Consider the following 71,540-nt stretch of genomic DNA (forward strand, 5'->3'; position numbering starts at 1 on the left):
GTAAGACCACCTAAGCCATATAAAACGTCCTCTTTCTTTGCTTCCTGCTGGAATTACATCTGTGGTAGAGAACACTGGGGGTTCCATGTTGACCAGAGCTCTAGCTGACACTCAAAAAAGTCTTAGATTAAGAAAAATGAAAAGTGGGTGCCTGGGTGGCTCAGTCGGTTAAGCGACTGCCTTCAGCTCAGGTCATGATCCTGGAGTCCTGGGATCGAGTCCCACATCGGGCTCCCTGCTCGGCGGGAAGCCTGCTTCTCCCTCTCCCACTCCCCCTGCTATGTTCCCTCTCTCTCGCTGTGTCTCTCTCTGTCAAATAAATAAATAAAATCTTTAAAAAAAAAAAAGAAAAATGAAAAGTGAATAGTGAGCAAATACATCCTAAATACAGTTTGGCCAGTAGACGTCACCCTGCCAAACATGGGATCCAAGAGAGAAAGTAAAAGGGGAACTTCCAAGTGAGAAGGTGGGGGTCTGATGAGCACCTACTATAAGTGAAGTGCTTGACTACATGTCTTATTTCATCCTTACAACGACCCTGTGTCACATGCCATCCTTACACCATTCTCGCGGGGAGAGATTAAGTATCGTGCCCAAGCTCCTCCACTAGACAGAGACAGGATTCACTCCCAGGTAGCATCTGACTCTGCCCTGAATAGGGATCAGCTCAAGAGGGGAGGCAGGGGGCGCCTGACTGGCTCAGTCGGTAGAGCCTCTGACTTTGATCTCAGGGTGGTGACTTTAAGCCCCATGTTGGGCATGGAGGCTACTTAAAAAAAAAGAAAGAGGGAAGGCAGCTACAGAGGCACCTCCAAGAAGTCAGTCCCAGACCTCAAGCACCACACGCCTCCCTGTCTCTTTTGACATGGACATGTTTGCTTTTCTTCCAGTTTCCAGCCCGAGCCTGGAGTAAAGATGCCAAGGCAGGAGAAAAAAGCAGGACGGAAGGAAGCTTTCAGGGTCTCCTGCTCAGTCACTTAGTCATTCAACAAGTGCTGAGGGCCACTGTGCACCAGGCACCATCACCGAGCCAGGTGCTCTCCACGCACCGTTCCATTTAACCCTCCACACGACAACGCGCAGGAGTAGCCCCAATTTCCAGATGAGGAAACAGAGTTGGAGAAGTTAAAGGGTTGCCCGTGGTTACACAGTTGAGATTCAAGCCCACCCCAAGCCCTAAAATACACACACATTGACATGAAACAGCTGAAAATGCTGTGGGGAGGACAGCAAGGTTCCTCCTTAGAGCCTTAGGCAGCAACTGAACAGAAGCAGCCCGCAGCGAGAGTGCATACCCACGCCCAGCGCCACAGCTCCGAGGGCGGTGGGGGGGGGCAGCCTGGGGAATCAGGACGATTCGTCCTCCCCACACCCTCCCCACGCAGAGAGGTCTCCCCGGCCTCTCCAGCCTCACATCACCATCAACAACGTGCATTTGTTCGTCAAACATCTGGGAAGGCACTTCCCTGAGCCGGGCAAAGAAACACAAAGCTGAGAATCAGGAATGGGCCCAGTTCTCAAAGAACTCAAAGACTAGTGGAGAACACAGATTTTCAAAAAGTAATAGAAAACGGTGCCAAGATGCAGAACGTTCCGGAAGCTCCAAGAGGAACAGCCGACCCAGCCCGGACTGTGTGTGTGTGTCTCCGGGACAGCGCGCAGCCATCAAGGCCTTGGAAACAAGAGGAGAGGCCGACTCCGGGGCCAGGCAGACACGGGTTCAGCCCCCCAGCCCCGCCCCTCCTCTCCCTGTCACCTCGGACAGTCCCTTCCCACCGCAGTGTTTCCTTATCTGTAAAATGGGATCATGACGCCCACACGCTAAGGCTGCTAGGAGAGTTAATAAGGTCAGGAAAGCAACCAGGACAGTGTTTGACCCAGGGGAGGCTGTCGACAAAGGGCCGCCACAGTACTCTTCCTCTGGACTGTGTGATTTGCAGCCTAAGGGCCCCTCTGCAAAGACAGAAGGTGGATTCCTGGTGGGCACAGAGGAGGGCAGGGCACTGACCAGGAAGCTGGAGCCAGGGATGGCAAAGCCCTGCTTGTAGAGGTAGGCGCCGCAGAAGAGCAGGAACACGCAGGCCGGGTGCTCCTTCCGGTACTCTCGAAGGACCTCGGAGAGCTCCCGCAGCTCCGCCAGGTCTGAGGGGAACCACAGTGACCTGGGGATTTGGAAAAGCGCATGGAAACGTGAGTCCAGATCGGCCTAGGACCTAGGAAAGTCACTTGTGCCTTCATTCCAAAGTAGGTTTATAAATGTGCCCATCATCTGGTTTGCTGGGAATGCACACACACTGGGAGCCCAGGGTGACGGGGAACCTGATACCACACAGCAGAGGAAGACAGAAGAGCCCTGGTTTGGGAAGCAAGACCTGGGTTAACATCTCAACTCTGCTGCTATCCAGCAGTGTGATCTCGGGCTAGTCCCTGGGCCTCAGTTTCCTTATAGGAAAAAATGAGTGGTAAGTGCCCTTTTAGTTCTCAGGTTTTATGATGTATTCTTAAGAGGCAAACGCATTCATTTTCAGGCAAGAACTAAATGTCCTAAATTGGCTTCCCTTCATGGAACGCCCCCTCCCCCACAAGCTTCAGGCCAAGGACAATTGAAACTTCACAGTGCTCCCCAGTTACTAGGTAAAAAGACTGTTCTATCAGTCACTAACAGGCCAATTAAAGACTCTCTGGGAAAGTATATCTGTCCCAGACCATAAACATAAGCTTCTTGGTAACATGTCAGGCTTGAAACCAACCCTTTCAAAGAGGCTCCCCCCTCCCCAACTCTTTATCTGGCCCTTAGGGCATTCTGAACCCTGTACAAGGGTTACGGTGCAAAGGCTACCTTGCCTCTGAGATAAGAGTAACCCTTGAATCCATCAATGATCAATTATGAGCAAACCCGCCTACTTGTCATCAGAATGTTTCTCTTAGTACGTCTGACATCCACAGCACAGCCTTCTCAACTAGATCAAAAGAATACTGTAACTGAACACAGTTATCCTCATATTCAAATATAAGTAACATCCTTGCCAACGCAAGGCTGTGCCAGGCACACTTCCATAAACTTCATAAACTGCATGCTACACTCCCGGGGAATCAGCCCGGCGGCGCCGCCTCCCGCCCCACCAAGTCGGTCATGAGAAGGCAAAAAGGAGAGACAGCCAGGAAGACGCGCGGACCTGATCATTAGTTCGTGAATAATTTAAAGTCCATGCAACACTCCTGAAGACCGAATGCCTGCAAGCCCCAACGGCAGAGCTGACGGGAAGCGAGATGGGCTGGGGAGGACGGAGGAGGGAGGCTCATAGCAGTTGTGGAGAGGGGGGCCGCCGGTCCACCCTGGGGCGAGGGTCGGGTTAGGGCTGGGCCCGGGAAGGCGACGGGCGCACGGCTCCCGCGGCGACGCCACCGCGCCGACAGAGGCGCGCGAACGGGCGCCGCGGCGATAAGACGCCGCGTTTCCCTCTGCAAATCAGCGCCCTGCGTGCAAAGCCAGCGATCGCGCGCCCGAACTGCACACCGCGCAGCCGGCAGCCCCAGCCAGGGCCCCGACTCCCATCCACCCCGCCGGCCCGACACCGGACGGATGCGGCCGGGCCACCAGACCCCGATCCCCAGTCCCAGAACCGAAGCCCCCGCCCCCGACGCCTCCGCTCCCGGAACCGAATCTCCCACTCCCAGACCCCCTCCTCGGACCTGGCTCCCTTCCTCTGACCCGAACGGCGGCCCCCGCCACGCACCTGCCTCCGGTCTCCTCGCCGGAGGCCAGCGTCCGCCCCCGGGGCAGTCGCGTCGACAGCAAGTACAGGGCGAAGGTGGAGCCGACGAAGACCAGCAGGAGGCCGAGCAGGGGGCGCATCTCGGCGCCCGCTCCCGGACCCGCCGAGCCGCCGGGGAACCTGCAGCCAGCTCCCGGCCCGGGGCTGCGCGCGGCCTGCGCCTGCGGAGCGCATTCACGGACGGACCGGGGCGGGGTCCGCACCAAGCCCCGCCCCTGGACCCCGGCCCCGCCCCCGGCCTGGGCTCCGCGAGCTGAGCGGGCTTGTTGAGATTCCAGCCGAAACCTGTCTTGCAGCAGCTCTACTGTGCGTCTGCCCTCCTTCCGTCTGCGCATCTTTTTCCATGTTTACCTCTGTTTCTTTCTCTGCTTATTTGCAGGCTCTTTGCCAGGCGCTGGGAGATCCAGAGGTGATTCACGAGCCCTGCCTGCAGCGAGCTTGCAGTCTAGTGCTCAACACTCTCTTGTCCACCCCCAGCTGTGATACAAAGCAAATACAGCCAGTGCTCCAATCAAGTGCGGTGGGACGGTCATAATGACCACAGAAATAATGAAAATTACTTTTTATTGATTCCATTATCCCTACCCCTCACAACAATCCGGCAAGGTTGGTATTTTTGTCTTTATTTAACAGATGAAAAAATCTGAGTCTCAGATTAAGTGACATCCCCAGAAAAGAGAGCCCTGATTACTGTTGCGGAGGACCACCTGAGCTAGGGCGTCTCAAGCTCTTTGTTGGTCTCTGATGGCTCTGGCGGTAGTCAGCTATTTTGTTAACAGTTCTGGTAAAACTGCTCATCATAACTTCTGGGCCCGCTGTGCCTGCTCCAAGCCATGACCTATGATTCTAAAGTATAACTTAAACTGATCTCTGGAATATCCCGCAGGAAGGTGGCAGCCTGGGCTGTGGCCACAGCTTTTTTTTTTTTTTTTTTTTTTTTTTTTTTGAGAGAGCAAGGGGAAGGGGGAGAAGCGGACTCCCGCTGGGCAGGGAGCCTGATGTGGGGATCCCAGGACCCTGAGACCATGACCTGAGCCGAAGGCAGACCCTTAACAGACTGAGCAGTAACTTTCTATTACTGATAAGTCTCTTGACTTTCTTGAGTGAGGTTTGGGGTAGTGGCTATAATCATTTTAAGAATAATAAGAGCGATTGTTAGGTATCCTAGAAAACATGCATCAGTAAGGCCTCCAACTATTAAGACATTCATAAGCCCAAGGCTGGTGATCATACCCACAAATGAAAATGTATCCCCCTGGTGGGCAGAGGACTCCAAATGTTAAAAGAGAGAGAGAGAGTCAGGATTAGAATCCAAGTCAACCCGGGTACAAAACTAATGGTCCCACACTGCGTGGATTCATGGAGGAGACAGGGTTTGAGTTTACCTTAAAGGTGAGCAGGATTTCCACAACAGAGAAAGGAAGGAGAGGGTGAGCTAGGGGCCCAAGTAAGGCACCAGAGTCCAGTTTCGTGAAGCCTAAACTATATGAGAAATGACAAGTTGGAGACAAACTGGAAAGCATTGGAAGGCAGGCTCGGGAGCTGGATTTTTCAATATTGTGCATGGTGAGACAGGAACAGAGGTGTTAAACAAGAGAATGATTTAGTTCCCGTTTTAGGATGTTTGCTCTGGCAGATGATTAGAATACGTTCTGAGTGGGTAGTTGCAACTGTCCTAGTGAGAAAGGATGCAGGCTGAGACAGGACCACAGCAATGAGAATGAAGGGAGGAGGATGGACACACAAGGAGGAGCTGAGTTGGTAGGAAATATGACTGATTACATGGAGAAGAGGCAGAGAGGACTCCGTAATGCCACAAGCCTAGACAACAGAGAGAAAGCGTCTTCATCATATCATTCAAAGCACCTCTTGGGCCATGTAAGAAGCACCTGTCAGAATTTGAAGTGTACCAGGTCCTAGCAATTCCATGTCCAGGAATTTAACTTATAGATATGCTCACAGACAAAGATGTATGTTCCAGGGTATTCTCTCAGCTTTGTTTTGGTATTACGAGATTGGGAACAACCTAAATGCCCATCAGTTGGGGACTAGTGAGATTATTTGTGGTATATTCAAAAAGGAACACTAAGTAGCTTCCTGAAAGAGGGAGTCAACTCTAGATCATGATAGAGCGCAGTCGCCATAGAGATAGCAGGGATAAACAGCGAACAAACAAGTCACATTGTTAGAGTATACCATGATACATCTATAGAAAGAAAAAAGGGATATGCTTTCCCTTTTCAAAATACTTCAGTATTTATAAATGAAATGATTCAGTCTGGGATTTGCATCAAAATAATGGGATGCGAGTTTAGTGGTAGGGATAGAAATCAAAAAGATTAGCCATTGAATTGGTAATTGTTGAAGCTGGCTGATGGGCACGTGGAGGAGGATTTTATACATGTATTCTATTTCCGTATATGTTTGAAATTTTCCACTTAAAAAATGTGGGGAAATTGTCTCAGCCCTCCATTCGTTCTCTCCCTTCAAACCCTCCATTCCAGCTGAGCATGCACCATGTTAGTTCATGTCTTTTTTTTTTTAAAGATTTTATTTATTTATTCATTAGAGACAGAGAGAGAGAGGCAGAGGGAGAAGCAGGCTCCCAAGGAGCAGAGAGCCCGATGCGGGACTCGATCCCAGGACCCTGAGATCATGACCTGAGCTGAAGGCAGATGCCCAACCATCTGAGCCACCCAGGCGCCCTAGTTCATGTCTTTACAATGCTCTTCCCTCTCTCTTGGGCAATCTCTGCCTGAAAAATTGCTACTCTTTCATAACCACACAGGGCAATTGTCACCTCCTCTGAGAAGCCTTCTCTAGCTCCCACATTCAGAAAGGTTGTTCCTTCTCTGTGCTTGGGGTTCCCTGTGAAGTGTCTGTATTCCTATTATTACAAATACTGTGTCATTATCCATCTCCCCAGTGGACAGTAAACATTTCTCTAAGTGAGACAATGTCTCATCTATCTTTTGTCTGTCCCAGCCCTTAGGCCTGTGCTTGGCTTATAATTGGCACTTAACAAATGTTTGTTAAATTAATGGGTCAGGTCTAGTGAGGAAATGATTAGTTGTTTGGATGGGTACATGTTGATTTGAGAAGTCAGAGGAATACAGGAGGAGAGAAAGTAAATGAACAACTAACATTATTGAGCCTCTGCCAGGAGCTTGCTGGGGCCGAGAACATAGTGAACAAGAAGGCAAGGCTTCTACTCTCAAGGACTTGACTCTCCCTTTGGTTTGGGGACAGCATGGAGAGAGTTATCATTTTAGAGCAGAATAGGTGCTCTGGGGGAAATAGATATGGCAAAGCTTATTCAACTCCAGAGAAGCAAGTATCATGAACCCACTTAATGAGTGCGTGGGTGAGCAGGTGTTCAGATGAAGGCTCTTTGTGAGTGCTGCTGAAGGCCACAGCTGTGAGTGCTGAATAAGACGCAACCCCCGTCTGCCCCTCCTGAGCCCCTGCTCCTTCCTCTGTCCTGCAGTGCATCTCAACAAGCAGGTGAAAATCCAGAGTTCCAATTGCATTCGGATCTGGAGATCATCTTTCTAGAGTAGAGAGTCGAAACAAGGGAATGGGAGGTCTCCTAGACAGACCATGAGACTTTGGAAAGGAACAGCAGCTGAGAGTCACTGAGTACTTAGTACACTCCAGACCGCACAGAAAGCATTTTACATGCATGCATGACAGCAGTTATTCCACATAACCATCCCTTATGAAGCAGGGACTTTTTTTAATTTTAATTTTTTTAATATTAATTTAATTTTTATTTTTTTTAAAGCTTTTATTTATTTGACAGAGAGAGAGAGCACAAGCAGGGGGAGTGGCAGGGAGAGGGAGAAGCAGGCTCCCCGCTGAGCAGGGGGAGCCCGATGTGGGACTCGATCCCAGGACCCTGGGATCATGATCCAAGCCGAAGGCACTCATCTAACCAACTGAGCCACCCAGGCACCCTGAAGCAGGGACTCTTAACAGCCCCACTTTACAGTCCAGGAAAGGAAGCTTAGGAAGAGTTAAGTAAGTTGACAGAGGTCACACACCAGAGCCTAATCTCTTACCCTACGCTACCTTCTTGAGAAAGAGAGGACTGAGATCAGAAGTCTGGTAAGGAAATCATGGAATCAGAGAACAAGATGGCTCACTCAGGGATGTCGGTGAGGGGGAGGAGTGTCCCAAGAGCCCAAGAAGCAGTGTTAGAAAAGGAAGCAGTGTGCAGTGTCAGAGTCTGTGGGAAAACCCAGCAGGCACACCTGAGGGTTGTGGGATTCCGCGAACCTGGCGGGGGAAGAGACCTTTGACAGAGCTCTTTTGGGGGATGCAAACCTGATTTCCCACAGGCTCACCACCCAAGCCACTGCTTGCTGCCTGATCCACCCCACTCCCCGGGATTCCTATTCTGATTCCTCCTGCTCAACCTGTCTGCATGGGAAAGAAGCCTTAAACTGGGTTCCTCACTCCCATCCCACCTCCACGCTGATCTGTCTCCCTGACCCAGCACCTGCAGAGCTAACTCTAACCAGCTGGTGCACCACCTGGCATATACACTAGCCTCTGTTGAGCCCATTCATTTACAGCACATGCCCAGGCAGCCTGACAAAGGACAGCAGTAACCCCCGACCAGGGACACATGCTGGACTGAGAAGCAGGTAGGTGCCAGTTGCTCAGGGAAGTGGGAGGGAAGAAAAGGCAAGAGGTTCCAGTGAGAGTGGATTAGCCAGGCACTCACTGAGGCTCTTTGTCAATAGCACTCAAGTTCCTTTATTGGCTGGATTGGATCCGCACAGAGCAGTTGAAAGGAGTAGCTCAAGGACCACAGGATTTAGCTGCCCTACCCCGTTCCAGCCATAACTGATTGGAACGGGATGGACACCTTCCCCAAAAGGAGGATCTAAGTGCTGCTTCCTCTCCCTGGATTTTGGAATTGGGCCACCTAGTGATTGAATAGCTGGGGACACAATGGTACCAATGATCTCAGGGGTCCACAGCTGCCTTGTGAGGGAGCCAAGCTGAGTCAGAGACTCAAGGTAGAGCACAGGGTCAACAAAGGCCCATGAACTCTTGCTAAAGGCTCGGGGCTGCCCCTTCCCTGCCCTTCCTGAAGGCTGATGGTTGAGCTCTTGGGTTTCCACAAATCCCCTCTCTAGTAAAATTTGCATTAGTATGAGTAGATTTCTGTTACTGGCTTCAAAGTCTTCTTGGCTAAGCTAGGGTTTTGCAGGACTGGGAGCATGGGGCAGGGGTCCAAGGATGAGAGGTTCCAAACTTACGGTTTGGGAAGTAACAGTGATAAGTGTATTGATGTCTAAATCCAAGTGGAGGTGACTCCCTCAAGTCCTAAAGATGAGTCCACTCCATTCTGTTCAGCAGACATTTATCGAATACTTGCTTTGCGCCTCACACTGTGCTAGGTGCTGGGGCAACAAATAAGCCACCGCTGCTCCTGCAGTGCTCACAGTCTCAGAGGGGGGACAGACACAGAAATATAGTACAATACAGCATAAGAAAAGCAGTGATGGCGCACGTACAAAGTCAGTGGCAGAAGGGAGTTGTGGAAAGCAAGGGGGGACTTTGAACCACAGCTTGGAGTCATCCAGGAATGCTGGAGGGGCCCGGAGGGTTTTAGCCAAGGCTCTAAAATGGGGAAATGAAGGAAAGCAAAATCTCCTTGCCTTCAAGAACTGGTGGTTTTGGTGAAGAAGGGTGTCAGGACCATCTGGAAGGTTCTAAAGAGGAGTGAAAAAAGAGCCAACCTCTCTTTTTTCCCGGGGAGACTGGGAGATGGGTAGTGGGTCTCCAGAGAGAATGGAAACAGTAAAGAAGTTCTGGGAAAGAAGGCTAAGGCAGAGAAGGCTGTGCGCCTCCGTGGAAATGGGCAATGGCTGGGAGTAGGGGGAGCTCTTACAACTGAACATGGTTCCATAGGGTTCAGAAGATCATGATGAGCGTTCATTTAATATGCCCTGAGCACAGACTACGTTGTAGGCGCCACATTAGGCTCATTGCCCCTGCCTTGCAGAGCAGTCTAGTGAAGACAGACATTAACCAAATAATCACACCAATAAATGTTAAGGGGGGAAAAAAGCTCAGTAGGAGATAATTGATGAAGATGGGAGAGAAGTGGGTAGACTGCAATTTAATTGCATCTTGGATTTGGGATTCAGACAGAGACTCTGACAAAGAGGAGGAAGGAGAGGCAAGGATAGCAAGAGTGGGAAGTTCAGGGGCCTTGGGAGAACCTGTGAAGGGAGTGGCCACACCTGCCTTCACTTCTCTGGATCACTGTCACATGAGACTCATTGAAATTCATCTCCATCCAGTGAACAAACTTCCTTCAAACTTCCTTCCGTTAATCATTCATTGATCCATCCGTTTGTCCATCCATCCACCCGTTCCCCAGTGAGTCAGGTACTGTGCTAAGAGACACTAGAGAAGCCGAGACAGACCCCCTGGCACGAGTTCATGATGATAGCAATGCTATTCTGACATTCTCTTGCTGTTGTTTTGGCCCCTGCCTACCAGGTGAGGGAAAGAGGGCAGAGAAATGGCAGTGCTAATCAAGATATGGGACCAGGGCGCCTGGGTGGCTTAGTCCGTTATGCGTCTGCCTTTGGCTCAGGTCATGATCCTGGAGTCCCGGGATCGAGTCCCACATCGGGCTCCCTGCTTGGCAGGGAGTCTGCTTCTCCCTCTGACCCTCCTCCCTCTCATGCTCTCTGTCTCTTATTCTCTCTCTTGCAAATAAATAAAAATCTTAAAAAAAAAAAAAGACTCCATTTCTTTTAAAAGGGCTGTTCTCACAGAAAGGAGAAGAACAATCACTTGGATGAGGAGGAGGTTATGGGCCTGTGACTCTCCAGAATCTCAGGAACCTTCCTGCAGTGGCCACAGCTGCGGGATGGGTGGTGTCCCCCCCTTTGGCTCTGTGCCTGCACTGGGCATCAGGCCCCGGGGATGGTCCTCCCCTGGTTCTGGCCTCTCTGGCCTTGGCCCTCCAGGGCCTCTTGACCGAGCGGCTGTTGTCACTCCAGATGCACTGAGCATACCCACTCCCAGGGCAGCCCAAGGGTTTTTCAGACTGGAGCACACCGGTGTATGCTTTGAATTCACATGTTAGCAACACAAGTTATTTAGCATCATTCCAGAAGGTTAGCATTCATGACCTCCAACAGGTGGATCATAGATAGCGTATGTTCATTTTGCATCTATGTATTCTCCATAAATTTCCTTCAGATAAGCATGGATTGCATCAGTAACAAGGAAAAATGAACATTTCTGAAGGACTGCTTAAAATGAGGGTTGCCTGGAAAGTGACCCTTCTTCACCCCAAGTGAAAACCAAGCTTTTTCTCTCCTACCTCTCGCCGCATCCACTGTCACTGTGAGCGAGCCTGTCCTACCGCTTCGTCTGACTTTCTTCCCTCGGGCGCTTACTGTCTAGTCCCAGCAGCTGCCCCCACCCCCGTGCTGTCCCTGTGTCCCCACTGCCTCCACGCACCAACCCACTTTAGAGCGGGGTGTGGCTTTCCTGTCTTCCCAGAGCGAACAGCTCAAGAGACAGGCTGCTGTTGAGGAGGATAAGCTCTCTTATTGTATATTACATCAGCCCTACCAAAATAAATAAAAGCATATTCACATTTATCAAACCACTCACTGATGTGGCACCGGGATTTCCAAGAACCCTTCACAGACTTGCCCCCAAACCCACACGACAGCCCTGTGAGGTAGGTCAGCCTCCATTCCTTCCTATGTGCAAGGACCTGGAGGAGTTTGGCACAGGGAGTGCGGGGTCGAGTCCGAAGTGAGGTCTCCAGCCAGTCCTTCCCTTTCAGATGCTTGACCAGCCACAGCGCTGAGCAGAGCTGCCCGAGTGACTGGCAGCAGAGCCAACAGGCCGGGACAAAGAGGCCCCAGGACGCAGCCAGACAGGCGCTGGGCTCTTGGGAGCCTGGCTATTTCTGACTTGCCCTACTTAGGGGCTCCCCTCCCAGGACCGTTCCATAATCCAAGGTCGTTTGACATTTTGCAATGTGACATCCATGGGACGCTGCTGGAAAAGCACCCATACTTTTTTGTGCCTTGAGGAAAAGGTGAGGTGACGCTTTAAAAAAAGCCTACAGTTGTAGCTTTCTTGACGTTATTGGTGCCCGAGTGTCCCAACAACAGTTACATCAGCAAGTTGGGGCACAGGATGGGTTGGAAGACCGTCTCCATGTTCTCCATCAGCACAAGATCATACCGGCACAACTGGGGCCTGCAAACACGAGACAGAATAGACTTGTCAATCAAGTAGTAAACAGAGCCCATTCTAGGAAAGGAAATCATATTCTGTCCTTAGGATCTAATATCGTGGAGCAATTATTTCTAACGTGATAGGAAAATGCTTATGGTAAATAAGCAGAGCAAGATCAGCAACAATAAGAAAGCAGGATGTAAGATGTTATTTGCCACCTAACTTCGTCTAGCTTTGTTTTTGTTTTTTTTTTAAGATTTTATTTATTTGGGGCGCCTGGGTGGCTCAGTCGTTAATCGTCTGCCTTCGGCTCGGGTCATGGTCCCAGGGTCCTGGGATCGAGCCCCGCATCGGGCTCCCTGCTCAGCGGGGAGCCTGCTTCTCGCTCTCCCACTCCCCCTGCTTGTGTTCCCTCTCTCGCTGTCTCTCTCTCTGTCAAATAAATAAAATCTTTAAAAAAAAAAAAAAGATTTTATTTATTTATTTTCATCTAGGTTTAAAGCAATAATAGAAAGGAGATTAGAAAGAAATAACCCAGGGCACCTGGGTGGCTCAGTTGGTTAAGCGGCTGCCTTAGGCTCAGGTCGTGATCCTGGGAGTCCCAGGATCGAGTCCCGCATTGGGCTCCCTGCTCGGCAGGGAGTCTGCTTCTCCCTCTGACCCTCCCCCCTCTCATGCTCTCTCTCTCTCATTCTCTCTCTCAAATAAATAAATAAAATCTTAAAAAAAAAAAAAGAAAGAAATAACCTGAACTATTAACAACTGTTGCCTCTGAATAATGACATGATGGGCGATATCGTTCTGCTTCTTAACACCTTTGTACTTTCCAGGTTTTATGAAATCAACATGTATTCTTTTGATGATCAGAGAAAAAAAAGTATTAAAAAGTCCCATGGTTTTAAGACGTCATGACTGTCCTCTTAGAAGAAAGGTGTATTATGAAATGTTCTCGGGTACCCTAAACCTTCAGGAGAAAGGCAGTCATAAGCGTAAATCACTGACTGCTCACAGCATTGTCCACCTCTGTCTTGTTGGCAGATGGGATGCTAGGACTATGTGTTGGAGTGGCATTAGTCACAAAGCGCCCATGGCACCACAGCTTTGCTCTTCCTCCCCCAGTTTGACAGTCCCCCCCCGTACACACACGCACGCACACACACACAAACACAGTTGCTTATTTTTTCTGACCCAATTGAGAATAGGTTGCTTACCCCTTAATACTTCAATGTGTATTTCCTAAGAACAAGGACATTCTCTGTGCAGTTATCAAATTCATCATCGAGATAGTACTTTCATACTGTATCAATGGAATAAAATATTCGTTATTCTGTACCTTTTTTTATATGAGGCTCTGTGTTTGCCAAATTATGAGGCTCTTTTCCACAACAAAAATACTTGCAAGCAGTGTGGGTGGAGTGATTAGGGAAGAATTATATAACTATAAGCATGTAACATTATTTCTTTGGATTATTGGGCCATTTATCTTTAAGTGCCTACCAGTAAAATTTTCTTGAATTATGGGGTTACTGGCTTTCATCAAGTCTGTTTTTGGAAAACCCCTCCCCTCCTTCATTATAATGGATGAAGTCCTATTAAAACATCAGACCAAGCAGATTGGACAGGAACTGAGAAGGTCTTTGGAAAACAAGGGCTTGTCAAACTCTGCCGATGGCTCACCTCTCTGGGTGGGCAAGTGACCTTAACTTCATGCGGAGAATCCTGAGCTTGTACTTGGGGCCTATAACAGATCCGGTAGAGAACACCAAGGAAATGTTCGCCACTTTATCCAAGTCTTGATTAAATCTTGCAAGCAGACTCACTTGGTGGTATTTCTGAAATACTGCAGGTTCACTGGAAGGAAGAGATAACAATTTTTAAGTGGATGTAGACTGCTAATGAAGCCTACAAATCACTCATAAGCAGGTAACCACTTGACCCCAAAGTTCTGCTGGGTTCCAAAGGACTGCGTAAGTGAAGCTTCTGGCCCCAGGAATGATGACATACTGTGGCACGAGAGAGGTATGCCCGCCTACCATACACCAGTTAGCATCCTCAGCTCTTGACATGTCTCCATTCCCCCGAAAGATTCTTCAAGATGAGTGTTATTCATTTTACAGACAAGGAAACAGATGCTTATAGAGCTTAAACTCCCCCAGGTCACAGGACTTGTCTGCACCAGTGCAGGGACTCATACTCACTTCTGAGTTCAAAGTTAGTCTTTCCATGAAACTGCATTGCTAGAAGCGTATGTATATCATTAGCCCAGCTAGCTAACTAACTGAAAAGTTGTGCTTCAGCATCTGTTTTCTCAGTCCTGCCTCTCAAATAAGAGAGCTAAATCCCAGGTTCCAATACTTTTTCCCAAGTGTGCAATGTTTCCTACAGTTGGAATCTCACATTGAGCCTAAGGTAAATCCACTGGGGAGGTTTAGCTGGGTCAATGTCCCTCTGGGGAGCTGGGGGAGGAGACTCCGGAGACCCACCCTGGGCTCAGAAATGGGAGGCTTGCTCTAGAAATCAATCCTTAATTTGGAGGTGGGAATGGGGGCTGAGGGGGGTGTGTGTCACCCCAGCCTCACTAGAATCATGTGTAAGTCCTGTGGAGAGCAAACATGCCACATGTAAAACTAATCTGAAAGGTCCCCAGATTTTAGTTTCTAAACACCATCTTCACTAAAACCTCCTTCTTCCAGGAGAAATGGCTGATTCCAGGGCTAGGTCAGGGAAAGTGCAAAGCGAGCCTGCAACAACTGTGTGCCTAAAAATGAGAAGTGCTCAAAGAATGGTGGGAGATGTTCCAAAGGATCTAGAATCACTTCACACTCATCCAGATGGCTACTATTAAAAAAAAACAAAAACAAAAAACTGAAAATAAGTGTTGACGAGGATATGGAGAAATCATGCACTGTTGCTAGGAATGGAAGGTGGTACGACCACAATGGCAAAGGGTCTGGGGTCTCTTTGAAGAAGGAAAAAAAGAATTACCTCATGATCCAGCAATTCTACTTCTGGGAAAGCAAGGTCTTAAAAAGATATTTGCACACCCATGTTCATAGCAGCATCATTCACAAGAGACAAGAGGTGGAAGCAACCCAAATGTCCATCAATGGCTGGATGGATAAACACCATGTGGTATCTACATACAATGGAATATTATTCAGCCATAAAAAGGAAGGAAATTCTGCCATATGCTACAACATGGATGGACCTTGAGGACATTATGCTAAATGAAATAAGCCAGTCACAAAAAGATAAATATTGTTGGACTCCATTTATATAAGATATCTAGAGTAACCAAAGTCATAGAAACAGAAAGTCGAATGGTAGTTACCAGAGGCTGGAGGAAGAAGGAAAAGGGAGCTATTGATCAATGGGCGTAGAGTTTCAGTTTGCAAGATGAAAATGTTCTGGAGATTTATTTCACAATAATGTGAATATTCTTAACACTACTGAGCTGTCCACTTAAAAATGATTAAGATAACAAATTTTACATTATGTGTCCTCATCATGATCAAAAATGCATTTTTAAAAAAGGGCACAGACCCAGTTTGAAGAGATTTCACTGGCCAGATTTGAGACAATTTAAATAAATAATGGTAGTAACTGAGTGTAAGTCCCCATTAACAAAATAAAAATCCATGAGTCCATCTTGATATAACCAACTAAAGGAATAAATAAATGGGGAGAAGAGAAAGCTTTTCCTAAAGGACGAATTAGAAAAATCACCATCTGGCAACCATCGTAGTAACAATTCAACCACAAAACATCAAAACTAGTGGGTAGAAGTTTGAGGAGTAATGGAACATTTACATGGTCTTGAAGTACCTCTGTGCAACATACTTATTAATACAAAGGAAAAACAGAACTTGATAGTGAAGAAACTTGGCAGAAACCACCTTAATGAACTGATCCACGTTCATGGAAAGTTGTGGGCCGCCTGATAGGGCACGCTGAGCCAAACACAACATCAGTTCTTGCTAGAGATGCGTGATCTGAATGTAATCACGAGGAAGCATCAGACAAACCCAAACTGAAGGCATTCTGAAAATAACTGACCTGTAAGTGTCAAAGTCAAGAAAGTCAAGGAAAAATGGAAGGTTCCAAGTGAGGACTAAAGAGACAGGATAACCAACTGCAGCCAGTGAGCCCGAACTGGATCCCTCTCCGAGAACATTTGTGCAACCACGAGCATGCAGGGACTTCAAGAGGGGGTGATGCCACCAGCAGATGGCAAAACCCAGCGTGGGCAGACGGAAGGCAGGAGAGGGAAAAGCCTTCCTGCAGCTGAGAAGCCTGTCTATGAGTACAAGTGGAACCCACTCTTCCACCTGGAGGGATGTCTGGAAAGACTGGGTGCGGCACTCCCCAAGGGATTGGGCTCATACCCGAATAAAGGGAATGACAGCCAGCGAGCTACAGATTATGACCGATGATAGGAGCCAGATGTTTGTTTCTGGTAGCACGGTGCACTAAACAGCCTGAAAACAGCTCCTGGTGATGGCTACAATTCAAACAAAAACAAAACTAAAAACCCTCTAAATTGCACCGAAGGGGAAAGTGAAGAATACTGGGAAGGCTCAAAAATATGTGGAGGCAGAAATACTGAAATCACATCACCTTTTGTTGTCCTCTTGCGAAAGCTAGTAATGGGTTTTCTTTCTCATGGCCTTGCAGGGCAGTAGGACAGGGAACAAAGCCACTCAAGGAGGGGAGTTGAGGGCACCTGGGTGGCTCAGTCGTTAAGCGTCTGCCTTCAGCTCGGGTAATGATCTCAGGGTCCTCGGATCAAGTCCCACAACGGGCTCCCTGCTCAGCAGGGAGCCTGCTTCCCCCTCTCCCACTCCCCCTACTTGTGTTCCTTCTCTCGCTGTGTCTCTCTCTGTCAAATAAATAAATAAAATCCTAAAAAAAAAAAAAAGGTGGGGAGTTGAATGGGAGACTCCGGGGAGGGGTGAACTAAAAATGAATTCTAAGTAAACAACCCTCCTACCCCCTCAGGGGCAGAAACAATCTCTATCAAAATCCCGGCTGCCTTATTTTTTTTTTTCCAGAGACTGACAAACTAATTTAAAATCCATATGGAAATTCAAGAGACCCAGAATAGTCAAACAACTTTGAAAAGGACCAAACTTGGGGTGCCTGGGTGGCTCAGTCAATTAAGCATCTGACTCTTGATTTCACCTCAGGTCACGATGTCAGGGTCCTGAGATCAAGCCCCATGGTGGACTCCATGCCTGGCGTGGAGGCTGCTTAGGACTCTCTCTCTCCCTCTGCCCACCACACCCCCTGCCCAGCATGCACTCTCTCTCTCTCTCTAAATAAAAAAGAAAGGAAAAAGACCAAATTTGGGGGATTCATACTTCCTGATTTCAAAATTTGTTAGAAAGCTTCAATAATGCTATAGTGAGCTACATGACACTGTGGTGCTTGCATTAGGATAAATATATAGATCGATAGAAGAAAATTCAGAGTGCAGAAATAAACCTTTCCACTGACTGTCAATTGATTTAGGCAAGGGTGTCAAGACAGTCACAGAGAAAGAATAGGTTTTTCAATAAAGGGTGCTGTGACAACTGGATATCCACAGGCAAAGGAATGAAGTCGGACCCCCTACCTCATTCCACATGCGAAAATGAACTCAAAATGAATCAAAGACCTAAATGTGTGGCCTAAAACTATAAGGACTTCTGCCAGAGTATTTACAGAACTCTTGCAACTCAACAATAAAAAGATAAATAACCCAATTTTAAAGTGAGTGAGGCACACAAAAACTTGTACCCAGATGTTTATAGCAGCATTATTCAGAATTATCAAGACTTGGAAGTAGCCAAGATGTCTTTCAGTAGAAGAACGGATAAATAAACTGTAGTACATCCAGACAACGGAATATTATTCAGTGCTAAAAGGAAATCAGCTAGTAAGCTATGAAGATACATGAAGAAAACTTAAAGCCCATTACTAAGTGAAAGAAGCCACTCTGGAAAGGTTACATACTGTATGATTCCAACTACATGACATTCTGGAAAAGGCAAAATTGTGGAGACAGTACAAAGACCAGTGGTTCCCAGAGGTTAAAGGGAAGAGATGGATACAATAGGCAGAACACAGAAGATTTTTAGGATTATAGGATCTACTCCATGATCTTATAATGGTAAATAAATGTCATTATACTTTGGCAAAACCCACAGAATGTACAACACCAACAGTGAACCCTAATGTAAACTATGGACTTTGGGTGATGATAATGTGTCAGTCTTAACAGGTGTACCACTCTATTATCCAGACTTTGATAGTCAGGGAGGCTGTGTGTATGGGGCCAAGAGTGTATATGGGAAATCTCTGCACTTCTGTTCAATTTTGGGAATCTAAAACTGCTCTAAAAAATGAAGTCTATTGAAAAGGGAAAAAATGAGTAAAGGATCCGAATAGATATTTCTCAAAAAAAAGATATAGAATTGGCCAGTAAGCACATGAAAGAAACTCAAAGTTATTAATCATTTGGGAATTACAAGTCAAAACCATGAGATATAACATAATGCCCACTAGAATGGCTACAATAAAGAAGACAGACATGCCTGTGATATATACAGAAAACGTGAAACATACACACAAAGGAATATTATTCAGCCTTGATAAAACAAGAGAAATCCTGTCTCATCCTGCAACCTGGATGAACCTTGATATTATGCTAGGTGAAATAAGCCAACCACAAAAAGATGAATATTGTGTGATTCCACTTATATGAGTGGAATCTAAAGTAGTCAAATTCGTAGAAACATTAGGATGGTGCTCGCTAGGGTCTAGAGGGTGGGGAGAAATGGGAGTTGTTATTTAACAGGTATAGAGTTTCAGTTTTGCAAGATGAGAAAGTTCTGGAGGTCTGTTTCACAACAATGTGAACTATACTTAACACTACTAAACTCAGAAATGATTAAGATGGTAAATTTTATGTTCTGTATTTTTTAATCACAATGCAAAAGAAAAAAATTTTAAACAGGTATTAACAGTGTTGGCAAGGATGTAGAGAAATTAGAAGTCTTACACATGGCTGGTGGGAATGTAAAATGGTGCAGCTGCTTTGGAAAACAATTTGGCAGTTCCTGAAAATGTGAAATACATGGTTATCATACGATAACCAGCAATTCCACTTGTAGGTATATACCCAAGAGAAATGAAAATGTATGTCTACACAGAAACTTGTGCACATATGTTTATAGCCAAAAAAGTTGAAACAACCCAAATGTCCATCAACTGACAAAAGGATAAATAAAATGTGGTATGTGTAAAGAGTGGCACAGTGGGAGTGAGCTGGGCCCATAACCCAGAGGTCAGTGGATCAAAATACAATGGGTCTATCCATACCACGGAGTATTATTTGGCCATAAAAAAATGAAGTACTGATACATGCTATCAAATCTTGAAAACATTATGCTAAGCAAAAAAAAAAAACCCAGACACAAAAAGGCCACATACTGTATGATTTCATTTATGTGACACGCCCAGAATATGGAAATCTATAGAGATAGAAAGCAGATGAGTGGTTGACAGGAGCTGGAAAGGAAGGAGGAATGAGGAATTACTAATAGGTATGGGGTTGCTTTTTGAGTTTTTAAGGTTTGTTTGTTTGTTTTAATATTATTTATTTATTTAACAAAGAGCACAAGCGGGGGAGTGGCGGGGTGGGGGTGGGGAAGGAAGCAGGCTCTCTGCTGAGCAAGGAGCCTGATGCAGGGCTCAATCCCAAGACCCTGGGATCATGACCTGAGCCGCTTAACCAACTGAGCCACCCAGGTGCCCCTGGGGTTGCTATTTGAGATGATAAAAATGTTCTGGAATTAGATGATAGTAATGTTTGTCCATTTTGTGAATATACTAAAAACCACTGAAATGTAAACTTTAAAAGGGTGAATTTTATGGTATGTGAATTATATCTTAACTTTTAAAAAAGGTTTAAAAATAAAAAAAGCAATACATCCAAGACACGGATACAGGGAGAGTCACCAGGCAGATAATATCTTTGAATGTGACTCCATTTGTACCCATAGTCTGGTAAGACTGAATAAACCCAGGGCACATTCTCTGATATTATTTTCTCTTTCTTAAACTATAAAAACACTAAATACTAAAAACTAAAAGTTTACCTCGCGAAAAAGAGAAAAGTAGACATAATCTCACCATGGAATAGAACAACCATTTTCTTTTTTCCCGTATATTCTCTGATTGGTGATGACTCTTTCACAAACATGACTAAACTAAGAATGACTAAACGTGAATAAAACAGAGATGTTAAGGTCTCTCTCTTAATCAAGAAAAAACCCTTCACATTTAGAAAGGCCTACTTGGGAGAAATTTACTACAGAAAATTAAAATTTCTAAGACATATAAAGCCAATATGTAACCAGTTATTGGCATGAATAACCAAATTTTGTTAAGTGAGCATTTCTCATTATAGGACCGCATAATTTCCCCCGCTATTTCTTAGAATCTCCAGATGGGGTCTCTGCCTAGCTTCCTTACTGAAGATCACAGCCTATAAACTGCCTGTCGCTGGTTATTCTAGATGCGCCCCCTAGCGGTGCCCTCCCTGAAAATGCAGCCCTACTGGGTTTGGGGACATCTGAGCCTCCGTTTACTTATATATAAAATACAGATAGTAATACCACCTCACAGGTTTTAGTGTGATCTGCATTAGCCAGCGAGTGTAATATGCCTAGTTCAATAAACAAAGGCTGTTATTATTATGATCCCAGGATGTCTTAAAAAAAAAGTCACCTACAGACCACCAAGACACACCTTTTCTATGCATCTACACAGTGAAGCCTTAGGCAATTGCCAGTTTCAGATGACATTCCAGTTGGTTCTCTATGAGTGAAGCCTACAGACAACCCAAGTGCCTGGTAGATAATAGGACCCCCCAAAAATGTTTCCTTAGTAAATGAATAAAATGAGCCTTAGGGGCGCCTGGGTGGCTAAGTCGTTAAGTGTCTGCCTTCGGCTCAGGTCGTGATCCCAGGGTCCTGGTATCGAGTCCCACATCGGGCTCCCTGCTGGGCGGGAAGCCTGCTTCTCCCTCTCCCACTCCCCGTGCTTGTGTTCCCTCTCTTGCTGTGTCTCTCTCTGTCAAATAAATAAATAAAATCTTTTTAAAAATTAAAAAAAATAAATAAATAAATAAAATGAGCCTTAAATTTCTTTGCTTAAAGGTTTTGAGTTATTTTCCCCCTTTTCCTGATTATAAATTAATGGATGAAAACAATTAACTATTTTTAAACTATATATATATACACAACTACATATAAAAGTAAAAGAGAAAGTAAAGAGAAGCTGAAAAAAGAAACGTAAAGAGAAGCTTAAAAAAGCACTCATAGGGCGCCTGGGTGGCTCAGTTGGTTAAGCGACTGCCTTCGGCTCAGGTCATGATCCTGGAGTCCCTGGATCGAGTCCCGCATCGGGCTCCCTGCTCGGCAGGGAGTCTGCTTCTCCCTCTGACCCTCCCCCCTCTCATGTGCTCTCTCTCATTCTCTCTATTTTTAAATCTAAAATCTAAAGATTTAAATAAAATCTTTAAAAAAAAAGAAAGCACTCATATTCCTACCACTAAGGGACAATCTAACATATTAGACATATTTATTTTTCACTTTTTTGGCATTGTTGAACTAATTTTATACTTTATATAATTTGATATCCTGCATTTTCCACTTCGCACATTATAAGCACTTCATTTAATATAGTTTCATAAATGAACATATAAATAATATTATATGAGAATATTTAATTAACCATTTCCCCATCGTTGGATTTTTAGGGTGTTTCCAATTTTCTATTGCAAATCACATTTTCTGAGTTTCAAAAACATACATATATATGTTTATATATATGTATGAGCTCACAAAAAAATTGAAATGTGTGTGGGGGTGGGTGCCTTTAGGTGTGGGATTGTTGGGATGGGGCAAGTATTTGCATGTTTATGTTACATATTTTATGCTATATATTTCCTTTTTTTAAATTTATTTGTCAGAGACAGAGAGAGAGCACAAGCAGGGGGAGCGGCAGGCAGAGGGAGAAGCAGACTCCCCACTGAGCAGGGAGCCCGATGCGGAACTCGATCCCAGGACCCTGGGATCATGACCTGAGCCTAAGGCAGATGCTCAACCAATTGAGCCACCCAGGCGCCCTTTATGCTATGTATTTATTTACTGTTTAAATCCTTTATAGCAAGCAAGGATGACTTTTGTAATTAAATGTTTTTTTAAAATGAAGCAGAAGAGGGAGGAAGGGAGGGAAGAGTGAGAGAGGGAGGAAAGAAGGAAGTGAGGGAAGAAGGAAGGAAGGGAAGGAGGGTGGGTAAGGAAGGGAGGGAGGAAAGAGGAAAAGAAAATAAATCTCTGTACCACTTTCATTTGTAAAGAGCCTAGAAGATCAAGAGCCACAAGAAGCGATTGCTCCCTACCCTACGACCCAGCAATTGCACTACTGCGTTTTTACCCCAAAGATACAAATGTAGTGACCCAAAGGGGCACCTGCACCCCAGTGTTTATAGCAGCAATATCCACAATAGCCAAACTATGGAAAGAGCACAGATGTCCATCAACAGATGAATGGATAAAGAAGATGTGGTATATACATACAATGGAATATTATGCAGCCCTCAAAAAATGAAATCTTGCCATTTGCAATGACATGGATGGAACTAGAGGGTATTATACTAAGCAAAGTAAGTCAATCAGAGAAAGACAATTATCATATGATCTCACTCATATGTGGAATTTGAGAAGGCAGAGGATCATAGGGGAAGGGAGGGAAAAATGAAACAAGACGAAACCAGAGAGGGAGATAAGCCATAGGAGACTCTTAATCTCAGGAAACAAACTGAGGGTTGCTGGAATGGAGGGGGGTGGGAGGGATGGGGTGGCTGGGTGATGGACACTGGGGAGGGTATATACTATGGTGAGCGCTGTGAATTGTGTAAGACTGATGAATCACAGTCCTGTACCCCTGAAACAAATAATACATTATATGTTAATTAAAAATATGTATCTATCTATATATAAAAGCAGCAATTACTCCCTTAAATCTTTTGTAGAACAAAGACAAGTACAAACCCATAAATAAGAAAGTCGGTATATTTGGGATTTAATTTCTCTGCGCAAAAAGGGAGAGAGCAAGCTGCAAACCATCCCAGACCAACTTACTGATTGATTTTGGATTCTGTGATGTTTCCATCTCTGTCTCTCAATTTGATTGTAATGGACCCTCTTCTTATGCTCTTGTTCCAAGTTATAATATCCACAAAGTAATGATATACTGCAAAACAAGGAGAGAGCACAGTAAGAGAGGGACACTCTCAACTGCTCCCCTGAAAGGTCAATTCCTAGAAACCCAACCTCCCTCATAACTTGAGTCTCTTGTTCTCTTCCTCCCTAGTTTCTCTGCAAAGATCCAGGGCAGCATTTTCTAATATTCCTTTCCATTCTTTTTGGTAAAGATGGCCTGGGTGATGGCAGGATTCAGTGGTCTCCAGTTGTCATGTTTAGGCATCACAGTTGGACTGGTGTTCCCACTTTACTGACTGAGGTATCATGGTCTACTGCTGAGTATGATTGGTTCACCGCAATCCCTGCCCTTTTAGACAAAACCAACCAGGCGGCCATGTAGAGACTCTCCAGAGCTGGTAAGGTGTTCTGTAATCTGGGCCATGCCCACCAGCCCCCCTCATGTCTTCCCCAGTCATGCCATATCTAACCTGCACTGCCAGGCTGTCTCTTGCTCCTGGGCCTTCTCCCCACTTGGACACTCTGACTTTGCCCCCTTTGCCAGCTCATTTTTCAAGTTTTGGCTTAATGTCACTTCCTCCAGGAGGCCTTCACTGACCCTCAGACTAAGTCAGGTTTCCCTCTTAGAATTCTTATCATGCTCAGGTATTCTCCCATCATTAGTCAGCACACTTACCTATATTTACAAAATGCAAGAGAAAAAAGTGATAATCAAAAAAGTGGTAAATATATGGGTGTATCGGCTCCCTGCTCAGCAGGGAGTCTGCTTCTCCCTCTGACCCTCCTCCCTCTCATGCTCTCTCTATCTCATTCTTTCTCCCAAATAAATAAATAAATAAAATCTTTAAAAAAAAAAGTTTTAAAAAAAGGGCGCCTGGGTGGCTCAGTTGGTTAAGCGACTGCCTTCGGCTCAGGTCATGATCCTGGAGTCCCCGGATCGAGTCCCACATCAGGCTCCCTGCTCAGCAGGGAGTCTGCTTCTCCCTCTGACCCTCCTCCCTCTCATGCTCTTTCTATCTCATTCTCTCTCTCAAATAAATAAATAAATAAAATCTTTAAAAATATATATATATGGGTGTATCTAAGCAAATATTGCCTGAGTAATGTCTTATGCAGTTAAAAAAAATAAAGCTAAAATATACTACAGGAGTAGCTGGGAAGGGATGCCTCTTTGTAACTCTGGCAGTGTTGGGCTTGGTGTGTTCCTACTGAACCAGTGAGAGTGCATGATGTGTTCAGAGAATTATTCTTCCTCCCCACTCTTTGCTTCCCAAGGTCAGTGATGCTTTGGGAAGATGGGGATCCCACCATGATAGCCAGATTGGCTATCTCTTGATCAGACTTGCGAAGAAGGGGACAGAGGCTCGGGGAGATGTTGGTCCCATGAAGGAATAAGGTTAGCCCTAGAGTTGCCATTTCATGGCCCCTTATTACTCGGGCACTTGCCTCACTTGGACCGGGCAGACAGCAAACCCTGGGCTGCCACACATAGCTCCAAAGGAGGAGGGAAACCCACTGATCTGCAACCTCTTTTATTAGGGTTGCTCCTAAGAAAAGTGAAAAGGGGAACAAGATTGCAAGATGTGCCCAGGAAAATCCCTACTTGATTCCCAGGGCATCTAATCATCTGCTGCCCCATTTAGCCCCCATCTGGAATACCCAAGCCCTCAATGTCTTTAGAAGGTCATCACAGTTGCTTTGGAGCTGGAACTGACCCAGAGATGTGGCTGAAACCTGATTTTACCTAGCTGCGATCTCAGGTCTTTGGGGAGTTAAGCAAATTTTCTGGAAGATCTTAGTGATTAGAATGGCTCACAGGGGACACCTGGCTGGCTCAGTCAGTAGACCATGCAATTCTTGATCTTGGGGTCATGAGTTCAAGCTCCACATGAGGTATAGAGTTTACCTTAAATATATATATGTATATTTTTTATAAATATACATATATTTATATTAAAAAAAAAAACCATCCAGTGAAGCTAACAATCATGATTTGTTGAGATTTAATCCCTGTAACCCAGAAGATAGGCATTGTTATCCCTATTTCACCTAGCAGGACACTGAGACTCAGAGAGGTTAAATGTCTTGACCAAGGTCACAGAGCTACTATGTGTTGGAGTCAGGACTCGACCCAAGTCCTTCCAGCTCCAAAGTCCACACTCCACCATGGCCTTCATTTGCCAAGAGGTAGCCAGGAAGCTGAGGCTCAGCCATTTAAAAAAAAAAAAGGAGGGAGTTGGGCCAAAGCAAACAACCACATCCACCACTCACTGCAGTATGGTTCCTCCTCAGCTGTGTCAAAGAACGCTTTAGTCATAGGAGGGTCTTTCTGCTTTAAATACTCTTTCCAATTATCAGCATAATAGCCTGCAAAGCAAGTTGGAAAAATGTAACATTAACATGTATTATATAAGTGTCAAAGTAGCTGGGAAGGTAGTGAGTGAAGTGAGTTTGACCGCCCACACCACCAAGACAACCTCCCTCTTCCACCCACCCCCTACGGGGAGGACCTCCAGAGCCACCAGCGCATGCCTACCCTGCATCCACCATACCTTGCTTGCTACCCTATCCCTCAGAGCTGGGACTTGCAAAATGACCCCACAGTGGCTCTCCCCCATTTTTACTGACATTATATCACCCTGGTTCTTAGTAGCACACTAGTTCTCTCACATACTGAGTAGACTAAGAATAGCGCTGACATTTTTCAGTAATACATTCATTCTATAGATTAAAACAGATTCAGGTTTATACCTAAAACAGCATCACGCTTGCCAAGCATTGTGCTTTCTTGAAGAACTACAATGAGGCCCCTAAATTACACAGAACCTGAGCTTGCCATGACTATGTCAACAAGCAGAGGACTCTTCTCCTTCATGTCTGCGCCTGCAGGAATGAGGCGGAGTGCTACCAGTGAGGTCTCTCTCTCTCTCCTGTCCCCACCCCTAGAGAATGGCCTTCACATGCTGACTTGACTGATCCGGAATGGGAACATGAGTAATTTTTAGAAGCTCCCTAGAGCCTTCCAATTAACTTAGGCACAATCTAGGTTGAAAACCCCTTGTGTCTAGCATGCCCTGATATTAACATGGGTTTTTCCTTTGAACAATTAGAAAATTCTCATGATCTTCCAGTTTCAAAGTCCTCACCGTCTGGAATATTGCTACCAATCCTTAGCAAATATGCAAGCAGCCTCCACAGTATATCTGTGACCCCCACTCCACCCTGCACACGCACATAAGAGTCAGGGTTCAGTGTGAGGGCATTTACAGACACAGTTTGTTGGAAGGAGTCATTTGACAGGAGAGTCTGGGCCCACTGTGACTCTCCCCCAGCGGAGAGGTTGCGTGCATGAAGAGGATGTTTCTGTCCCCAGGGGAGCTGGCTATGTAAGGTGACTATGCCCTGGGTGGGCTTGGAAACTCATTTGGAACCTTCTTTTTTATGCTAGTGTGTCCAGGGAGGTTGCACTGCCCTCTAGATGAAATCGTATACAAATGGCTTTTCTAACACATGAGTAGGAGGTCCAAGAGGATTTCACCGAACAAATTGGCTGGAAAAAGCTAAGTAAAATTTTCTTTAAACCACGTAACTTTCAGGCCCATTTTTAGAGAGTAAAATGGTGCGAGGATTCTACCAAAAATGAACTCTTTGTGAATCAAAGGGGAAAACTGCTTGGACTTACCCAGGAGGGGACAGGACTCCTTTTGTGGTATACCACAGTTGATACACTTGCCGTTTCTATAATCCCGGTAGGAGTCACAGGGATACGCGGTGATAAAACAGTTCTCTCTCAGAGAAGAAAGGTACAGGTACACAGACCTCTGGTGGTCACACTTAAAATACCGCAATCCTTGATTGTAAAAGGAAGGATCAAAGAGGAGAGCAGTTGCAGCATTTAACTATAGCGCATCACACGGTATATACACGCACGATTCATCATCTGTCTCCTATAGGCCAGGCACTGTGCTAACAGCTTCAATGTATTTTATTCCACTGAATCCTTATAAACACCCATAGATCAGGATTCATGCTGGCACGTGGCAGGATGAAAGAAGATAGACGTGGTTATCCCCATTTTACACAGCAGGACACTGAGACTCAGAGAGCTTAAATGACTTGACCAAGGTCACACAGGTATTATGTGGTAGAATCAGGATTCAACCTATGCCCTTCCTTTGTCACTGAAAAGGAAGAGAAAAATCCAATGATAGTTTCTCCAGAGATTTTCAGCAGAAGGCAAGCACATTGAAACTAGTGGACAGAGAAAGAAGGTATTGAGGATTACTCCCAAGGAGGGGACGCAGAGGAGACAGCTTTTTAAAAGAATGGGGTATGCTTCCACCCTGGGGACACAAGGGAACAGGACACTCAAGACTGACCTTGTAAACTAAAATGAGGAGAGATAGAATGGCTCCCTCAGGTGAGATCTTAATCTAGGTAAAAAGGCACATTTAGGTCACCTTTAAGAGGTGAGGGTTTATAGGTAGGGAGATTTTCAGAATAGAAGCATGAGGGGTGATCATAGGGAGTCGGTAAGAGATAAACGTAAGGATTCTCTAGTTTTGTTTTGTTTTTTTTAAGATTTTATTTATTTATTTGAGAGAGAGAGAATGAGAGACAGAGAGCACGAGAGGGAAGAGGGCAGAGGGAGAAGCAGACCCCCTGCTGAGCAGGGAGCCTGATGCGGGACTCGATCCCGGGACTCCAGGATCATGACCTGAGCCGAAGGCAGTTGCTTAACCAACTGAGCCACCCAGGCGCCCAGTTTTTTGGTTTTTTAAAGATTTTATTTATTTGACAGAGAGAGACACAGCAAGATAGGGAACACAAGCACGGGGAGTGGGAGAGGGAGAAGCAGGCTTCCCGCGGAGCAGGGAGCGTGATGCGGGGCTTGATCCCAGGACCCTGGGACCATGACCTGAGCTGAAGGCAGACCTTAACGACTGAGCCACCCAGGTGCCCCAAGGATTCTCTAGTATTTTTGAGAACCATGGAAAAGTTAGCAAGTTTGCCTGGACCTTGTACTCAATTAACAAGGCTCCATGACAGCTCCAGAATGTTCTCACACCAAGGTGGGGGCCGACCTGGCAGAGACCTAAGGGGTTCTCTAATGGGCTTACACAGGGCATTCATGAGAGAAGCCCAGAGGTAGGGGTTCCATTTCCGCTACAGGGTGAAGGGTGAAGTAAGAGGGAATGAACAATGGGAAGTGGCACTGCAAGCTATGAATGGGCAAGAAGAGGTGAGGCAAGCCTCCAGTTAATTCCTAGCGGGTGCCATGCAGTGCAATGGTGAGAGAGGAAAGCTGCGAGGTGAGGAGATGGCATCAGGAGGGTTGGACATGATGAAGCACCACAGCACACAGCACTGAAAGGTTGTTGGAAGGTGGATGGGTCCGATGATGAAGTAAGTCATTCAGAAAAGGGAGCAGGGTCCCAAAGATGGGTAAACAAAGGAGGTGAGGATCTGAGTAGGAAACAGTGAACCCCAGGAAAAGAGGAGTTGTGATTATGAGTTCGTGGCTTGGAGAGGCATTGAGTGCTGGAATCAGACCCATGTTTCCTCTTTCCTCTGAGTTCACTTATGCCCATAGAGGAGATCAGTGAAGGACAGAAATAAACTGGGGCAAGAGAAGAGAAGCATGGGTTGGCATGGGGCCACGCTGGACTGGACTAAATCTGACAGGTCAGTATTGACTTATTGTTCCTGGAACTTCCACTTGCAGAAACAATGACATTGATAACAATACAGAGAATGTCCTCTATAAGCAAGGCACATTATCTTTGGCTCCTGAGAGGTAGTTACGCTACACCACAAGGACAGAATTTGAGCATGCACCATTTATGGTACAATATGGTAGACCCTACTTATGCCATTTCATCTGGATCATTTCCAAACACCATGTCATTCCCAAGGGGTTGTATACAACTACCATTTTGTAACAAGATCATCTTTTTCTAGAATCATATCCTTGATTATTTAACTTTCTCTAGCAATGGTGAAATACATATTCAGAGCACTTAAGGATGGGTTTTTTTAATTCTGTCCCCCACATTACTTTTATGTTGCCCTCTAACTACCCATTTTTTGTTTTGTGAGTTTTTTCTCATTATAAAATAACAAATGCTCATTTAGAAAATACAATAGGAAATGATGATGCAAAAATCACCTAGAAGTCCAATATCCACAGTTTACCACTAATAATTATTTGCAGCATTTATGTTTAGTCTTTTCTTCTATACTTAACACATGTACAAATACACATTTAAAAAAAACAAATCGGTATCATACTGTATAGTTTTGTGTCTTTTGCACTTAATATCCTATTGTAAGCATTTTCATTAATCTGAAAATATGACTTTTTAACAATTATATTCCTTTATGTGGGCATACCATAGTTATTTAACCATTTTCCATGTTGGATATTTAGACTATTTCTAAAAATTTAGCTATTATAAATAATGTGGTGTCAGGTATCTTCGCACTTTGATTTTTGTCTACCTTTTCCATTATTTCTCTAGGAGAGATTCCTAGATATGGAATTTCTAGATCAAGGACACCCCTTTTCAAGAGAGAGAAATAATTCGTAATAGCTTTTAATCATATGGTTATGGTTATTTTTTAAAATTTATTTTTTAAACTAAGTATAATTAACATACAGTGTTATATTGGTTTCAGAGGTACAATACAGTGATTCAGCAATTCTATACATTACTCAGTGCTCATCATGGTAAGTGTCCTCTTAATCCCCTTGACCTATTTCACCTGTCCGCCTACCCACCTCCTCTCTGGTAACCATCAGTTTGTTCTCTATAGTTAAGAGTCTGTTCTTCGTCTCTTTTTTCTTTGTTCGTTTGTTTAGTTTCTTAAATTCCACATTTGAGTGAAATTATGTGGTATTTGTCTTTGACTAATTTCACTTAGCATAATACCCTCTAGTTCCATTTATGTTATGGCAAATGATCTGATGCATTCCTTTTTATGGCTGAGCAATATTACATTGTATAAATATACCACATCTTCTTTATCCATTCATCTATCGATGGATACTTGGGTTGCTTCCATATCTAGGCTATTGTAAATAATGCTGCAATGGGTCTTTTTTAAAGTAGTATATTTGAATAATAATTTTTAAGATATAATTTATATTTATACTATCTCTATCTTCTCAAATGATTTGTTTTCTATTAAAGACTATTATCCAGAGAATAAGATCAGATTTTTAAAATATGCCTTTTAAAACCACTACTGTACAATAGATAAAGTATCTGCACTTACCTCCCAATATTGTTTTGGGACAACCGGGTTGATCCAATCCTCCATTTGGGTAGAAGTCTATGTTTCCTAATGGCTCTTTGTAGCCCAGTGCTAAAGGAGAATACATTAGGCTTTTATTTTTGAACTTTTCACATTGCATAGTGCACTTGCTTGAAGGATATAGGCTGGGATTGTGGTGGTGGTGGTGTTATCCTTATTTAAATATTCTGCCCACAGTTACCTAGCTAATTAGTTAGAAAGAATTGTAGATTGATTTAATAATTGCTTATTCTCTTTAACCTTGTAACCCCCAAACCATCAGTAAAACGCTTGATTTAAATGATTATTTGTACACGTATACATATATAGTGCATCACCGCAATAATAATAGCTATTACATATTGAGAACCTACATGTGTCTGTGGGCATGTCTAAAAAAGTAGCCATTGGTAAATTCAGATGAAGTAAGTTACAGATGATGACACCGAGGTTCAGAGATTTACTGAACAAAATGACACCACTAGAAAGGACAGAACCTGGGATGTGAGCCTCCCTCTGCCTGACTGCAAAGCTTATTCTCTTTCCTCAAAATTCACTCTCTCTCCAAGAATAAAAAATAAATCACTCCATTCCATCAAGCATTAAAATGGCATGGAGGTACTGCACTTAAGGAAGGTAATACTTTGCAAACCGCATAGTATTAATGCAGCCATCTCACAGAGACATTTCCTCTAAGGCCAACAATTGCTGAATATCATACCGGAGAGCCTGTGATAGGTGGTCAAGGGTTTTTCTTTTTCTTTTTTTTTCAAAGATGGCAATTTCTTTCTTTCTTTCTTTCTTTCTTTCTTTTTTTTTTTTTTTTAAGATTTTATTTATTTATTTAGGGACAGGGTATGAGGGGTAGGGCAGGAGCAGAGCAGAGAGAGAAGGACAAGCAGACTCTGCACTGAGCATGGAGCCAGATGGGGGACTCGATCCCCTGACCTGAGATCATGACCTGAGCTGAAATCAAGAGTTGGATGCTTAACAGACCGAGCCACTCAGGCACCCCCCATTAAGGGTGTTTCAGGTGGTTGTATCACAAAGAGGGTGTATTATTAAAGACTACTCTGCTCTGTTCCCTCAACCCTCCCCAGGTTTCTACTCTGGCTCTTCTCCCAGACACCTGGATATAAAGACCCATCTTTAACATCACCCCAACCTCCATATCATGTACCCAACCCCTCATATAAAATCAGCCCCATAAAAGACATAAATGGCCAAGAAGAGCCACAGAGAGCTGGAGAGCTATAGATGGCTCAGAATTCTCTCCATAGAGATACAACACTTGAACATATCTTTCAGCTTACGAAAATAAAACATAAATCATACATCCAAAGCCCGCTGCATATATGGAAACATTTCTCCACATGGTGTGCAAATCAGCCTGCACTTGATTGGTCAAGATGATCACCTTAAAAATAAGAAATGTTGATGGGAAAAGCACCTCCGCTCCAGCAAGACATCTTGGATGCCTACATTAAACCAGTGTCCCTTCAGTATTTCGGTGGATTTGGAACCCTGCCCTGCAGGAAAAGAGGGAATCTGGAGGAACCTAATCCACCCCTGCATGATGATCCCCTCAGGGGGAGACTCTTTAGGAGCATGGGAGGGGGTACTCACTGACCCACAAGGACAGAACTGTTACCGTCAATGTCGGAATGGATGACGTCAACGAACTGTGCATCACCAGGATCTAATCTGTCCTCAGGAGGTCTCCCATTGAATAAAGGGCCCGCAGGGTCGAGACCTGGAAAGAAAACCGAGTTGGCTTGGCAGCCCCACGCCATGAGTCACCGGCAGCCCGGCTTTTGATCCCTCCGCATGAGGATGGCAAACTGGCTGCGGGGCACTCTCGGGTGGGCAAGCGCTCACATTCCCATCTTGCTTTGTCAGGCACCTTTCCACAGCCCTGTAGCCTTTTCCCACAGAAGAGACGGCTATCCTGGCAGTGTGCCCTGGGAATGGCATCCAGACCCCATTAGGAGCTGTATCTGGTGCAGGGCTCAACAGCAGGGAGGGCACATAGGGGGACCAGGGCATGGGGATAAACTGGTTCCTCAGGAAAAAAGCGCCTGAGGGTACATATAAAAAGCAGATGCTATGCTTATGCTTATTGCATCTTAAATGATCCAGAAACCTCCCTCAACCTTTCCTTCTTGTTATTAATAAAACTCCTTTACAGTGTCAATTTTTATTCATATATACTTGCTCATATGATCCACATCACAAGCCTGTTGGGAGGCTGAGTAGCTATTATTCCCATTTTACAGATGCAGGAAGTGAGGTTCCGGGAGATCAAGTGTCTTAACAAGAGCCGCAGCCTCACAATGCAACGACCTCTCTCTGTCGAGCTCTTGGTTTCACTGCCAAACCCAGTGGAAAAGTGTGAAACTAACTGGTCAGGCCAGGTGTCATGGAGGGAAATAAAGTGGGTGTCAGTTCTTGCAGAACTAACCCACCCCCTAAATGCCTGAGCTGATTTCTTGCCCTTGGTCAATGCGAGCTGGGCATTCCTAACCATCAGCTGGAAAAACAAAGAGTGCAGCTCTGGTGATGTAACCACAAACTAAAAACTTTAAAAACAACAGTCAACGACGAACCACCAGAGGTTCCCAAAGGCCCTGCTTACTAGCAACCTACCTGTAGTGAAGAAGGTTCCAAGGGATGTCTCAGAGTCCTGACTCTATGAAAGTCATTTTAAATGTCATCTTCCATCCCCTGGTGTTAGATATAAAATCCAAGAGATGGCATTCTTGCCTGACTTCCCTGGTTCTGGCTTCAATCTTTCTATTTCTCCTCTCCCAACTCTCTTGCTTCCTTGAGGCTTGTCTTGATCTGCCTCCCTTCTTTATCTTTCTCTTCCCCACCCCTCTAGCTTTTCTTCTTTGGTTTGCTCTCCACTGAAACTGATGTGGGTGGAGATGGACCAACACCCAGACACCCAGGTCCACAGGACATTCTCAACACAGCAAGAGAAACTCATGACCTTAGAAAGAGTTTGCTAAGGAAACCCCCCTCCCCCCATAAGATAGCAGCACTTTTGGTCTAAGAAAAGGAATAGTGAGAGCCCCAGTTTATACCAGCCTCCAGATCCATGGCAGAGAAATCCGCAGAGAAATCAGTTTGAATGAATGAACATTCAAACCACAGCAATTTTGAGAGTGATGAAGGTGCTACTGAGAATTAGGACAGAAGGCACAGATGGAGACGGGGATAGAAGTTTGGATATATCATCACCTTGGTGACAATTCATAGCAAATAATTGGCCTACAATGCCAGCCAAAAATCACAGTTACAGTTTCCTAAAAAGCTATATATTTTGTGTGGACAGAGACCACTGGAGTCAGAGAGATGTGACTTGGGGCCCCAAACCTAACACCAACCAGCTATATGACCTTAGGTGGGTTACTTTACTTCTCTGAACCTCAGTTTTTTTTTTTAATCTGGAAGGTAGAAATGGAGGTAGAATTAACAGCTACTTCAGAAGACTTATAAAAGGACTCCTGGATCTGAATCCAGAACATTTTGAGATGACTGTAGAATAGAAACACAGTGGGAAAATGGAGCTCTTTCTTACTGCTCAAAGATCACCAGAAGTGTCTAGATGGTGCTCATTGACTTTTATTACAGCATTAACCAATCTGAGAATTTGAAGAAAGCCCTACATCTCTCCCCAGACAGACAGACATCCAACATAAACCTCTCTGCAGACAGACATCCAACATAGACCCCTCCGCAGACAGACATCTGATATTTTGTGCGCAGTTTCAGGGGCCTCCTTTTCCCATCCCCAACTTCACCGTGAACTCTCCAAGGCAATGTTGTCCAATAAAAGTATAATGTGAGCTACATATATAATTTTAAAATTTCTAGAAGCCAATTTAAAAAGTAAATAGAAATAAGAAGAATTAATTTAATAATACACTGTATTTAACCCTGTTTATTTAACCTGGCATATCCAGAATATTATCATTTCAACATGTAATCAATATAAAAAATTTGAGGTTTCTTAATATCACTTTTTTAACCTAGTCTTTGAAATCCAATGTGTGTCTTGTACTGACAGAACATCTCAATTTGTATTAGCCACATTTCAAGTGCTCAGTGGCTACATGTAGCTAGTGGCTACTGGATTGGACAGCATAGCTCCAAGGTCATTTCTCAAAGTATGGTGTTCAGACCACCTGCATCTTCTGCTTAAAGGTAGACTCCTGGACCCCAGCCCCAGACTGCTGGTTCAGGAGGTTGGTATTGTAACCAGCACCCCTAAGGCGATTTTGACACACCCTTAAGTTTGAGAAGCAAACGCAATGTATTATCAAGTGATGTAGGTACTTGGAATATTTTAAAATCCACTTAAGGTCCACCATCTTGTGTTAAAGAAGTTAATGAGAAATAGGGGACGCCTGGCTGGCTTGGTCAGTAGAGCACATGACTCTTAATCCCAGGGTCATGAGTTCAAGAGCCACGTTGGGCAGGGAGCCTATTCAAAATTAAAAACAACAACAACATTAAAAAGTTAATGAGAGGGGTGCCTGGTCGTTAAGCGTCTGCCTTCGGCTCAGGTTATGATCCCAGGGTCCTGGGATCGAGCCCCACATCAGGCTCCCTGCTCCGTGGGAAGCCTGCTTCTCCCTCTCCCACTCCCTCTGCTTGTGTTCCCTCTCTCGCTGTGTCTTGCTCTGCCAAATACATAAATAAAATCTTAAAAAAAAAAAAGTTAATGAGAAATAAAACCAGGAGAGGTGCCTGGAGAGAAAAAGCAAAAGGAAGGGCAGATGAAAGGAGAGATATGGAGGAAATGAAGCAGCCATGATGGTCTAGCTAATTAACAAGCAGAACCATCCATTGTGGGGGAGTTGGGTGTGAACTGTGTCTCCAGGCAACAGGCCCAATTCCTACTCCACAATCCAGTGAGGCCAGTCAGAAAAGGTGGTGTAAGGTGAGCAGAGAAGGGAAACACTTCACTCCGAAGCTGCTCTGGGGGACAGCTGAGATTGACTGTGGGGATCAGAGAGGATAAGGCATCTGGAGAACGTGGGAAAGTCAGGGGAGCCAGAAAATTGAGCTGTGAACCATTAGTGGTACCCAGGCCCAGAATGGAAGGCAGGCTGGCTTGGGGACTTCCCATCCATGGTCAGAAACCAGGTTTCACCGCACTCACGTTCACAGTAGGTGGTGGGAACAGGTTTGCTGGGAGCAAAATGGGGCGTGAGACAGAATGAGGCAGTGGTGGGCTGGAGTCTGCTAGGACCAGCACTAGACTATAGACTTTGCTCATCTCTTCCCAAACTTTGTGACTGGGGATGTCAGGTTGGCAGCTTGAAATCAGCAGTGGTGAGCGTATTCAAACCATGGAGATCAGGAAACACTACAAATCAGGACTATGGGGGTGGGGCAGGGTGGGGAGAGCTGTGCGGGTTCTTAACGCACCACTGGGGAAAGTCCCACCCGCCAGAAGAGCTCCCAACAGATAAGGGACACAAGCAGATTCAAGCTATCTATCCTTTGATCCCATAAAGGAAATGAAACATGCTCTCTCTTTCTCTCTCACTCTCTCTCTCAAATACATTATTTACAGTTCTTAGGAGAAACAAAGTAAATACCATACATACATACATTATTCATGTATTTGAGAGAGAGAGAGAGAACGATTGCGGGGAAGGGCAGAGGGACAAGCAGACTCCCCGCGGAGCAGGGACCCTGATGGCGGGGCTCGATCCCAGGACCCCGGGATCATGACCTGAGCCGAAGGCAGACGCTTCACCGACCGAGCCACCCAGGCGCCCCAGGAAATGAAACATTTTACAAAGGAGATGTTGCTTTCTAAAACATAAAAATAATCATGTTAAAAACTTAAAAAGAACTCTGCCTCCCTAGAAAGCAGGTAAATAAAATGAGGGTGGCCTTGGCCACTTTCACTGACGTGAAAGTGAGAAAAAAAGAACCAGGAAAAACAAAACAAGTAGCGGGCTAGAAGAGACACCAGTGATGTGTGTGTGAGAGAGTGAGCATGGGAATGACCTGCTCAGGGTACCAGTCAAGTAGCACATTCAGAGATGTGACGCTAAAAGTTTACCTCACTAATACAATTGGCTTGAATCTCTCCTTCCTCTGTTCACTTCTACCCTCCAGATTCCCTAGATTGAAAACAGCTCTCTCTGTGCGAGGATGGATTCTGGGAAGGGTATGAATGGGGGGGACAAGCCTTGAGCCTTTGAAACAGAAATCCTCCCTCAGCCTGTCCTCTGTGGCTGTGGAAAAGTTACCTGAGCAGTAGGCAAGAGAACCCAGCAAGGGGGCCTTTGTTTGGGGTTTCACCTGCTGTATTTCTGAGTTTTCATTCAGCTTGGTCCTGAAAGCTGATATTCAGAGGGTAAAACCCCACTATCAAAATTCCTATTTCATCTTTCTATCATGAGACTCCAGCTGTGTCTGGGGATGGAAACATATTAGGTATGTGGCTCAGGCTATCTTAGATTAAGTGAAAGGAAGATGGCTATCTGTTTGGAGGGCACAGATCAAATCCCCAAAGGCCACAGCTGTATTTTCTCACCAGAAGAGAAATAGTTAGCACCAATCTTTTCTATGGCATATACAATTTACAAAGTGCTTTTTTATTAAATATATTTTTATATTATATATTTTAAAATTTATTATTTATTTTATTTATATATTTTTATATTATATATTTTATATCATTTACAAAGTGTATTTTATTAAGTAATAACCTGTGGTCAGTATTATCATGGTCTCTCCTTTGCACAAGAGGACACACACTCAGAGGGGTTAAGTAATTAGAAGAGCTGGCCTTGAGCCCAAGGACGTGGATTGCCTGCACCATGTTCCCTCAGTGAACATCCCAGCCAGGCTGACTAACCTGTGCCCATTCACAGGAAGCCTTACCTGTAATTCTCCCCAGCTGCCCATTGTACATCTTTCCAACAAACCCGGCTATATGGGCTCCTAGACTTACTCCAATCATATAAATGTCTTCAAGAGAAGCTCCTTGTACCTGGAATTTCAAGAGGTCCATCATTATAAATTGTGAGGGGCCGAGGAGTTGACAACACTTAGAGAAATTTCCTCAACTTGACTTCAGAAACAGTTTTTGGGAGAAACATTTCTAAGCAACTTACATCTATGAGCTCACTTAAATGTCACAACAACCCCACGAGGTAAATACCATTCTTTTGATTATACAGAAGAGGAAACTGAGGCCCAGAGTCAAAGTAACCTGCCCAGTATCAGGCAGGTGGGGAGGGACAGAGCAGGAGTCAAACCAGTCTGTTCAACTCAAAGCCTGGGCCTTAACCTTTATGCCATGGTCTCCATCCATGCTTCTGCAAGAAATCAAGCTTGGACATCTCTAATTCCCTCCCAGTTGAGGAAAAGGGCAATGAAACATTTTGGTGAACTCCTTTATCTTCATGCTGGCTCAGTTAATGAAGTCACCACAGACAGAGAAGGAAGGAAAGGAAAGGAAGGAGTGGGGTTGGGGACAACACTGACTGCAGTCAGCTGGGACAGCCTGTGGTGAGTCATGTTAATATTATTCACTCTCCCAGGGCTGTGGCTTAAGTGGGGAGCTTTTGTGAAAATTCTGTTATCCCTGGCCTACAGTGGCCACCAGGCCTGATTCTCTCTGAGGTAGTTTTGATATAAAGTCACTTTTTTTGGTTGTTTTTGTTATTTTTGTAAAGGGGGTAATTCATGAGATAGATCACTAGATAAAATTTAAGGTTTATTTAATCTTTTTGAGTCTTCTAAAAACATAAATCATACACAAAAATCTCTCATCAGACCACGTGTATCAGTTTTGATTGTGGATAATCAGGTCGGTAAACTTTAGGCATTTCTAGGAAAGGGAATAGCTCGAGAAGATGAGGAAATTCTACACAGTGAAGCCAGAACCCCCCCAGACAGAACCTCTCTTACCCATAAGACACCTTTATGTGAATTAGAAAAAGATGTCCCTTCCTGAGGACACTTAACTGGGAAAACATCATAATAAATATATAGATCTACAATGTGTACCATAACACTGGTGCTCCCTTAGATGGGTGCCCTGTGCAGTGCACAACTTGCACAACCATACCTATGGGCCTTCCCTCCAGCTGTGCTCTCTACCTTCCCTGAGACTTAGTTGGGTTTTCAAAATAGTCCTCTTGGTTTTATCTTTTTATCTTTTAAAACCAAGATATCTCTTGGTTTTAAATCTTCAGACAACAGGCCAGTTTTAATTTGGCTCTGAATCATATAAAAGAATTCTCTCTTACCAACATCTGGTCGATAAATCCCTTCAAGACTATTGCTACTTTTCTGGTCTTACTAGAGGCATGGTTGTATATTACAGTTGTAGCTCCTCGATTCCAATCAACAACAACCACATTCATGTCTTCTACATCGAGCAAACCCTGTACTAAGTCCTCCATCCAAACTGGAACGGAGCCTGTAGGCCTGAATCCATGGATAATGAAGGTGGTTTTCTTGGTCACGTTCAAGTTCCCCAAAACTGTGGAGTTGATGACTTGTGCACAGGTCCGGTATCTCCTTGTGTAGAGCATCAGCTTCACATTTAGTCCTGTACCAACCACTGCACTGTGAAAGCTCAGTCTGGTGAATGAAGGACATGTTTCATCTGTGTCTGAAAATAAAAATTAGATGGCATCATGACGGTTCTTTCCTTAGTTGGGGGTCAAGCAAGAGTGCTGCCCTACATTCACTGGCCTTCTTTCTGTGCTTCACAGCACCCAGCAGGAGACTGGATCTAGTTGAATGAAGTTGCAAAGTCATACCTGATTCAGCATAACTAAGCAGTGACTTTTTTTTTCACCAGGAAAACCGTTTTTCCAAATCTTTTTTTTTTTTAAGACTTTATTTATTTATTTGAGAGAGAGAATGAGATAGAGAGAGAGAGCATGAGAGGGGGGAGGGTCAGAGAGAGAAGCAGACTCCCTGCTGAGCAGGGAGCCCGATGTGGGACTCGATCCCGGGACTCCAGGATCATGACCTGAGCCGAAGGCAGTCGCTTAACCAACTGAGCCACCCAGGCGCCCCCATTTTTCCAAATCTTACTCTCCTCCAAGATCTAACCCAAGTCACCTCGATGAAACCTACTCCAACTCTCCCAGCTTTAAATACTGTCTTTCAACCCAGAACTCCCAAAACCCCTGTATGTACCTTATTGACAGCAAAATGAAAGCACTTGCAGGGGTGTATTATGGGTATTTATGGACATGTGTGTCTATTTTGTTGGACCACCTCCTTGGAATGGGTGTCTTCTAATCTGTGTATCCCTCACAGTGCCCAGCACATAGTAGAGGCCTCAGTAACTGCATCTGCATGGTCCAACCATATCTTTCCTTTTCTAGATCACCTGCCTGGGACAACAGTGGAAAAGGTGATGTGCCCTGTCCTGAGCCTTTCAGTAACATCTGAAACAGTGGACCACGGTGCCTTCTTGAACCCTCTCCTTATTCTTTAAGCACCATCTTCAAGCATTCCTCCTGCTCTGTAATCTCTAAGAATGGCCTTAGGAGAAAGTTGGGGGATGGGGTGGAAGCAAAAGATCAGGCTGGAGCATCTTGTTATGGCAGAAAGTAAGAGACTATTTAAAAATTTGGGACGCCTGGCTGGCTCAGTTGGTTAAGCGTCTGCCTTCAGTTCAAGTCATGATCCCAGGACCCCTACTCAGCAAGGAGCCTGCTTCTCCCTCTGCCTGCCACTCCCTGTTTGTGTGCACTCTCTCTCTCTCTGTGTCTCTCCCCGACAAATAAATAAAAATAAAATCTAATAAATAAATAAAAATGTGTCATAAGGACATAGAAAGCGAGATTGAAAGGGCTTCCACTGGCCAGATCTGGGATATTTGAGCACTAAATAATTAAGGACAGTAATGATTTATGGACCTTTGGAGAAAATTAGAGATCCATGATTCCATAACAAATAGACAAGCAAAGAAACAAATCAATGGAAGCGAGAGGAGAACTCTTGCAGTATAGTGCTGAATGTCAACTGGTAAATGTGGGGTGAATGCTGGGGGTGAAACTCATCATTTTGTAGTCATCATAATAAAGATTGGTTAGGCAGGAATAATTGGTGGATGCTAAAACTGAGGAGGTGGTTTATTTTGAGAAGGAGCACATGTATATGGTCTTAAGTTTTGTCCCCCAGATTGCTAATTAGTAAGTAGGGGGAAAGTAGTAACTATACAATGGAGAAATTGAACAACACCTTGACTAGGTTATCAAACTGAACATTACCCACGAGGGGCAGACAGACACATATGCCTTTAAGCTGTAGTATTCCAGAGGGGAATGTATAACCTGAACCTAACCCCAGGGTAAAAATCACACAAACACAAAATGAGGAATAATCTGTTTTTAAAAAGAATACCTGTGGGGGGGGGGCGCCTGGGTGGCTCAGTCATTAAGCATCTGCCTTTGGCTCAGGTCATGATCCCAGGGTCCTGGGATCGAGCCCCGCATCCGGCTCCTTTCTCCGCAGGAAGCCTGCTTCTCCCTCTCCCACTCCCCCTGCTTGTGTTTCTGCTCTTGCTATCTCTCTCTCTGTCAAATAAATAAATAAAATCTTAAAAAAAAAAAAAAAAAAACGAATACCTGTAGGGTTTGGGTGTGATGTAACTGTGGCCGGCACTGGCAGGGAAGGGGGCTTGTGGTACTCAAAAAATGCCTTTTTTTTTGTTTTAAGATTTTATTTATTTATTTGAGAGAGAGAGAGAGGGAGAGAGTGCAAGCAGAAGGAGGAGCAGAGGGGGAAAGATTCTCAAGCAGACTTCATGCTGAGCATGGAGCCAAACGTGGGGCTCAGTGCCATGACCTGATATCATGACCTGAGCCAAAACCAAGAGTCAGATGCTCGACTGACTGAGCCAGCCAGGTGCCCCCCCAAAAAATTCTCAAAGAAAAGACATTTTTTAAAGATTAAAAATAAAAAGGGACCCATATTCTTAAAAAAGATCAATGTCATAAAGGACAAAGAAAGGCTGTGGAAATGTTCTAGATTAAAGGAGATTGAAGAGATGGGATAAACAAATGCAATATCTGGTCTTAGATTGGATCCTGTAATGGAAGAAAAAATTTCATACAAGAAATCATTGGAGGGGCGCCTGGGTGGCTCAGTCGTTAAGCGTCTGCCTTTGGCTCAGGTCATGATCCCAGGGTCCTGGGATCGAGCCCTGCATCAGGCTCCCTGCTCCGTGGGAAGCCTGCTTTTCCCTCTCCCACTCCCCCTGCTTGTGTTCCCTCTCTCGCTGTGTCTTGCTCTGTCAAATAAATAAATAAAACCTTAAAAAAAAAAAAAAAAAGAAATCATTGGATTAATTTATAAAATTGGGATATGAACACTAAATTAGATAAAAGTATGGTATCAGCATTATATTAATTGAGGTTGATAACTATACAGTAGTTATGTAGGAGAAAATCCTAATTCTTTTTTTTTTTAAGATTTATTTATTTGAGAGAGAGAGAATGAGAGAGAGAGCACATGAGATGGGGGATGGTCAGAGGGAGAAGCAAACTCCCTTCGGGGAGCCCGATGCAGGACTGGATCCTAGGACTCCAGGATCATGACCTGAGCTGAAGGCAGTCGCTTAACCAACTGAGCCACCCAGGTGCCCAAAAATCCTAATTCTTAGGAAATACAAGTTAAGTATTTATAACTAAATGGCCAACTTATTCTCAAATGGTTCAGAAAAAAAAATTGGGGCAGAGAGATAGACAGCAAATGATAAAGCATATATAGCCAGATGTTAACAGAAGGTGAATCCGTGTAAAGGGTTACTGGTGTTCTGAGTTTTTTTTTTTTTAATTCTTGTAGCTTTTCTGCAGGTTTGAAATTATTTCCAAATAAAAAACTTAAATAAAAGGAAAAAGAAAGGGGACAGGGCCATATCCGTGAGATGCAAAGTGGGAGTGAGGTTGTGAACTCTGATATCAGAAAATGAAAATAGGTAAGAATGCTGAAGTCTTCTGTTTGAAAGGGAACAGGGAGTTGGAAATAAACTAAAGATCAAGATGCAAGGTGAGGGGCGCCTGGGTGGCTCAGTCGTTAAGCGTCTGCTTTCGGCTCAGGTCATGATCCCAGGGTCCTGGGATCGAGCCCCGCGTCAGGCTCCCTGTTCCGCGGGAAGCCTGCTTCTCCCTTTCCCACTCCCCCGCTTGTGTTCCCTCTCTCGCTGTGTCTCTCTCTGTCAAATAAATAAATAAAATATTAAAAAAAAAAAAAAAGATGCAAGGTGAAAGAGGGGTTAGGAAAGGAGTGCTTTGGGGTCCTTGGGTACTGAAACAGGATGTTACTTCTGCAACATTAGGTAAGGTCTTGATCAAGAACCACAATCAAAGGGCGCCTGGGTGGCTCAGTCCGTTAAGCACCTGCCTTCAGCTCGGGTCGTGATCCCAGGGGCCTGGGACTGAGCCCTGAGTTAGGCTTTCTGCTTGGCATGGAGTCTGCTTCTCCCTCTCCCTCTGCTCCCATTCCACCCCCTCAAGTTCTCGCTAGTCTGCTCGCTCTCTCAAATAAATTAATAAATCTTAAAAAAAGAACCGCAATCAAAAGTTAAAAGTAAAACTCTGATCAACACTGGCATGCAGATCCAAAATATAATGTTTGGGAAGACTGGTTTTTTTTTTTTTTTAATTATAAAAATTATTTGAAACTATGTTATGACCAACTCTCCTACATCCTATTTGGCTGAGAGAGAAGAGCCAAGTTGGAGGTAAGTGAAGCAACAATCAGTCCCTAGGTGCAAGCTGGAGATTGTCCTTTAGGACATTCAGGAGAGGGGGCAAAGTCCTACGGATGACCATTCTTTGTGTGAGGGAACAGAAGGGGAAGACTATTGACTTGCAACTGGTCAACAGGAGACTAGATGGCCTTGGGAAACACCTGTTCTATCTTCCTCCGATAGAAATTTAAGAACCATTTGCCCTTTGCCTTTATTCTCAGTGAATCTACCCAGGAATAACTCTTCCCTCATTCTGAGCCTCAGAACAGACTTCATCCTGGCAACTCTACCCTTTCTCAATAACCTGGGTCCATTCAGGGGTCCCTAGATGGCCCAGTTGTTTAAGCATCTGACTCTTGGTTTTGCTCAGGTTGTGATCTCAGGGTTGTGAGATCAAGCCCTGGTGTCAGGCTGTGTGCTCAGCACAGAGTCCGCTTGGGACTCTCTCTCCCTCTCCCTCTGCCCCCGCCCTCTGTGCTTGCTCTCTTTCTCAAATAAATAGATAAATCTTTTTTAAAAAGAGAACCTGGGTCCATTCATGTATGCTTTTATTTGAAACTTCTTGCAAAGGTTGTGGTACTCAGCCATGAATGAAGTTCCAAATAGAATGAACAGAAGAAGCTCAAACAGAAGGTTAAAAATTGGGGTTTTTGAAATTCCTCACCCTAGAGAAAACTGATTAAAAATTGAGCCCCATACTCACATATTCCTCCGTTTGCTCTAGCGTGTACAGTGAGGCGTGCTCACAACTGCCTGTCCTCCCCTCTCCCCCAGCTTTATTGAGATATAATTGACAACACTGTGTAGGTTTAAGGTATAGAGCATGATGATTTGATATATGTGTATATCGTAAAATGATCTCCACAATAAGGTTAACACACCCATCATCTCACATAGTTACACGTTTTTGTGTGTGTGGCGAGAACATTTAAGATCTACTCTCTTAGCAAATTTCAAGGATACGGTACAGTATAATTAACTATAGTCACTATGTTGTGCATTAAATGGCAGACCTTACTCATCTATGTAACCATTTTCCCCATCTCTTGGCCTTTTCCATTTTTCTCTTCCTGTAGATTGCATGCTCCTGGAGAACGTGGACTCTGAAACTTGTCTGGTGTTTGTAGAGCAAGACCCAGAGCAAATAATTGACTGTTTAATTAGTCATTTTACTGAAGAGGAAGTGTCACGAGGTAGGGCTGAGCCTCTTGGTCTTAGCCACCAGTAAAACTGGGCTTTGTTCCTGGTTGTGCAACTGACTCACCGGGCAACCTGGGGAAATTACGTCATCTTTCACTTACCTACCTGCCTGAGAGCGGAATGCTGTGGAGATTAATTAGGAATGAGGCCATATTGGGGAAGGTAGAGATCCCCTTCCAAAGGAGGGGACTATTTAATTGCTAGGTCTGTTCATTTTGAGCCATATTAGGCCAGTGTGTCAAAAGTCACACATCTGGGTCGTTGGAAGGCTCAGACTAGAGTCATGAAGTTTGGGCCAGACCTATTTTCAGCACATGTGCCACTTTCTATGTCTACAGAATGGCTCAACCAATCTCTTTGACTTGCTGAGTCTTTACTAGACCCTTTACAATGGACAGTTACTGAAAGGCAAGAAGGGCAGAACAAGCGGATTTTTATTTACTTTTTTAAAGTAGGCTCCATGCTCAGCGTAGAGCCCAAGGTGGGGCTTGAACTCCCAAGCCTGAGATCAGGACCTGAGCGGAGATCAAGAGTTGAACAATTAACTGACTGGGCCACCCAGGTGCCCCCAGAACAGGTGGATTTTTATTTTTCATTTGCTAGAACCAGTCTGACTTCATCTATTTTTAATGTCTTTTTTTTTTTTAAGATTTTATTTATTTATTTGACAGAGAGACACAGTGAGAGAGGGAACACAAGCGGGGGGAGTGGGAGAGAGAGAAGCAGGCCTCCCACCGAGCAGGGAGCCCGATGTGGGGCTCGATCCCAGGACCCTGGGATCATGACCTGAGCCGAAGGCAGACGCTTAACGACTGAGCCACCCAGGTGCCCCTTTAATGTCTTATTTTTATAACGGCATTGGGCTCTGGAAAAGCCCATTGTTAAGTACTGAATGAAAAATGAATTTCCTTGTTCCTCTCTCTCAGTACAAAATACTGTAACAGCTTTATATGTATTCTCTCTCATCCTCAGAGGAAATGTGCAATTCATCCATAAGTCTACCCTCCCTTAGGTTCTGGATCAGGTGGCATTTTAGCGTGTGAGTCAGGCATTAATGAAATAAAACACACAAATAAGTATGAAACTGCAACCTTGATATATGCCATGTAAAGGAGACATTGTATAAAATAAGAATTTAAATAGGGAGTTAACCCTGGGAATCAAGAATCTTCTTCTCTTACATCAGCTTGAAATCATGTATCTAAATGCTAAGAACGGAAGATCCCTTTAGCAAAGTATAACATTACACTGAGGGACAAATTCAAGTTCCCAAACTATTAAGTTTTGATTTCATCCATTTTTACTTTTATTACCTAGACTTAATGTTTCAGGTATTATACCCTTTTTCATTTTAACGTGTTTTCTTTGCTTGAATCCCATCAAACGACTATAACTAGGCTTTCTTTTTGTTAGCATTTACCTAGCATGATTTTATCCTTTTTACCCTTTGAATCCCTCTGTTTTAAGGGGTCTTTCATATAGCGTCTAGCTGGGTTTTATTTTACAGCCCAGTCTGAGAGCAGGTGAGTTCGCGTTTATTGGCATAACAGATGTAATTGGTGTGGACGCCACAGACGTGCCTCCCTCAGATCTGCCTTCAAGAGAACCTGTCACGGGGAGTGTGGTGAAGTCACCTGCGCCTCCAGCCACTCCGCAGTGTTCACGCGAACCCGTGGCTCCCCGGCCCGCCCCCCCACCAGGCTGCTCCCAGCTGGTGACCTAGCACGGCGGGGTGTTTGAGCCAGAGCAGGCTGGCTCGTCTTGCCTCAGGGGGACTCCCAGAACAGGCCGCTTTGGCTCAGGGATACCCCATCAGCGCGGCTGAAAGTCTCACGACCGTACCGCAGCTCTCCCTACGCAACCCTGCCTTGTCTCCTTTCCGGGATGTCAGCTGTGCCTCACGGTGTGCAGGCTCTCTCGGCCGGCCACCACCTCCTTTCTCCTTCCTGCGCAGTTCCTTCGGTAGATCTCTTGCGTGTCCCGTCCCACGCTCGCGTCTGCTTCTGGGAGGACCCGAGCTGACCCCCTTGGACCTAATACTCTATTTATGCGCCAAGGTGAACCCGTGGCAAGGATTCTTGGGCGTCTGGAAGGTGCATTTCTGACTGCCGTGGAGCACATTTCTAACTTCTGCCATGCTTCCTACTGCTTTCCTTTGCCAGAACAGTTCTTTCCCCTCTCGGCTCTAGTCCTTGCTTTAGTAACTCGAGACAGTATCGAGCGATCCTCCCTTATAAATAATGAGGACATCAGTACACCCAGTACTTCTCCTCGCTGACCCAATGTCTATCCCCTGATTTTCGTTAGTTATAAAATTATTTTTAATACACCTAGTGATTCCTTTTTTAGTTTAAAAAATAAACAATATTTCAGCCTCTATGTATTGATGCATCAACAGAAAGAGAGAGTTTCTGTTGTATTTATTGTATCTGTTCTAACACACATTGTCTTTCATACCCTCCCTGGCCCCTCCTTCAGAACATACACAAACGGGGGCGCCTGGGTGGCTCAGTTGGTTGAGCGACTGCCTTCGGCTCAGGTCACGATCCTGGAGTCCCGGGATCGAGTCCCGCATCGGGCTCCCTGCTCGGCGGGGAGTCTGCTTCTCCCTCTGCCCCTCCTCCCTCTCATGCTCTCTGTCTTTCATTCTCTCTCTCTCAAATAAATAAATAAAATCTTTAAAAAAAAAATTAAAAAAAAAAAGAACATACACAAACGTACCCTTTTTGTTGCTATTGTCAAAATACAGTCAATCCCCATTATTTGTGGATTTCGTATTTATGAATTCACCTACTCACTAAAATTTATTTGTAACCCCCCCAAATCAATACTTGGGGTGCTTTTGCTGTCATCCATGGACATGTGCAGAATGACAAAAAAATTGGGTTGCCCCACATGCCCACTCTCAAATAAGGTCAAACATGGTGACACTCTGCCTTCTTGTTTCAGCTTCCATAACCAATGTCCTTTTCCCAGGCTATTTACTGCCAAGTGTTTTGCTTCTTGTACTTTTTCTTGGTGATTTCACCCTTTTATGCGGTCCCCAAGCACAATCCTGAAGTGCTGTGAAGTACCTTACAGAGAAAATGTGTATCTCAGATAAGCTTCACTCAGGCATGAGTTATAGTGCTGTTGGTCATGAGTTCAGTGTTATGAGTAAACAATATATATTAAATAAAATGTCTTTATTTTTTAATTTTTTTAAAGATTTATTTATTTATTTATTTTAAAGAGCAAGAATGCAGGGGGCAGGGGAATCTCAAGCAGACTCCCTGCTGAGTGTGGAGCCCGATGTGGGGCTCAATCTCACCACCCTGAGATCATGACCTGAGCCAAAATCAAGAGTCAGACGCTCAACTGACTGAGCCACCCAGGCACCCTAAATAAAGTGTCTTTAAACAGAAACATACATAAAATAAGATTATGTATTGATTGGTCAACAAAAATGTTGTAACCAAAGGCTTGCAGGAACCTAACCCTGTATTGCCCCAAGGAGCAATGGTTCAGTCTTTGCTAATTCAGTGTTTGCCGGTCCTTTATGGCACATTAACTACCATGAATAACGAGAATGGGCTGTATATAAAAATTATCTTCTGGAACCGTAGTTCTCATTATTTCCCCGGTTATGTAGTTTTAGCGCTATAATGTATACAATCATTGCTCCCAGTGAATCCTTTTCCTAGGCTTCTGCATTCACCCCTGGGTGAGAGCTCTTGCTGTCTTTTCAAGAAGGGCTAATGGATAATACAGCTCCTAAGTTCATTCATATCCATAAAGAATTCCTAGGCCTAAATGATGACCTGGCTTCAAACAATATTCTTGCCCCCAGGATTTATAGGTATTATTCTACTTTCTTCTTCTATTGAATCCCATTCTAGAGAATTTTGACCCTTCTATGCTACTTGCTTTTTTCCTACTACACACCTGAAGCATTCTTTTCTTGTTCTGAAATAACTTTCCCTCCGGTGTCCATGCTCCAAAATAACTGATCTGTTTATTGTTGTATACCCAGTGCCAACAACAGAGCCTGGCTTAGAGCTGACATCAATAAATGTTTCGTGAATAAGCAAGTATCACATTATTCAGCCATTCAGAATGATCCATCTGGATGCCACAAGTGGTATATGATATAATGATATAATGTTTATGAAATAAATGGAGTATGAAATGGCACATGCATTAGACTAAATTGTGTAAAAATATGTCTGTGGGTAATGAGGCCTGCAAAATAATGTGCAAACAAAAATGGGTTCTGCATTCCATTTCTGATGTTCTCTGCTTAAAACTACCTGAGGCTATTCATTCTTCTCCCCTCAGATTTAATAACATTTTAAAAGAAAATATTAAATTTATCTCCTTTTGGACCATGTTACAAGTTAGTTTAAGCTCCTTGAGGGCAAGTGTTGTCTTGTTTTTTGTCCAGTATTATGCCCCAGCACATAGAGCTGGACCGTGTCTTGTTGGACCCCAAATTCTCAGGCAATTTGGAGGGCAGGCCGGCAATTTGGAGGCAAGGACTAGATACCTGTGAATAGCAAATCTGTTAAATTGCTTCACCCTCATAAATATAGTTCTCTATATTTGTATTTAATTTCTAGTTTATATTTCTAAAATAATTAACTACTTGTACACCTTCAGAAAGCAAACCTCTTTCTGCTTATTGTGTTGTTTTGTTACAAAGTCAAATTTACTTGGAAGTAGTATTAACAGAGCCTTTAACCAAGTAACCACAGAACATGTTAAACTGGATTCTAAAGCTTAACCTCTTCTATTATCAGAGTTTATTTGAAGCGGAAAAACATGGTCTTTCCTCTTCAGTCTACTTTGAAATTCAATTACTCTGAAATGCCAGTTAGTGTTCACGAACGATTGGAAAATTACAACTGAATGGGTGATGTCTCCCATCCAATGAGGAATTCAGACTCCAGTGGAGAACAGGCTGAGATGAGAGCAGAGTAGAGTAAGATGTCAAAGAAACCTGGATAGAACATTTTCAGAGATAACATAGTTGTCCCCGAGGTTATTTTGTTCTGGTCTAACGCATGGTCACCCATGGGCCAAGTATGGCCATGACCATTTATGTATTATCTATGGCTGCTTTCCTGTTATAAGGCCGAGTTGAGCAGTTGTAAAATGACCAATGGCCCACAAAGCTGAAAATATTTATTATCTGGCTCTTGACAGAAAAAGTTTGCCAACCTTGGTCTAATGTCCTAAACAAAATACAACATGATTTTGGAGCACAGATTTCAGAGTCAGGTCAACTCCATTGCCTCCTAGCTACGTGACCCTTGGTAATTAATTACCTAACCTCTCTGAGCCTCAGTTTCACATGTGTAAAATGATCATGGTCATGCCAATCTGTCAGGCAGTGCTCTGCAGAGCCATATAGAGCCCGAGGCAAGAGGAAAAAAACAACAAACAGCAACTACGTATTTACTTACCAAAGTATCCTCCCAGATTTTGAACCAAGTGGGGAAAAGTTGATAAAAGCTCGATAGTCAAAAACCATGACCACAGATATAGCCCTTTGCTATTCAGTCTGTTCAGATACCACTGTCAATGCTCATAAAACAAATCAGCTAGCAAGGAAGTGAAGATGGCATGGACCCAGGGACAGCGGGCTGACTGGAAATGACTTCTCCTATATATATAATAACACAGAGTTGTAAAACAAATAATAGTCTGTCTTTACGTAAAATTTAGATTTTTTTCTCTTTTTCTTTTTTTTGATGTAGTGTTCCATGATTCATTGTTTGCGTATAACAAAAAGAGTTATTTATCTATTTGAGAGAGAGAAAGAGCGCGCACATAAGTGGGGGGAAGGGCAGAGGGAAAGAAAGAATCCCAAGCAGAATCCCTGCTGATTGTGGAGCCTGATGCAGGCCTCAAACTCACAACCCTGAGATCATGACCTGAGCCAAAACCAAGAATCAAACGCTTACCCTACGGAGCCACCCAGGTGCCCCTGATATTTTTTTCATTACTGACTTATTTGCATTGATTTTCATTTTCAAAGATATCACTTATGCCTATCAAAATATCAAATATCAAAATATCATTTTATGCCTAAAAATGTCACTTATGCCTATCATTTATTATGTACTGTGAGAATGCATTATTAATGATATACATATTATTTGCAGGAAAATATTATTTAAACATTAAAATATCATTTACATACTGCATTAAAATATCATGAAAAATATTTTCTTTTTTAAAAGATTTTATTTATTTGACAGAGAGAGAGGCAGGGAGAGAGGGAACACAAGCAGGGGGAGTGGGAGAGGGAGAAGCAGGCTTCCCGCCGAGCAGGGAGCCCAATGTGGGGCTCGATCCCAGGACCCTGGGATCATGACCTGAGCTGGAGGCAGATGGCTGAGCCACTCAGGCCCCCCATGAAAACTATTTTTATTGCATTAAAATCATAAATGTAATTTATCTTGATTATTGAGTTATGGTCTCCCTTCCCCCCTTAAATTTTGCACCTGGTCAGTGCTTCACTGACCTTACCCTAATCCCAGCTCTGCTGTCAGGATTGTGGTGAGAATTAGAGATAATGTGTATGAAGTATCTAAAGTACTAGGTGGTGCATAGTAAATGCTAAAAAATTAGTAATTGTCGATGATGTGGATGATGAGTTGGGTTAATATTTGTAGAGGCCAAGGGCAGTCCACTCTAACATGGACTACTTGACATGAAGATTATTTTGAGTTAAAAAGCAATCAAAACCCAGTGGATTCATGAAAAGCCTTTACCTCCCCCTCAACAACCTAAAAAGAATTTAGATAGAGGACCAGCTCCAGGAGGAGAGCTATCACCATAGATAACTACACTGTTATGAATTAGGTGTGGTAGACAGGGAGGAACCTAGTAAGGCCTCTTTGGTCAAAGTCTCTATGTCCCATTGTTTCTGAGTGGCCCAGCAAACACATTTACCAAACACTTAATTCTTTTTCATTTTCCTGTGAATTCATTCCTTCCCTTTGAAGTCCCAGACCTCTACCTACTTCTCCTTAATTCAGAATGACATATATACCTCATTTTGCCTGACTGTCCCTTGGAATTTCCATGTCTGTGTGGATTCCCCATAGGTACTAAATTAAATTTGATTTTCTGATGTTAATCTGTCTCATGCTCATTTGATTCCTGGTCTGGCTTGAAGGGGACAGGAAATTCGTGCTCCCTGACGAAGTACTGATCTCATAGGGTTGTTATGAAGGTCAAGTAAAATAAGTAAATTGCTTAGCATGGGATCTGATATAAAGCAAGTGCTCAATAAATACTAGCTACTTTCCTTCCATCGCTTTGGAAGGATTTTGGAAGGAAAAGGGAAGCATATTAGCCAGTATACGGGGGACAGTGCTTCTCCCTGGCCAGAGAACTGGGTTTGGTTCTGGCGCTGTCATTAACCAGTAAAACAAATAACCTCTTTGGGCCATCCTTGTCCTCATATTGACAGATTGGTTCCTCATTCCTTAGAGATTTAGCTAATCTCTTGCATTCCTTTTGGACACAAAATTCTAAGATCTGCCCAAGCTAGCTGATTTGAAAGGATGTGAGGCACCTAATTTAGGAAAATAAATTTCCAGGGCAGTCTTACTAACCAAAGACAACCCAAACCTAAAAAAATTAATATAGCAAGAAATTAAAATTTCTTTTAATTTTAATTAAAAGATCTGAAAATAACCATACATTACTCTTGGAATCTTAAAATGTTGACCAGGGGCACCTGGCTGGCTCCATTGGTAGAGCATGAAAATTTTGGTCTCAGGATTGTGAGTTCGAGCCCCATGTTGGGTGCAGAGATTACTTAAAAATAAAATCTTTAAAATAATAAACAAACAAATAAAATAAAATGTTGACCAACTAGGTGTTTTGTCACCTTTATGTTAAGCAGGAATTTTTGGCTAATTAAATACCCTTTGGTTAACAAACATGCTTCCGTATGCTATAATAAGGATGACTCTTGAAAGCATTATGATAAATGAAGAAGCTAGTCACAAAAGACCATAAATCATATTACTCCATTCATATGAAATGTCCAGAGTAGGGGAATCTATAGAAACAGAAAGTAGATCAGTGGTTGCTACGGGCTGGGGGAAGGAGGTAGTTGGGGAAATAGGGTACAGTAGCTAAAGGGTGCCAGGTTCCTTTCTGAGGTCATGAAAATGTTCTAAAATTGGTGATTGTTGCGCATATCTGTGAATATACTAAAAACCATTGAGTAACAGTTTAAATGGGAGAATTGTATGTATGAATTATATTGCAATACAACTGTTTTAGGAAATGGTTCCTATAATTTCAAACTTTCATGGAAAGACCAGAGTGAAAAGATGAAAAGTCTTTTGGGGGTAAATGGGCAGAAGTTTCACTTTTTCCGTCAACATCAAAAGAAGCCCCCAGTTTTCCATTTTTTCTTACCCCTTGGGGACTGAGTGATGGACCTCTGAATAAAGCCCCCACTTCAGTTAGCCTGTTGTGGGGAGGGTTTGTACCTATTCCTGCAAAAATAAACTACTCTCATTCTCAGGCTTAGGAACTACTTAACAGCTGTGAGCTTGTTTTATCTTTGCCAGAGAAAACTGTGCTGGATAGACAAAATGCCCTCTTGATTGCAAGGATACCTCCAATCTTTTAACCACTGGCTATATTTACTTAGGATACAACAGAGAAAACAGATAGACCTCTGTTTCCCTAGATTGACATATTTCAGCTGAGTCCCAGCTGGAGAGAAAAGCGTGATCCCCTCAGACTGATCACTGGCCACCCCACTCCCTTTCTGATGAGACTTCCAAGGGATACTTTTGCTTTATTGTCACAAGACCTACAGCCCTGAAGTGAAACAAAGCTGCCCAAGCGGTATTGGTGGCACACACAGTTCTAGCCTCTTAGCTTCTACGTGCTTTGGGAACTGATTTCATTTCCCACATTTCTCACTGGGGGAAAGCTTCTACAAAAAGAGGCTCCTCATTCATATCCAAAGAGGTGTCAGTGAAAAGAGAAGATAGAATTATGGACAGAAACAACCCACTGATAAAGCGATTGTGAGTGAGGGCAGCAGGAGAGAAAGTTCTGAGATTCTCTGAGAATCAGTAAGTACAGGTAGGTTCATATTCGGTCTCTCAATGTGGCTGAGTCAACTGATTAAAAACGAAAGTATCAGTTTCTCTTAGACTTATGGTTGGTGAAGTGTAGTCCACTAGCAAGCCCAAGTGACAGGGTTTAATTTAATCTTGATGCATGGTATTCAGTCAGGAAGTAAAACAAGGATGGCCCTGACTCACACTTCTTTTATTTCAAGTTTTGGGTTTCAAGGTGTGTCAAGCTATCGTTTCTCCCACCCCCAAACATGACACAGGTGTTAATAACTTCTTTAGAAGAGAGGTCCCACGGACAGGTATACTGACTTGATGTTTCCTGAAAGTATTTACTGATATCAAGATTAAGGGATACATTGTCAAGGATTCCACATACTGGGCTACGGATACTAGTCAGTGTCTGAGACACAGCTCACCACGTGTTAGTTGGTGAAGTCAGGATGTTTCCTGTAACACACACTAGAGCACATTTTTATGCTTGCATGAAAACACTGTTCTGAAGTAATTTCCAAAAGTCCCAGAAATAAAAATCCCTTTAGGCCAGAAACTGCTGTGGAGAAAACAAACAAACAAACAAACAAACAAACAAAAGAATATTAGCTGGACTCCTATTTTTTTTTAAAGATTTTATTTATTTGTCAGAGAAAGACACAGCGAGAGAAGGAACACAAGCAGAGGGAGAGGGAGAGGGAGAGAGAGAAGCAGGCTTCCCGCTGAGCAGGAAGCCCAATGTGGAACTTGATCCCAGGACCTTGGGACCATGACCTGAGCCAAAAGCAGATGCTTAATGACTAAGCTACCCAGGCAACCGGACTCCTATTTTTAAAAAGAGGTAGAAGGGGGAAGTGACATTTTCCTACTATGAAATTCTATTAAATTTTTTAAATCTGGAAAGTAACTCCGTTCATATATTTTTTAATGCAGAGGAACCACACTGAATTTGGCATTAGAAATCTGTTCTGAACCAGATGGTGAAGGGTAGGGGTCAAGGGCAGGCTGCCCCCAAATAGGCCACTTTGGCATGAAGATTATTTTCAATTAAAAGCAATCAGTGGGGCACCTAGGTGGTTCAGTGGGGTAAGCATCTGACTCTTGATTTCAGCTCAGGTCATGATCTCAGGGTTGTGAGATTGAGCCCCACATCAGGCTCCACACTGGGCATGGAGCCTGCTTAAGATTCTCTCTCTCGGGCGCCTGGGTGGCTCAGTTGGTTAAGCGACTGCCTTCAGCTCGGGTCATGATCCTGGAGTCCCTGGATCGAGTCCCTGGATCGAGTCCCGCATCGGGCTCCCTGCTCAGCAGGGAGTCTGCTTCTCCCTCTGACCCTCCTCCCTCTCATGCTCTCTGTCTCTCATTCTCTCTCTCAAATAAATAACTAAAATCTTTAAAAAAAAAAAAAAAAGATTCTCTCTCTCTACATCTCCCTGTGCGTCTCCCCAACCATCTCACTCTCTTATAAATAAATAAACAAACAAATAAATAAATAAACGGCAATCAAAACCCAGGAGATTCAAGAAAAGCTCTTTACCTCGCCCTCAACAGCCGAAAAAGAATTTAGATAGAGGACCAGCTCCAGGAGGAGAGCTATCACCATAGATAACTACACTGTTATGAATTAGGTGTGGTAGACAGGGAGGAACCTAGTAAGGCCTCTTTGGTCAAAGTCTCTATGTCCCATTGTTTCTGAGTGGCCCAGCAAACACATTTACCAAACACTTAATTCTTTTTCATTTTCCTGTGAATTCATTCCTTCCCTTTGAAGTCCCAGACCTCTACCTACTTCTCCTTAATTCAGAATGACATATATACCTCATTTTGCCTGACTGTCCCTTGGAATTTCCGTGGACTCCCCATAGGTACTAAATTAAATTTGATTTTCTACTGTTAATCTGTCTTATGTCATTTTGATTCTTTTTTTTTTTTAAAGATTTTATTTATTTATTTGAGAGAGAGGGGGGAGGGTCAGAGGGAGAAACAGACTCCCTGCCGAGCAGGGAGCCCGATGCGGGACTCGATCCAGGGACTCCAGGACCTGAGCCGAAGGCAGCCACCCAACCAACTGAGCCACCCAGGCGCCCCTGTCATTTTGATTCTTGATCTAGCCTGAAGCACCTTGAAGGGGACAGGACATTCTTGCTCGCAGACTGAAACATTCCCAGTTGGCTAGGGCCAAACCTGGTGGAGTATCTCATTTCTTTTTTAAAACCCCAACAAATACAGGCAAGAAGCATATGGGCAAGAAGCATATGCCATCCTGGTTGGACATTTCTGCTTTTAACCACCAGCATAACTTCTAGGATACAACTGAGAAAACAAATGAGATACTGTATTTCCTCATTCTCATCTCTTAATCATGTGCATAAATATGCACATTCATATCTACCACCTCTCACCTTTGTCTCCCTGTCAGAGAAGGGTAAGTCTGTCACACACACACACACACACACACACACACCACGGAGTTATAAATTATCTCGGGAGGCCTTCAAATATTCGAGGAAATAATTCTCTGTTTTGGGCACTAAGCTATTTTCTCTAGGCAAATATCTATGTAGTTTTACACAGGTTTCCATAAGCCAAAGTATTGATAGAAGAGTAACTTTAAAATATATTTATGACCACAGCCTTAATTTAGAACAATAGTTATCAGCATTTGTTCTTTGGATCACCTCCAGCTGCAAAAACCAGAGGTTTTGTTAGAAATGCCGATTCCAGGATCTCACCCCAGACCCATTGAGTTTGTATCTTTGGGGATGGTCTGCATTTTAAACAAGTCTCCAGGTAATTCTAGTGCACACTAGAGCTTGCTAGCCATTGCTTTGTTCACTGGTAAAATTATGGCAAACATTCCCATCATGATTTCACAAAGGTTAGAACAGAACAAAGATCTCCAATAGTGAATGACCAGTATCCTCTGCATTTCCGAATCACATCTTAATACTTGTTGGTTTTTGGACAGCAAGCCAAAGAAGGGAAAAGCAGAAAGTCATTGTATTTATGATTAATAATTTCTACTATCAGATGCATTTTATTCAATACCCTCTGCCATGGAAGTTGCAAGATACTGAGAAGTCTAAATATAGCTTACAGCTATAATTAGTTTTTTCCTTCTAGGTACAGAAGTTTGTTGTGGTGTGTCTCTGCTTAGATTCTGTAATTCAGCAGTCAGTCTTCTAGAATCATTTAAAATAAGACTTTACTGATGAGATAATGTTAAGTAAAAAGGCAGGTCACCAAAAAATTAAGTTCCAACTTTGTATACAGAGATATACAATGCGAGACTGGAAGAAAAGTACCCACAAATCAGCATCAGGTTTTTGTGTCAGGATTAACCCCACTCTCCTAAAACTACCTCTAAATTTATGTTCATTTTTTAAATTTAAAAATTATAATTAACACACACTTTAAAATGTTGACTTCTCAGTGAAAAATACTATCATTAGTTTAATTGTAACTTACTGTTAAATCAACTTCAAAAGCACAAATTAAGAAAAATTTATTTATATAAGCCTGAAATCCTAGTACAACTATTTTAACTTTTCCATTTCCTTTCTAAACCTTATTTACAGGCATGGACACATGATTTTAACACAGTTGTAATCTTAGTTTATCTACAAATTTGAATTCTGTTTTGTCTACTTGACATTTTATAAACATGTTTGCACAATTCTACGTAGCTTCAGAATTATTCTAAAGGCTGCATTTTTCAAAAAGTTTGTTATGTTGGACTTTATCCATTCCTGTACGTAGAAACATTTCTGCTGAATCTAGTTTCAAGTTATTGTAAGTAACATAGTTAGAATCATCTTCTTATGAGTTTTTTTCCCTTTTAAAAGTTGTTTCCTTAGAATAAATTCTCAGCAGTGGTTTTACTAGTTCAAAGGGCATGAACATTTTTATGGATACTATACGTAACATATTTCTCTTAAGAAAATTGTACCAATTTTTATTACCATAAACTATGGTAAAATTTCACAAGACTAAACTATCATTAAAAAAAAGAACTGGATTCCTAAGAAGGCTGAGTTTCTTTTAAAAAAAAGCATTTCATTTTATTTTTGTTACCCTGCTATGTACATTACTGATTGATTTATTTATTTTTATTTATTTATTCATTCACTCATTCATTCACTCACTTAGTAATCTCTACACTCAATGTGGGGCTCAAGCTCATGACCTTGAGATCAAGAGTTGAATGCTCTTCTGACTGAGCCAGCCAGGTGACCCTGTACCTTACTGTTTTAATTTATATTCATTATGATTAATAATTTTTAAGTTATCAATATGCCAAGCACCATTCCAAGAGGTTTACATAAAGTCATGTTTTCCTAAAAGATAACTGAAATAAACTGTCAATGTATGAAAGCTTATAAAAACCTATCCTCTATATATTAGATATTATAATAAAATAAAACTTAAAATCTCCAGAAAATAAATGATCTTATTTCATAGAGGTGGAAAGGCACAGAAAACTTAACTATGAAAGAAAATAACTTTTAGATTTCTCAGCACATTTATTTTTTGTACATCAGAAGAACAAGTTAATTGAAAGGAACAATAATCTCTTTTATTACTGAGAAAAAATTTTTTTCAGGATTAGAAAGTTCATTTAACACATATCTTATTTCCTTAAAAATGATAAAATAAAACTTAAAAAAATCCATTGAAGGAACTGGGCTAATGAAATGCAAAGTGACAATACTACTAATAATGTTTTTTAAATAATTAAGAAAACCATTCAATAAATGACTTACCTGATTTGACCAAGCACATCAAACTGATGAAGAAGTATAATCTCAGCATATGGAAACTGGAGAGTGTATCACATTCACAACAAGACTGGTTTCCTGGGCAGAGCCTTAGAGTTTCACTGAGGGCTTTGCTCAGAGAGCGCTCAGATAACTAATTCAAAGGTGTGGTGACAACAGGAAGTTCCCGAGGGAGTGCAGGCAGGTCCCAACCCTTTCAGGATATTTGACTCCTCCTCTTTTCAACGGAAGGTTGGGACATTTCTGCCTGACACAATTTTATGCATATCTTTTTAAAATTTTTATGCATATCTTAATATCATAATGTGTATTTGCAGAATGACGAGTTCAAAATAGTTTCATTCTTTGTGGGTGGTTTATTAGTCGTTTGGCGTGGTATGTTGAAATCGAGTGTGATTTGAGATATTTGCCTCCTTGTTCTTGTGAATGCAACAAATGCAATGAGTATTCTGTTGGTCTGTGAACACAAAAGTACTTTTTATGTTAATTCACACACTCATGCCTCATACGGCAGTCTTTAGACTTTGCTAAGAACATTTCATTAAGCCTAATCATATACCTGTATTTGTCCAAATATACTTCAGATTAAAGGAAATTTTTATGGCATTATACATATTTTTATTTCTTCCTATCCAGAGTACTTATCTCTCCCTCTCCCTCTCCTCCTCCTTTTTAAAAGAAAAGTAAATGCAAAAGCTTTAAAAAGAGAGCTATGTCAGAATCCATCCACCTCAGTATTGTAAGTAACTTAACTTGTGCTCCCACAGCTACAAGATACTTAATTCCCTCTGGTGGAAAGTGCTAATAGTATTTACTCAGGCTGGTGAGAGTTTGATGAGCTGAAACATAAATTTATAAATAAAGACACGAACAACTTAAGACAGAGCATCAGGGCAAAAGCCACTAGTCGTTCAGTATTGTCTACCTGAAATAGGCATTTATGAAGCAACAGCATCTTTCATGTAAGTTTATCAATTCTCTGGGTCTGTACTCCATTCAAATAGCAAGGCATTCCTTGCAGGAAGTAGATTCCAGCAACTCTTCCCAAAGAGTCAGTACATCAGATTTACCCTGGGGGGCTTTTCAAAGTGTTGTGTGTAGATTCTGTGTCATCCCTCAGACCTGATGAATGCCAGGACTCCCTAGCAGCAGTTCACATCCCACGTCTTCCTCACTAGTTGTGTGGTTTTAAGCAAAACATTTCCGTGGGGCGCCTGGGTGGCTCAGTCGGTTAAGTGTCTGCCTTCGGCTAGGTCATGATCCCAGGGTCCTGGGATGGAGTCCCGGGGCAGGCTCCCTGCTCGGCGAGGAACCTGCTTCTCCCCTGCCTGCCATTCCCCCTGCTTGTGCTTGCTCCCTCTCTCTTTCTCTGTCAAATAAATAAGTAAAATCTTAAAAAAAAAAAATTTCTATTCTCGAACTCTTACTTTTCTCAACTGTAAAATGAAGAAAACAAAACCACTTATCTCACAGGGTTGTTTTCTGGATTAAATGAACTATTATAAGTAAAGTTCTTAGCACTGTGCCTGCTATCAAGGTAAGCTCACTGAGCACTTGGTAACTATATTACCTACGTGGCTACACAGTCCACACCTTTCCCTCCTGTCAGAAGACAGGCTGAACCAGGCTGAAAAGAGGGATCAGGTGGATTTTAGGAATGGAGAGCACCTGACAGCAGTGATGTTTCAGGTGAACGACTTCAGTCAGTTCTATAGTCTATTTTTGTCTTTTGTCTCCTGCTAGAGAAATAAATTAAGGATACATAAACAGGGAAAAACAAATAGGTGACCTGCTAGCTTTTTTATTTTTCCATTTTTTTTTTAATGTTTTATTTATTCATGAGAGTCAGAGAGAGAGAGGCAGAGGCAGAGGGAGAAGCAGGCTCCCCGCCTAGCAGGGAGCCCGATGCAGGACTCGATCCCAGGACCCTGGGATCATGACCTGAGCCGAAGGCAGATGCTTAACCATCTGAGCCACCCAGGCGCCCGTTTTATTTTTCCATTTGCTGTAAGCTTTGCTGATTTGAAGCAACTACCCTCTGGAACAAATGGAGAATTGTTCTACATTCTCTTAGGAACTGGTTATGGAATGCATTGCTCACTGTTGGATCACTGTGCTTGTCTGTTAAATATTTGTTGAGCTCCTATCAGTTTTTGTACCATGCCAAGCCTTTATCTAGACAGAGCCAATGTACATTTTCCTGGAAACGAGCCAGTTATAGGAATAAGAATCATTTCCCTTGGGAGGTCTCTTTGTGTTCATGTTAATGATTTTCCTGCTGGTAGGCACAGAAGGTCCCCTATAACTTCCTAGCTGTGTGCTTTTTTCTACTTCCAGCATTGGAAACAGCACAAGAATCAATGTGAGAACCCATCCTCTCAAAGAAAGAGAATTAGTAAGAAATATCAAATTTGAAAAAAAAAGAAATATCAAATATGAAAAAACATAAAGCACTCCAAAGAATGGGGGAGAGGAAAGGAGGGGAGAACTGCAGAACAGGTGCACAGGGAATCTTTGAGAGATGAATTAGTTCTGTCTCTCGCTTGTGGGCTGGTCGTGGCAATCTACACAGCTGATAAGACTGCACAGGACCACACGCACACACAAATAAGTGCATATGAAACTGGTAAAATCCAAATTTGACCTGTAGATTGTACCAATGTCAATTTTCTGCATTCTAGTTATGTAAGATGTTACAACTGGGGAAACTGGCTGAGGATACATGACACATCCCTGTACTATTTTTGCAGCTTCCTGTGAACCTATAATTATTTCAAAATAAAAGTTTTTAAAAATTCTAAAAGATGGGCCAACTCATAACTATTTGAGTGTTAACATTTAGTCCAAGGTATTCTGAGGAAAACCATTTCTTCATTTCTCATCAGCTGGTCAAGAGTGAATAATGGTCAATTTTCTCAATACAATGACCCTGATAAATAATCACAATTCAAGAATAACACAATTTGGGGCGCCTGGGTGGCTCAGTCGTTAAGCGTCTGCCTTCGGCTCAGGTCATGATCCCAGGGTCCTGGGATCGAGCCCCGCATCGGGCTCCCTGCTCCGCGGGAAGCCTGCTTCTCCCTCTCCCACTCCCCCTGCTTGTGTTCCCTCTCTTGCTGTGTCTCTCTCTGTCAAATAAATAAATAAAATCTTAAAAAAAAAAAAAAAGAATAACACAATTTGCCCCATTTCCAACTTAGTATTATGCACTGGCTTTTTTTTTTTTTTAACCTAGAAATCACTTGCTACAGAGAGCAGAATAGAAAGGGGCAGGCAAGCTTCCAAATGTGTGGACAGGAAAAACAGGTATAGAAGTGTACTGCAACTGGGCGCCTGGGTGGCTCAGTTGGTTAAGCGACTGCCTTCGGCTCAGGTCATGATCCTGGAGTCCCTGGATCGAGTCCCGCATCGGCTCCCTGCTCAGCAGGGAGTCTGCTTCTCCCTCTGACCCTACCCCCTCTCATGTGCTCTCTCTCTCTCATTCTCTCTCTCTCAAATAAATAAATAAAATCTTAAAAAAAAAAAAAAAGAAGTGTACTGGAACTGAGGGGAGGTGGTTTTATAGCTCTCATTGGCCTCAACAGTCAGAAAAGGTGACCTATGTCCTCTCTCACCCTGGTCTAGGGCTCTGAGCTGCTATATGACTCACTATAATGCCTTCTCATCTGCATCAGTGACCCCACAATCTCTCACTAGCTGTATACGTTTGGAAAAATAAGTCTGTTTCCTTGATTCATTTTCTACAAGGAGATCAGGGCAACTTTCCCCTCATCTGTATATTTGTTTAATTTCTTCATTTGTTTATTGAACATTTCTCAAGCTTCCGTTTAAAAAAATAATAAAGAAAAATGGGGCATGGCTCCTTTTCTCAAGAAGACAGGCATATTAATAATAACAATATTAATATAGAGCTATGGATACATACTCCATAGAACTGAGGAGGAAACAGTAAGATGCTAGAATTGCACAGGGAGGAGCCAAGGGAAAAGGCTCACACGGGAGGTCCTTTCTGAGATGGGTTCTAAAGACTAGGTAGGAGTTCATGAGATGAAGAAGGTGGAGGAAAGGCAGTCCAGGCAGAGGTAACAAAATTGGAGTCCTAAAAGAAGTATGGATTGCCAATTTGGATGTATGCATAGGGAAATGATAAAGTAACTTGAAGACAGGCTATGAAGAACTTTGTATGCCATGCTTAGGACATTGCGTTTTAACTTCAAGGCAGTGAGAACCTAAGTTTTCTTCTTGTTCACTTGTTTATATGTTAATATATTACTATTATGTCATAATACAAATAAATATAAGAAATAATATATGCCATAACAATATATAACAAATGTAAGAAATAATATAAATATATAGAGAATAATACATTTAGGTTAGCTTATTAACATTATGTGAATAATTTTTTGGTAGTCTATTACAAAACAAGAAGGAAAACACCTGCGTACTACTTTTCTTTTCTGGCCTAAGAAGTATTTTTCATGGACTAGAGCTACTTTGCTTTAGAAACCATGACTTCCTTACAAACAATGTATCAAACAAAATAAATGCAAGTCCAGTGCTTTCAAGTAACTGCTTCTTTGCAAAGTGCTGCTCAGAGCCTTTCAAGGATAAAGGGCTCTAGCAAGGCCTGTATGCACATTGGCAAGACCGAGGCAAAATGCTTTTATTAATTAAAAATTCATTAAAGGGGCGCCTGGGTGACTCAGTCAGTTAAGTGTCTGCCTTGGGCTCAAGTCATGATCCCAGGGTCCTGGGATGGAGCCACGCGTTGGGCTCCCTGCTCAGCGGGGAGTCTGCTTCTCCCTCTCCCTGCTGCTCCCCCTGCTTGAGTTTTCTCTCTCTCCCTCTGTCTCTCTTTCTTAAATAAATAAATAGAATCTTTAAAAAAAAATTAAAGTTCATTTAAAAAATTTAAAAAATTAGGGGTAATGTCCAGTATTTAATGTCCATTGGTACCATGTAGTTTAGATTTATTTGGATTTTAAACTGCTGTTTTAAAATATTATTATTAGGGGCACCTGAGTGGCTCAGTCGTTAAGCGTCCGCCTTCGGCTCAGGTCATGATCCCAGGGTCCTGGGATCAAGCCCCACATCGGGCTCCCTGCTCCATGGGAAGTGTGCTTCTCCCTCTCCCACTCCCTCTGCTTGTGTTTCCTCTCTCACTGTGTCTCTCTCTGTCAAATAAATAAATAAAATCTTTAAAAAAATTAAATAAAATATTATTATTAGAACCAGATTTCAGTTTTTATTTTTAACTGGCTTTCCAAGGATTGATCACAAGAATCTTGCACCTTCATTAGACAGTTATACACACAGAGCAGGCCGACAGGGTTGTCTGAGTGAGAAGCAACTCTGGAAAAATCCACCCCTGTAATTTGGAAGGTATACCCTTGTGACATCTGCCTTGGGTCCTCATTTGGAACCATCATGAACCATTTGAAGGATTCATGCTAACTCAGCAGGGTCTTTCTTGCCTAGAGTCATCCTCTCCTTCTGGCTGGGAAACTGGGAGCAGTTTCAGGTCCTCCCAGAGATTCCTTTCTTTTTGAGGTTCTCCTTAGGGCCCTCCAAACTAAGTATCAGGGTTGCTCCATAGTTGAAGTCAGATTACTCCAAACAAACATCTGGAATTTGATGAAAATCAACCCAACCACTTTTAGTGATTTAGTAACAGAAAACCGCAAATTTAATTTATAAATTTATTTTCCTTGATAAATAAGAACAACAATATAAATTTGCCTTCCTTAACAACAACCACAAAAGACAACAAAATAACAACAACAAAAGACAACAAAAGAGAGATCATCCTGCAAATAGATACAAGAGGGACAGAGCACAAGAAGAGGTGGCTTTGCAAAGGCCTGAGAAATGATCAGGGTCTGAATGACAGTAGTTCTGATGGGTTTGGAGAGGGGAAAGAGCAGATCCGTGGAAAATGTAGGAAAATGCAGGATGCAGAAGTGACAAGTAAATTGGCTTATTAGATAACTAAAGAAAAGGGAAGAGAAACATTAGGCACTCGGCCATGCTGGGCACTGAAGTCGGTCCATCACATACATAAGCACATTTCATTGGTCCACAGATCTGAGAAGCCGGTTTGATTACCTCTATTTTACAGATTAGGAAAGAGGCTCAGGTAGGGGCAGGTGCTACTTCTCCACAAAGCAGGCCAAGCCTGTGAGCAACTTTTGTAATAAAATCTAGGACAAGGAACTCTACTTGCTTTTGGATAATAAGGCCAGATTAGATTGAATAAGATCAAAGTCACATTATTAGGAGGATATGTTTTTCTTGATACCAGAGTTGGTCCCCGTCAGGAAATTAATCTTCAGGGTGGTGAACTATGTTGGGTATTAGGCACATTAGGCCCAAACCAACAATATCTCACGTTTGGGCTCCTACTCACTTCCATCAAACGGCCCAGAACTCTGGCAGGGGTCAGCAAAACCAAAACTAACAAGAAATCTTTTAACACTCTGAGTGCTGGTAAAGGGAAAATGTGCAAGACTGAACAATGAATTGGAGGGCTGGCTGGGTCTTCATTGTTTTGTGGACCGGAGGTAGGTTTTGAGGAAAATTAGGGATGGGCCTTGGAAAGGCTTGGAGGATCTCAGCAGGAAGAAAAGGAGGAAGAGGAAGAGGATCTTTTCAGAAAACTGGGCAACCGTTGAGGATACCCTAATGAAAACTTATACAATGAGGAGGTGCCCCTCCAGCAGTACAAGGGTGCAAGTTACCCAAACCAAGGAAGAAACCTCAATGTCTTTGTTCCTCCATATGGCTTTGGGTTTTTTTGTTTGTTTGTTTGTTTTAAAGATTTTATTTATTTGACCGAGAGAGAGAGAGAGAGAGAGAGAGAGAGAGAGATAGCGAGAGCAGGAACACAAGCAGGGGGAGCGGGAGAGGGAGAAGCAGGCCTCCCGCTGAGCAGGGAGCCCGATGCGGGGCTCGATCCCAGGACCCTGGGATCATGACCTGAGCCAAAGGCAGACGCTTAACCGACTGAGCCACCCAGGCGCCCCTGTTTTGTTTTTGTTTTTCTCTAGCCCTCTGGTGAAGAGCTCCCAGGTCCAGGAATGGCTGCCGCAGTGGTGGGGATAATCCCACTCCTTGACCAGTGGACAGGCATTGGTCTATGCATCTACGGTGGACGACAGGGCAGCGGGGGCACCAACTGGCAAAACCCCAGGCAGGAGAAACTTGTAAGGCTGAGTCTCCTTCCTTTCTTCCTTTCAGAGGGCAACCAGAAACATTAGAGGACAAAAAGGGGATGTATGTGTGTGGAGGTGGGGGGTGGGGCGGTGGGTGTGGGTGGTGGCTAGCAATTGCTTGACTCGGGAGTTACTGTTTGCTGTTGAGGCCCAGGGATTTGGACTGAGGCAATTCCAAAGCCCTCCACTTTTCATGGAGGGTGACTAACATTTCATTTTGTGTATGTGCAGGTGCTACTGATGAGGCAGGAAAAAAAAATGTGGTGTTGTACTAGAGTGGCCTGAGACTTGTTGCCAATATTTCTTAAATCTTGGTGGCCGAAACCTGGGATAAGTTGCTATTCTAAAGCAGCTTGCAGGGCGCCTGGGTGGCTCAGTCGTTAGCCTTCGGCTCAGGTCATGGTCCCAGGGTCCTGGGATCGAGCCCCGCATCAGGCTCCCTGCTCCAAGGGAAGCCTGCTTCTCCCTCTCCCACTCCCCCTGCTTGTGTTCCTGCTCTCGCTATCTCTCTCTCTGTCAAATAAATAAGTAAAATCTTAAAAAAAAAAAATTATAAAGCAGCTTGCAGTTTTCTCATTTAATGTTTTGAACAAATACTGCTGTCTTGGTTTGGAAAATCCCTTCCCAATCAATACTTGAGGGTTCTTCTTGGTTTGGTGAAGGCAATGACCAATTCTTATAGTGGAATGGACAGTTGGGACACAGCCAAAGTGCTCTGCATAATAATGCCAGTGGCAGACTTTTTTAAAGTTAATTGAGGGGGTGCTCGCTTGGGCAGCACATATACCAAAGTTAATTGAGGGGGGAGGTGCCTGGGTGGCTTAAGCAGTTAAACGTCTGCTTCAGGCTCAGGTCATGATCCTAGGTCCTGGGATCAAGCCTCACATCAGGGCTCCCTGCTCAGTGGGGAGCCTACTTCTCCCTCTCCCTCTGCCTGCCACTCCCCCTGCTTGTACTCTCTGTCAAATAAATAAATAAAGTCTTAAAAAAAATAATAAAGTTAATTGGAAGTCTAGCCTCAAACAGGTTGGGGTAGAGGTAGAAGAGAAATTCTCTGCTATTGGTGCCTTGTCAAAGATGTTGAGAACAGTGGAGAGATGACTTTGCAGGAAGGAAAGTCCTTCTGGGAGGCAATGAGCAATAGACTACGGATGCAGTCCTTTTTTTTTAAGATTTTATTTATTTATTTGACAGAGAGAGACACAGCGAGAGAGGGAACGCAAGCAGGGGGAGTGGGAGAGGGAGAAGCAGGCTTCCCGCCGAACAGGGAGCCCAACGCCCTGCTGAGCCACCCAGGTGCCCCAGATGCAGTCCTTTTAATAGCCACTTCTAAAGCAACTGCTCTTTGCTTTCCGCACTACTAGGGGAGGGGTTCACACAGCGGCATTGTTCTACATTCCCACCATAACTTAAAGGGAAACTTTTACAATGTCTGGAGCTCTTGATGTCCTGCAAATGAAGGAGGAAGGTGTCTTCAAATTCCTTGCAGCAGGAATCCACTTAGGTGGCACCAACCTTGACTTCCAAATGGAACAGTCCATCTACAAAAGAAAAAGTAATGGCATCTACATCATAAATCTGAAGAGAACCTGGGAGAAGCTTCTGCGGGCAGCTTCTGCCATTGTTGCCATGGAAAACCCCCACTTAAAAAAAGAAGTCCTATCATCCAGGAATACTGGCCAGCGAGCTGTGCTGAAGTTTGCTGGGGCTACCGGAGCCACTCCTATGGCTGGCTGTTTCACTCCCAGAACCTTCAAGAACCAGATCCAGGCAGCCTTCTGGGAGCCAAGACTTTTGGTGGTTCCTGATCCCAGGGCTGATCACCAGCCTCTCACAGAGGCGTCTTACGTTAACCTGCCTACCATTGCTCGTGTAGCATAGACTCTCCTCTGCGCTATGTGGACATCACCATCCCTTGCAACAAGGGAGCTCACTCAGCAGGTCTGATGCAGTGGATGCTAGCCCGGGAAGTTCTGTGCATCTGCGGCACCAATTCCCATGAACACCCATGGGAGGTTACGCTGATCTTTACAGAGATCCTGAAGAGTTTGCAAGGGAAGAGCAGGCTGCTGCTGAAAAGGCTGTGACCTGGGAGGAATGTCAGGGTGAATGCAATGTGGTTTTGGAATATTAGGTGAGGTGAGGTGGGGTCCGGAGCCGATGACCAAGAAAGAATTCTTGAGATGTCTTTGGTGCAAAACAGTGGTTTTACTAAAGAACGGGGTCTGAACCTGTGGGCAGAAAGAGCTGCTGCCCTGGAGGTTTGAGGAGTGGTGATTATATACTTGGGAGCTGGGGGACGTCAGGTAAAGGGAGGTTTCAAAAGAACTTTCATATGCTAAAGAGGACTGACCTACAAGATACTGGAAGCCTTGCCATTGTCTAATTAAGGTTGTTTTCCCCTCTAGCAAAGTATTAACATTAAGATAGTTGGGAGATTCCTGGAAGAATGTCACTCATGTCCCACCCAGGAGTGGGGGTGGGGGAGGGAGGTTGCAGATCTTTATGCTTTGTCTTCAGCTTGCCTTCTGCTCCCTTATCAAATGGACTGCTCCAGCTCCTGAGTTCAGTGCTACTCAATCTGAAGTCAAAGACTGGTCTGAAGGCATGCAGGTACCCTTGGTGCCTATTCAGCAGTTTCCTACTGAAGACTGGAGCGCTCAGCCTGCCACTGAACGCTGGTCTGCAGGTCCTACTGCTCAGGCCACTGAATGGGTAGGAACAACCACTGAGTGGTCTTAAGCTGCTCTTCCACAAAGGCAAACAAAGTGGAATAAGGTTGATGGAAATTAAACAGTTTCTCAAGAAAAAAAATCTTTTGGTCTTTGTAATTCTATTCTCAAACTTTGAATAATAGTCTGGTGTTAGCTGTATTTGGAGAATGAAGGGAGGGGCCCACATCCAACTTGGGATTTGCTTCCAGAGTGGTGATAGGCACAGGTGGGTAGCTGGTGGTTCTGGAGCTCTAGGTGGTGACTTGCACCAGAATTCCAGAACACTTTATTGAGCAAAGGACGAGGCTGTCATGGAGAGTGCCTGTGTTAAAGTTCAAGCAAGCCTGGAAGTCTGGCATTAACTGAATTATAAAAAGGGTCAAGTGGCAGTCAGGGATGGATTTGTGGGGCATGAAAGGAAGGATTCTAGGACTGTTTGGAGGAGGGGCCTGGATATTCTGTCACTAAAGAGGGTGGGACTTTTTCCTCTTACTGATAATTAACCAGAAGTGTGACGTCTAGATAACAGAGGGAGAGTTAATCAGCACTCCTTGCCAGCCGGGGGGAGGTGGCGGGGGAAGACCAGTAGCTACTAGTAGGACTCAGGTACCACTCTCCCTTAAGTAAAGCCCTCTTTGAGTTCTGCCCTTCCCTATCCCTCCCCAAGGGGTGGTTTTCCTTTCTCTGGCTCCTACTGCATTTTGCACATAATTATCTTGTAATTTGTAATCATGTCTCTCCCAGTAGACTCACATCAAGGGCCAGGGACTGGCGCTGGTTCTCAGATCCTGGTTCCAATCCAGCTACACCACTAGTTAGCTTTGTGACTTTAGGCAAATTACTTAATCGCTCTATGTTTGATTTCCTTATTTATTAAAAATGGGCACAAGACTCCTCCCCATCGCCTGGGGGTGCTGGGAGAAATGCAGGTGACAATGTGTGTAAAGTACTGGACAGAAGGTATATGCAAACTAAAGGGCAGTTAGTAGGGTAAACATTTGTTAAGTGATGTGAACACCTTTATTTTGTGCCCTCAACAAACATTTACTGAGCAAGTACTGTATTTCAGGCCTCCGGGGCGCTCCCTCCCTCCGGGGTGGAGAAGCCTCACGTGTGGCCTGAGGGCCTTGTCCCGCGGGCCGTCTCGCGACTGGCTCCGCCGCAGGGAAAACCCCGCCCACATCCCTTCCGATCTCGTCAGCGATTGGCCTGGAACCGTCCCGTACTCATTCCGGTTGCTCGGTTCGGGAGGAGAAGGTGGGGGCGAAGCTGCGCGTGCGCAGATTGAGGACGAAGATGCTTTCCGGTCGGGCGGGAGGAGGTGACGTCAGGAGTGGTGGTGCGGTTGGGCGGGGGGGCCTCCTATAACCCTCAGGACGTTTTATCTGTGGGCCCTCCGATAGCGTCACAAGTGGGCGACTGAGCCTTGGCGGTGGTGGCCGAGGCGGCGAAGGCGGCAGCGGCGGCGACAGCTCTGGGGTTTGCGTCTCGGGGTGTGTCGGCCGCCGCTGCTGCTTGGGCCTGGTATGTACAAATGGCTGGTTAGGATTCTCGGCACCATTTTCCGTTTCTGTGACCGGCCGGTGCCCCCTACCCGGGCCCTCCTGAAGAGGCGGCGCTCGAACAGGTGAGAGGAGAGGGGGCCGAGCGCCAGCCTGGCTGTACCTCCTCCCCCACCCGGGGCTCGGCGGGGAGAGCGCTGATCCAGCCCCGCAGGCCCTGCTCGGCCGAAACAGCTGGCCGGGCCAAGGCGGTGGAGGTGCGGGTCGCGGGTGTCCTGGTGACGTAATCGCTCCCTCCCCGCTGTGCGGATGCGCTCCTGATGATGGAACGAGCTAGTTGTCTTTGGAGTGGCCCGCGATGGTTAGGATCTTTCCTGCTCTTGTCAGAGCCCACGCTGGTTGCTGTCAGATGGGGCTGTATCGTATCTTGCTACTCTTAGGTTGAAAACTAAAGATTGAAGGAATACTGTCTGTGTTGTGGTTCACTGTTAACGAAGCACACTCCCAAGTGTCATCTGTAGGCAGTAAGTGCAGCTAAGGGAAGTGAGATTCATAGCTTGCCCAAAGCCGTTTTGACTGCAAGAATTGTTCTCTTAGCACCAAGAAACAGCAGCTGTTTTGTTCTGAAACAGCTGTCAAACTGTGTGTGTGTGTGTGTTTTGCGGGGGAGGGGGGGTGGTACTGTGCTTTAGAGTTAGCGTATGAGGGGGAAAAATTAGGTGTCTGATTCCTTTAAAAAGATCACTGGTTTGTACTCTAAAATTCAGGTAAAATTTTGGGAAACCTGAAAGTTGGTTTGTCTCATTTCATACCACCTTGCTTGAGAATTAATCTAGAGAATAAAATACCATACCAATTCTATATACCCCATCATCAACTTTTAGTGATCAAGTGTTAATTTCATTTTTTTAAAATTAAGCCTCAAGATCGTTGAAGAGTGGTTTCTTGGAGCTTGAGAGAACAAGATGATTTAATACATGAGTCTGAGAATGCAGGCCATTGATGATGTTGGCTGTTGGCTAAATTCCATCATGTGTTCTAGAGAGCCCAAGGTTTCAACCTATTCTTTTCTACCTTTTTGTGAAGTTGATGTGAGGATCATTTGAGAACATGTTGTAAAGTGCCTAAAATGATGCTTAATATATATAAGGATAGTATTTGTTTATTCTACCCCAAGGGCCTTGTGCCGAGGCTGGTGCATGGTAGACACTTGGTGCATATTTATTGAAGGAGAGAATGTTAATTCCCCCTCCCCATCCTTTCTTTTCGCTGTGAATCCCTGCTTTCAAATAGATGGAACAATGATTTGGAGATGAAAACCCTGTTCTTCACCACATATCCTTAATCTAAACCAGTTCTTCACAATGTAAGCCATTTTTCAGTCAAAATGAAGCCAGGAGATCTTACTGGGACTTTAAAGTTATGAACTGAATGGTATTCTCCTGGGATTTATTCTGTTCATTATTTTTGGTAAAACTGATCAATCATAATTATCATTAAAAAGATGACTAACAGTATATCATAAGCCTTTAACATTCTTGAGGTATAGGTCCAAAAACTTTCCCAAATTCCCCAGTTTTTTTATTACCACTGTAATTTAGTTTCCATGATAGAAGTGCAGTTAAATAGAACAACTTTTCTGGCTAAGAATTGTATTTTAAGGCTTCTTATATTGTCTACTTCTAGTGAAGTAGAAGATGGCTTTCCTT

General features: G+C 43.8%; 3 protein-coding genes and 1 pseudogene across 8 annotated transcripts in view; 2 read left to right on the forward strand and 2 right to left on the reverse strand.

Moving 5' to 3' along the window:
* TMEM41A (transmembrane protein 41A) overlaps positions 1 to 3,934 on the reverse strand; it is a 12,281-nt gene extending 8,347 nt beyond the window's left edge. For both annotated transcript variants that reach the window (XM_034999751.1, XM_034999752.1), the window contains exons 1-2: positions 3,738 to 3,934; positions 2,009 to 2,162 (exon numbers count right to left, since the gene is read on the reverse strand). In XM_034999751.1, the coding sequence (XP_034855642.1) occupies positions 2,009 to 2,162; positions 3,738 to 3,856 (273 nt within the window). In that variant the 5' untranslated portion in view covers positions 3,857 to 3,934. The remainder of the gene's footprint in view (positions 1 to 2,008; positions 2,163 to 3,737) is intronic.
* Positions 3,935 to 11,634: 7,700 nt separating this feature from the next.
* LIPH (lipase H) lies at positions 11,635 to 48,504 on the reverse strand. Its single transcript, XM_034990629.1, has 10 exons — positions 48,456 to 48,504; positions 38,863 to 39,230; positions 37,490 to 37,598; positions 32,229 to 32,330; positions 30,560 to 30,649; positions 26,964 to 27,131; positions 25,553 to 25,648; positions 23,201 to 23,312; positions 13,686 to 13,859; positions 11,635 to 12,029 (listed from the first exon to the last, which is right to left on the reverse strand). The coding sequence occupies exons 1-10, from the start codon at positions 48,502 to 48,504 to the stop codon at positions 11,942 to 11,944; spliced, it is 1,356 nt and encodes a 451-aa protein (XP_034846520.1). The 3' UTR covers positions 11,635 to 11,941.
* An 18,517-nt stretch (positions 48,505 to 67,021) lies between these two features.
* LOC118000353 lies at positions 67,022 to 68,357 on the forward strand (annotated as a pseudogene).
* A 1,333-nt stretch (positions 68,358 to 69,690) lies between these two features.
* Positions 69,691 to 71,540, forward strand: part of SENP2 (SUMO specific peptidase 2) — a 33,214-nt gene continuing 31,364 nt past the window's right edge. Inside the window, exon 1 of one of the 5 annotated variants that reach the window (XM_034999753.1) lies at positions 69,691 to 69,956. In XM_034999753.1, coding sequence (XP_034855644.1) covers positions 69,856 to 69,956 — 101 coding nt within the window. In that variant the 5' untranslated portion in view covers positions 69,691 to 69,855. The remainder of the gene's footprint in view (positions 69,957 to 71,540) is intronic. The other 4 variants (XR_004678221.1, XM_034999756.1, XM_034999754.1 and 1 more) reach the window with 4 other exon arrangements.

The sequence above is a fragment of the Mirounga leonina genome, unplaced genomic scaffold (assembly GCF_011800145.1).
Source record: "Mirounga leonina isolate KUSES-001 unplaced genomic scaffold, KU_Mleo_1.0 Mir_115, whole genome shotgun sequence".
In the NCBI taxonomy this organism is placed as follows: domain Eukaryota; kingdom Metazoa; phylum Chordata; class Mammalia; order Carnivora; family Phocidae; genus Mirounga; species Mirounga leonina.

Coding starts and splice junctions, on each gene's coding strand:
- LIPH (XM_034990629.1), bottom strand. CDS start 48,504: ATGGACACCGGAGGGAAAGTTATTTCAGAACAAGAAAAGAATGCTTCA. Junction 39,231..48,455: donor ACAAGAAAAGAATGCTTCAG/GTGTGTAGTAGG, acceptor TTTTATTTTCAG/ACACAGATGAAACATGTCCT. Junction 13,860..23,200: donor ACAGAATCCAAAATCAATCA/GTAAGTTGGTCT, acceptor TCTTCCTTCCAG/TGAACCTGCAGTATTTCAGA.